This window comes from Onychostruthus taczanowskii, unplaced genomic scaffold (assembly GCF_017590055.1).
Source record: "Onychostruthus taczanowskii isolate IOZ18803 unplaced genomic scaffold, ASM1759005v1 scaffold73, whole genome shotgun sequence".
NCBI lineage: Eukaryota > Metazoa > Chordata > Aves > Passeriformes > Passeridae > Onychostruthus > Onychostruthus taczanowskii.
The window spans coordinates 66,333-137,806 of NW_024505118.1; the positions used below are offsets into that span (position 1 = coordinate 66,333).

The 71,474-nt window shown below is 40.7% G+C and overlaps 2 protein-coding genes across 2 annotated transcripts; both read left to right on the forward strand.

The window, feature by feature from the left end:
* Window positions 1-11,550: 11,550 nt before the first annotated feature.
* SH2D1B (SH2 domain containing 1B) lies at window positions 11,551-20,225 on the forward strand. Its single transcript, XM_041422457.1, has 4 exons — window positions 11,551-11,789; window positions 14,937-15,000; window positions 16,783-16,951; window positions 20,185-20,225. The coding sequence occupies exons 1-4, from the start codon at window positions 11,551-11,553 to the stop codon at window positions 20,223-20,225; spliced, it is 513 nt and encodes a 170-aa protein (XP_041278391.1).
* A 3,146-nt stretch (window positions 20,226-23,371) lies between these two features.
* On the forward strand, window positions 23,372-49,135 carry CIP2A (cellular inhibitor of PP2A). Its single transcript, XM_041422473.1, has 20 exons — window positions 23,372-23,594; window positions 24,577-24,724; window positions 26,375-26,487; window positions 28,405-28,499; window positions 29,129-29,225; window positions 30,175-30,297; window positions 30,449-30,591; window positions 31,289-31,364; window positions 32,440-32,667; window positions 33,146-33,305; window positions 34,165-34,306; window positions 35,102-35,201; window positions 36,081-36,199; window positions 38,726-38,918; window positions 41,144-41,218; window positions 41,342-41,452; window positions 42,182-42,378; window positions 46,217-46,299; window positions 46,809-46,948; window positions 48,018-49,135. The coding sequence occupies exons 1-20, from the start codon at window positions 23,385-23,387 to the stop codon at window positions 48,186-48,188; spliced, it is 2,724 nt and encodes a 907-aa protein (XP_041278407.1). The 5' UTR covers window positions 23,372-23,384; the 3' UTR covers window positions 48,189-49,135.
* Window positions 49,136-71,474: the final 22,339 nt, after the last annotated feature.

Below are 71,474 nucleotides of genomic sequence, written 5' to 3' on the forward strand. Positions count from 1 at the left end.
AATGACAAGAAGCCACTCTGAATTTTCCTGAGACCCGAAGCAGGAATTGCAGTCTGCCCCTGTAAACAGTCCCCTGCATCTGTGTCAGACAATTTGGGATCCAGATGGCCCAAGAGGAAAGAGCCAGTTTTGGGAGTTCATGGTTCATGGCCACAGTTTGTGTAATTCAGTCAGATGTCCAAAATCAGTTGGGTTATGTCTCCTGTCTCTGGAGAGAAGATGCAAACGTTTCATTTAATCCCCACTTATGGGGATTTGGAAACCCAGGGCCCACTGAGACGCTGTAATTTGTGCTTATACTTCATATTTTTGGAATATTCATATTGCTTCATATTTTTGAGGGAGAAGGGAGAGGAAGATTTGGAGGCCTGGAGGCTCTGCAGGTTATTTGGAAAGTCCAGCAATTCCCCAGAACTGGCAATCTCCCATGCCACCCTTCTCAGTGTCTGTAAATCCATTTTAAAGATGGGACAACAGCAACCCACAGCCTTTACACAGGATGTTGTTGCACAACCAAATGGGAACTTTGGGAAAAGTTTATCAGACAGACCCTCTTGCTGAGTCACAAGGTGCAGGATGTGTCATCATGCTTTCTAAACTCCTTCTCAGAGAGGAGCTGAGGTGCAGCTGGATTCAGTCCTGACCCCAGACTTGGTCATTAGTTTATATCCAAGGAATTGTGTAGGTGAAATAGAAACTCTGTCTCAGTTTGTCCTGCAGGATTTAGGATGGCAAACCAGATATTCAATATTAATAAAATGAACGATTTTTAAAAAAATTGTTAATCATTAGGTAAAAAGGTAAAAATTGAAAAAGTGAAAATGGAAAAGAACAAAAGGTCAAAAAGACAAAAGGCTTTAATCAGAATTATTTACTACACAATAAAACTAAAAATATAGTGTACTTCTTATTAAATCAATAATATCAGAGCTAGCTTATCAAATATATATTGATGTTACTCACCCATACCAATGGCCATGAGCAATCACGTTCAGCCAGCCTTGAGGGGTATCCTTGAGGGGCATTGCCATGTAAGAGAAGGATCTTCAGACACCTTAGGGAGGTATGCTAGAAATTCCCCCTGTGAAAAAGTTGGACTTTTTTTATAGCATAAAATGACTGACTGTCAACCATATACAATTATGTGTTGTGCCCGCTGTGGTGGGCTGACTTTCGCTGGGTGCCAGGTCATCCTCCACCACTCCCCTCCCAGCTGGCCAGGGGAGAGAGAATAAGATGAAAAACAACTCACAGATTGAGATAAGGCAGTTTACTAGAGCAAAAGTGAAAGTATGGGAGTGCATAAGCAAAGAGAAAAAAAAAAAGTTTATTGTCTACCTCCCGTCCACAAGAGATGTTCAGCCATTTCCCAGGAACCAGGACTTCAGCAGGTGGAGTGGTTGGTCCAGAAGGCAAACATTGTAAAGAGCACTAGCTGCTCTCCCCGTTCCTCCTCCCTTCCTTAGCTCTTCTATCTGAGCTGACACCATGTGGTGTGGAATATCCCTTTGGAGAATTTGTGTCCCCCCCAGGATCTTGCCCACCCCCAGCCCCTTGCTGGTGTGGAGTTACGTGGAGAGGCAGCGCTGATGCTGTGCCAGCGCTGCTCAGCAGTACCAAAACACTGGTGTGTTATCAACACCTTTCCAGCTACCCATGCAAAGCACAGCACTGTGAGAGCTTCTAAGGGAAAAGGAACTCCAGCTTAGCCAGACCCAATACACCTGCTCAGCAAAATGTGCTTTATTGCTGAAAGAGATATCAGCTCTTGGGTTTCTCCTACTTGACACTTGTGGTCCTCACACTCCTCTCAGGGCCTGCATACTGGTGCCAGCCTCAGAGAGGAAGCATCTGTCTGGCACTTGCTCATGATGGGTTTAAACTGAGATCGTTTGGCAAGCATTCTTCAACATCAAAAACCCTTTTCGCTCAGTCCATCAGTGCCAACTTGTAAATGAGGCAAAGTTTGAGCAGATGTACCCTAGCCCAGAGAGAGTGTCCTGCTACAGATGCTAGAATACATGACTTCTTTACATACCATGCAAATTTTAAATCTTCATTTTTCCCTTTTAAGTAGAGTGAAAATGGTGTTTGGGTAACTGAGTGATAATAATAACACACTGTGTGGGTTAAGGAAAAATCACTGGCAGACCTGTTGGACTCTCATTTCTCCAAAAGTACATCTTGTTGAAGAATTACACTTCTGCTGGCAGAGGGAGAGAGACACTGCTTTTTGTTGCTTCAGGAGAGGGGACATAAGGATGTTTAGCTACCATACCCTCATCTCACTATTTTGTTTTTATCACATGAAAAGGTTTTTTCTCTTTGTGAAATAAAGGTAGAATGGTGCTAGAAGCTTGATGACTATCACAGCCAACCCAGGATTAGCTCCTGCAGGAAGAGCCATTGTGCATATCTGCATCCAGTGGCCATTAGGCAGGGTAAGTCTCAGCCCTCCCTGAGACAGCTGGTGGAGTGACCACGTCGGGGCACCGAGGATGTTAGAGCCAAAGGAAGCCCTGGCACTGCTTTTTGCTCCTGCAGTTGCTGTGTGGCCTGCTCCTCCTGCACCACCACAGCGCTTTCTCCGAAGAAACCAGGGCAGCCCATGGTGAGGTGGGTGTGGAAATCCCTGCCTTGCTCTCTTCTGTACCTATTCTTTAACATATAAGAGCACTTGTTTTTGAAGTGACAAATCTTATACAAGGCTGGAATAGATTAATGAAAACGGGACATACCAAAATTTGAGGCTGGCCTCAGCATCCTGCTATAGCCCTCAATCCAGGGAGAAAAGTCAATGCAAAAGGAATGCAGTGTACTGGGAGTTATCAATCACCACTGGACACAGGGTGACCATGTACCCATCAACCTTATTCTTTCCTGAGATGACAAAATGAACCCTCCTTTTCTTTTCTCTCTCTTAACTCAGCTGTGTGAAATGTAAAAAGGCGGGGAGGGGGGGGGGGTGGGGAAGATGTGTTCCAACCAAAAATATCGATACAAGGGAGCCCCACAAAAGCCTCTTGAGATTGGTCTCAATTATGGGTCCTATCGCTTCACAGAGTTACTCTAAGAATTGTGATAAAAACCCTCTCTGCCTCTCTTTAGATAGATGTAGAGAGATGTGTATTGCCCAAATATAATATGCTAATACAGAGATGAGATCTCTCTGTTGATTTATATCAGTTACCTTGTTGGTTCCGTCTTAGTTTCTATACATAATTTAATTGCAGTTTAAAACAAGTAACTGGACAAATTCTGTAACATAATCCAGAAATCCATTTTCTCACTCACTACGAAAGAAATTTCTCACTTGTTTTGGGGATCTAAAATTTAACAACTGAGTACCTTTCTAAAGCCAAAGTCTATCCCACCTGCTGTTAGCCCAGTATTAGATGTAACTATTGCATATTTGTCTGTAACAAGCTGAGTGAGATGTTATTTCATGAAAGTTGTTAAGGAAACCCACAGAGCAGCTCTCAGTTTGAGAAGACAGTTTAATGGATCATGAAGTGACAAACCAGCATGACAGGCCTTCCATATTTTTCAGCAGTAAAGCTGCTGAAAAAACTCCTCACTAAAACAAAAAGCCCAGCGTGTATTAAAGAGCACAGGCTGCAGAGTGGAAGGGCCTAATAGGGCTCTCAGAGGGTGTGCAAGAAAACAGATGTACTTGATAGTCTGTTGAAAGGTCTGCTGTTAAAAATCACCTTTTAGTATGAGACTAATAATCTCCAATTTTGCAAGGAAACTTGTGGATAAAACCTAGTCTTGCTGTAAATCCAGATGTCCCACTTGCACAGTTTTGCAGACATGTTCAGGGCTTTTTCCATGGGGCTAGGGACAGGCTGGCACTCAGGGCTGGGACCAGGCAGTCATCCCTGAGTTGCCGGTTTCCTGGTGCACCTTGACTGGAAGCAGCTCCTGGGTCAGGTCACTGTCCCTTGGGAACACTCAGGACACCCTGCAGCCATGCCAGTGATCCCTAGGGGCTGCATTCAGGGCCCCTGAAGTTTGTATGTAAAGGGTTTCTGTACTGCAGTTTCTTTCTTTTGGTTCTCATTACAGTTGCAGAACATTTAAATTTTTTAAGTGGTGTCTCATAAGAAGTCTTTTCTTCACAGGTGAGTAATAAGGTCCTTCTAATTCATATCCAAACAGATATATTCTCTAGATCACTGAAGTCAGGTGTTGAGCTGCAAGTAGGACAGACTCAACAAACAGGGCAGCGAGAGCTTACCACACTTACACTGCCAGTGTGTCAGGGTGCAGAGATGAGCTGAACCACAAATGATTGCATAGTAAGGTGTATTTTCCTCCTTTTTAATGGAGCATATCTATACAGATATATTATAGCAGTCTTTATGTAAGCACAAAATCTTACCACTCTCTCCTCTACCAGAATTAAATAAGCTTTGTTGATAAACTCCCAGACTTCCAAAGAAAAATTGAAATGTTCATGCTGTTAATTTTCATTTCTGCTTCCTCCTTTATGATTATTTTAACCAGTGCAATGGAATTATTTCCGGAGGCACCAAGTCAGCCAGAGAATCATTGCACTCAGCTTTCATGCTGTGAGATGGAGCATTTGGATTTGAATATGAATTTGATAGTAGCAACAGTAGCAGTGGGAAGCTTTATCTGTGAAAGGGAGTCAAAATGGAGCAGAACTGAGAACTCCATCAGCAAGAGAGTCTCTTATAGCTGTGCTGCAGTAGTTCAAGTCCTTTCTTTTTCCCCTGTTAATCAAGTGAGAGAAAACGTGTTCCTGCCTGGCTCAGCACTTCTAATCTAGGCATGCTGTAAAAACACAAAAAGACCTTGATAAATGTTGGCCTCTAGTAATTTGTGTCAAAAAGAACAAAGGTTGTCTAACTAGTTTGGGGTTCTACAAGCACTGATTTGGGCTGAAATGCTAAACTATAATCTGATTTCCTAAATTTTCATCTAATTATTTGCAAAATAATGAAATCTAGCAGGAGACCAGCTAAGGGTTAGGGAAGATGTTTCTCAGGGAGAGAGGTAGGTGCCTGCAAAGGCAAATAGTAAGCTGTCAAAGTGAAGCTCTTAGGCTCTGAAATCCATAGAAAATGGAATCCTCACATGGTCTCTACTCAGGTCACTTTTCTAAACTGTCCTTGAAAAAGAGAAAAGTTTATCTGCTCATGTACAACTGTGCTGGAGAAGATCAAAATTAATTTGATCAGAGAAGCTGAAAGCAGTGTGGGAAAACCATCCTGCAGTGCAGTTCATGGGCTATGTTCACATGAAAGTCATGGTACCTGTACTTCATACTGCCCCAATGAATCACTTGTATGATCATTGCTTGCTGATGTGTCTTTAAACAAAAGTAAGTCAAATGGTCTTTAGATATTTTCCCCTTTTTATTATTCTCATCAGCCTTTGATTGTTTTTTAGGAAAATCAGGTTCTGTTTCATTCATTAATCTTTTTTTTTCTTCCTAGTTCCCTTCCTTTCCCTCCTTTGCTGCCTTGCCTCTGCCTTTCCCTTCCCCTGTGGCTGACCTCAGCCACTGACCTGCTGGATGAGTGTTGAGATACCTGCCAATTTTCTCATGGATTTAGTAACCCTCACTTTAAGGACTCCTTACAGGATCTCACTTATGCTTCCTATTGCCTGCTGCTTATTCTGTGCCCCTTTTGTCTGCCTCCCTCCCTTCTATCCTGTGATCTGCTCTGTTGTGATTTTCACTCTCCTTGAGGGATTCCCCTTGCTTGTTTCTTGTTTTCCTTTGAGGAATCACAGAAGATTTTGACTGAGACAGCTGGCTAACAGAACCCTTTAATTTAATTGATGCATTCTCTTGGAATCTACGGCTACCAAGCCAGTTTTTCCTAAAACCATTATTCCATTATGTTTTCTACCACAGGGCACAACTAAAGGGACACAAAGCTGAATGTCACCGTTGCTGGGGCACCTGTAGGTTCCCATATTCAGACTTCACTTGAACTTTGCAGCTTCTGTCCAGCAGGACATGTTTTTTCCTACTGATTTTTATAGATAAGGTTCTTATCCTAGCTGTCCTTTCACAGTATTTATCCTCTTATGTACAAGAACTGTACTCACCTTTGTACAAAAAAAAAAGTGTATTTTACTGTTTCTTTTTCTACATATCCACTAGTGACCATTTTTGGAAGTGGGATATTGGCTTTTGGCTTAAACCAGATAGGCAGCCTAAGTGCTTTCTTTGCTTCTGACATGCTCCATAAATTTGGCATAAGTTAATCAGTTCTCCTGGCCTATTCTTTTGACCCCATTTTTTTATGTCTGTGACTTAAACTCCCATTTGTGTTTTAGACTTTAGCTTTAGAAAGTTGATACTTTCAAGCATAAGCTTCTGTATGGGTATTCATGTCTGCCTTGCCCAAGATATGAATCCAAGCCTTGTGTGAACTTGTCCTGTAAACTCTTGGGAGCTGGAAGCATCATTTGAACTTGCACTGCACATTCTTTGAGAGCCTGGTTCTCTGATCACCTCTCTGTAGTGCTGCCCAGACCATCAGTAAAGGAAGAGGATTATGTGAAGGAAGAGTGGTTTAGAAAATGATGCAAGAGCCCTCTTAAATTTGTATGTTGTCATCCTGCTTTTCTTTACATTATTCAGTGCCTAATTGCTATGGGGGGATAAGTGTTGTTTTCAATATTATGCAAAGATGGCACTGTTCCAATGTGGCAAGCTGCAGTGGTCATGTACACAGCATTCTGACAGGACACTAGAAGTTAGTGACTAGGAAAATATTAGTAATGGTAAAAAGAGCTACTAGTAACAGAAAATTCACAAGTTACAAATGATGACACTATTAATATGACTCTAGATGTGAAGGACAGATAAACACCTTGGACCAAGTCTTGTCAAATATTAAGACAAACCTCCAACTTTATAGTGCAGCTGTATGTGATGGAGTATGTAGCGGAAGTACAGAAATGTGATTAAGTGTAAGTGAGGTTTGTCACTTCCTACAGTTCCATTTGCACATTTCTTAACAGGAAGGCAGTACTTTGGGGGCATTATGACGTGAGCTAGCTTTTTACTGCATTTCATTAATTGTTTTATGTAATATTTGAGACCAATGGATGATGTCTTACAAGCTGAATTTTCAGGATATATTTCTATATTTTTGTAGGAAAGAACTAAAATGGCTACATTCCTTCTTTCTGCTGCAATTCAATTGTTTTTTAAAAAGTATGCCTCATATATAAACTGGACATTCAATATTGTTTCACTCTAATTCTAATTCACTCCAAGGGATCTATTAACAAGAGCCTCAGTTACCCTGCCTCAGAGGCAGATCATAACTTAAATACAAACATTGCAGCTATTATAAGCTCAGGGAGTAATTGAATATGGATCACTCTGAACCCTGACAATGTGGCTGCCAGTGAGAAGCAAATTATTGTTTTATGACTCTATCCTGTAAGTAAACATTTAAGTAAAATTCTAGATAATTTTAAGACGAAAACCCACTACTTACACATATTCATGTGTCTTATAAACCTTTTTTAATTGTTTGGCTCTGTGACTTTTTAACTCAAATTTTAGCACAGACAAGTTTGAACTACCATTCTCAGTTCATTTTGAACTACCACTTTCATTCTGAACTACCATTTTCTCTTTACTTGTATTTTAAAAAACAGGCAGTATGTTAAGAGAGTTATAACACAGGCTTTTTCTCCTAGGTTTATATTTTATTAGAAAGCTAATGGGAAAGCTCTGATGCCTTGGGGCTCCACAGAAAGCTGTAGCAGCAATCTCTAAGTAACAGACACACTAGTTCAATTTTCTTCTTGAATTTACATCATAATGATTTTTCTTTCAGTGTCAAGTAAATCTTGCCATCAACAGATACTACCAAAAAAATCCCTTTGTGTCCAGGCACAGTAAATTGCAAAAGTACAGCCTGGTGTAGATATCATGCTAAAGCTGTAAATTGAAATTAAATGTAATTTTTTGCTGTAACAGTTCTTGCAAAAACATTATTGGTTCCGTTGGTAGAGTGAGCCACAGGACTGGGACTGCCCAGAGACACAACTCAACAAGAACTCATATTTCAGGAGATTTAGCTAGAACTCAACTTACTTTCTGGTTTTTTATGTTGGGGCTGGTTTTTTCTTTCTGGCCAGATAAGAAATGACCTTCAGCTCCTTGCTTTACTCACAACAGTTCAAGTACACTGGTTTTGCTTTTGACCACAGCTTTTATTTAGCCTGGATATCCCACACTGTGCCTGATGATTCACTGAAAGTCTGACCCTGGGCTGTGTTGTCACGCAGCCTAGCTTCTGCCCAGATTTCCTCTTCTTACAGAAGGCACTGTCAAGAGCTTTGCTGTGCTAGAGCTGCAGCCAGGAGACATTGTAGAACCAGAGCTCCAACTGTGCTTGTTAACATGAGGTGTCACTATGAAATAGCCTTGCTAAGTTTTACAATAACAGGCGAAAAAAAAAAGAAAATTAGTCCAGGCAGCCGAATGGCAGAAAGCCAATGAGCTATAACATCAAGGGCTTGGCACTGCTGCCAAAATGTTGCAGGTCGTGTTTCTCTAGCACCTATTTGTGAAGGGAAGAGTGGCTAACTATCCTGCTCTTCTAATCAAAAGACTTGCTTATTTATAGGCATCAAATTTTACAGAAGTAGTAGCCAAAGTGGTGCCAGAGAAAAGTAAAGAAACAATTGCAAGAAAAGGTGGCTTATGGAAAAATACTTCCTTCAGAAGTGATTGCATTAACTTCAGAAAGTGTAAGATTGATTGAAGGATGTGATTGTTTTGACATACAGAAGATTTTTAGGAAGTGAAACTCTGTTTTTTTCCCATGCTATGGTAGAAGCAGGCCAAGAGACAGTCTCTCAGGAAAAAGGACCCTGTTCTATGCCATCTGAAAGGATAGTCACTGCAGAAGGTCTATCCTAGGAACTGTGAAATCTCCTTAAGTGGATGAGGAATAAAAAAGAACCCAATTTTATTTTGGAATGGAGTAAAATGACTTTAAGCACAGATTAACAAGAGCTACTGCTTTGTTTGGTGTAGCTAAGATTCCCAGAGGCTCAGCCTGGTGCAACTGCCTCAACCACCCAAGCCCCACTGCCTTGGGACATCACTGCCATTTCAGCTCCCCAAGTCTCTCATCATACATTTAATCAAACTTAAGATCATCAGGTCATATTTCTTACCACTCTTCAGATTTGGCTGAGGAGGCAGCCTGGGTTTGCAGGTTTGCGTAAGCCAAAAATACTTGCAAGATTTGTTAAGCTGGAAATGTTTATGTTAGGAACTACTTGCTCAGAGTTTTCATTAGGCTACATTAGGCACATGGAATTATATTGTTATGTGACCCCCTACATGCACTGTAAAGATTCAGTGCTGTGGTGTACAAGTTGTGGTGAGGCTCATGGTGCAGCTGTGGTGACTGGCAGGGAAATCCCCCACCTGCCAGTTGTTACACAGCATCCATCAACAGGTATCCCAGGCTAGGATCTGCAAGTCCTGTTGTATATTTGCCAGAAGCTGTGTGGTTTTGCTCTGGATTAGCCCTCAAACACACACTAATACACATACACACACACCCCCCAATATTTTAGTGATATATATTTAGTCACATATATTTATTGACAGACCATACCATATTTACAGCCTCTCTCCTTTCCCCCTAGCAGACCCCTTTCTCTAATATATTTCAATTATTTCTGCTTTTAAATCAAGCATTCTATCCTATTCTCAGGTCCATTTGGATATTACAGACAGATGAGGTGAGGTGAGGTAAAAGGACAATGTTAATTCCTGAATGCTCTCAGGGAGCTGTGGAGACAGCTGAGGAGGAAGGTGATTGGGCCAGTGGGTGGTGACTGCTGCTGGAAGGAGACCCCATCCCCATTTCTCCTCAAGCACTTTCCCCTTCTTAAGATTTTTTAATTTTTTTATACCAGACAAACACTCTGCTAAGCCAACAGCAGGTAGCGCGTGGTTGCTGTTTCACTTTAAGTAAATTCTACATTCAGATCTGCAAGATCTACAGAAACTACTGTCTTATATTTCTGCACCTAGGTAATGAGACCTTCAGAGAAAATTGTGAAGAACATCGATTTCTTACCTTCTTGAAAGGGGAATTTGCAGTTGTTTCCTATCTACCTTCTTTTCACTACAAGCAGAGTTATTTTTTTATATCAGACAAACACTGCTAAGCCAACAGCAGGTAGCGCGTGGTTGCTGTTTCACTTTAAGTAAATTCTACATTCAGATCTGCAAGATCTACAGAAACTACTGTCTTATATTTCTGCACCTAGGTAATGAGACCTTCAGAGAAAATTGTGAAGAACATCGATTTCTTACCTTCTTGAAAGGGGAATTTGCAGTTGTTTCCTATCTACCTTCTTTTCACTACAAGCAGAGAACCTGCCTGAAGCAGGACAGTGCTGAGCAGCTGCTGCTCTTCATTTGCAGAGCTGGGCTTCTGGAAAAACCATTCACCTCACAATACCTCATGGAAAATGTTTATTTATACAATGTGAAGAAAAAAGGCCACAAACAGTTCTAACCTGAGGAAAATACAAGGGCATTTGATAAGAAGGAGAGTCTTTGTCACATAAGGATGTTTGGTCTTAAGGATGCTTACAAGACAGGGATATTTCCCTCCCAATATCACTATCCCCATCCCATTGGAAGATAAAATAAGACTTATTCCAAGTACAGCTGTCTGCAGACAGCTGAAACTGAAGGATCTAACTACATAAACAAGTTCCTGAACTAACTAAGACACCATCTGGAAATGGTCTTAGTGTGATACATGATCAACATGCAGTTAAACACACAAATGTTAATGTAAGATTTTTGTGTGTACAAAGTTGTCAGAGAAAAAACACGAATGTAACAGCTGCATGTAAAACATGGTTGGTTTTGCTTACAGTGTTCTATCAGTATTTACTTTGGTTTTTCCACAATTTTTTTTCTCTGTGATCAAGATGACAGCAGTCCCTGCATCTCACACTGCTCCTCCATTAAACAGCTTGTGTCATTATATAGCTTATTTTTTGTTATTATATAGCTTAACCTCTGCATGAACAGAGAATTGCCATTTTTTTTCTGGCACATCCTGTGGCTTCATGACTGATGCTGATTAAAATATCACAAATATTTATTTTCTCTTCTCAAAATCACCTGAAAAAAGACAAGAGTGCTTTTACATAACTTTTTCCTCCCCTATACAGTCCTGACTTATTCCTGAAGCAAATGACCCTATTTGCTGGGCTTTGAGACACTTTAAACATAAAAGTTAACTTAAAAATGTAACTATAACTCAGTGTCAACTTAGTGATTTCATAGCTTAGAGGTGTGATACATAACCCAAAAGTCTGCTGGTATAATGTGACAAAAGTGTCTTCCTTTTTGATGTGGACTGTGAGCAGTGTAGACCAACCTTTTCCTGCCTCCACGGAGCTCATGAGCTGTCAAGCTGCAGAACTAATCCACCTCACTGGGGGACATTCAGTAAACAACACAGATGAACTCCTGTGTGTCCTTGGCACCTCCAACTTCAGATGTCCACAGGCAGCTGCCTTTGGAACAAGGTTTCTTCTCATGCCAGGCTGCTGACTTGCTCTAGAATTGCTTTGAAAGGCAAGCTACCTTGTTTTCTTTGGCCCATGGAATTCCCATTTTTTCATGGAAAGATAACAAGAAAAACCTGTGAAGAGCTGCTGAGCAAGAAGAAAAAGAATGGCAGCTACTTAATACGGGAGAGTGAGAGTGTGGAAGGAGCCTTGTGTCTCTGTGTTTTGTAAGTACCCTAATACTGATTTTTTACGAGCTTTCAGTTGGATCTAAAGACAACAATCATCTTCTCTAACATTAATAGTTCTTCCCTGATATTAACAGACTCCAAGGGAGCGTGTCTATGTATTCAAGTAGTGCTGGTTGCTTTAAGTGTCCTTTATAGTGACAAGTGAGGGGGTGGCATTTCCAAAAAGCCATTTTATGTAACAGATGATAAATGAACTATCGTCTGGTGATGCTGGCTGCTTTCTCTCTGCAGACAATAAGGGGAGCCCAGAGAAAATACGTCAGCCTGCCAAAGGATGCTAAGATCCTTACTCAAAGTAACTGCCTCTGTAATGATGAGTAAAAAGCATTTTAGTAGTGTTGAGACATGGCGTGTTACAAAACACTTCCTTCTTTGTAGACTTTCTGTCTGATAAAAACTCATCCTTGTGTTTCAAAGGAATTTTACCTGATATATGAACATAGGCTGAGGCTGACATTACAAAGTTCTGTTTGAATTTATATGACAAATCCACAGACAAGATGGGCATAGAAAACTGCTACTTCTAGTCCAAAGCTTTAATTACTACAATTAAAATTTTATTATTTTCTTTTTCTGTAGGGAATAGCAATTTTATTTCCCTTTTTACTCTTTTCATATATAATTGATCTGTTCATAATGCATTCAAAGTTTAAAAACTAGAATCTAGGTCTTTGTTTGAACCTATGAGGTTCTGCACTCTTGTTGCAGATACGTTTGAGTGTGACATGAAAACCTTTTAACACATCTAATTAATGAACAAATATAAGATGTTTTTATCAATCACTAAAAATGAATTTGTTATTAAATAAATCAATGGAGGGGGAGAAAAAGAGAGAGAGAAATGGAATACTACTGGGTTGGCAGGTAGAAGAAAGGAGATTGCAAAATAACAGAACGAGTAGAAGAGAAATAGCAAGTTGGGGACAAACAGAGCCCTCAGCAAGGGAGCTACAGGAACTTGCTTTCAGTATGGTGTGGAATGATACAATGCAGGGGCTGAGGGAAGGGCAGGGAGGTGGGAGGGAAGGCACATGCATACCTTGTCAGAAGGGACAAATGGGGAACATGGCACAGAGGAAGAATGACAGTGTTAGTTGAACCTGGGTTAGGCTCTGTGCCACACCAACACAGCTGCTTTTCCTTTTGTCTTTTTCTTTTTTTAAGAGCAAAGCAGATTTGCCTTGTGATGTCTTGCAGACATACTTTGGCCTGTCACATCATGACTTCCAGTTTGCCTCTGTAGGTTTTAGTGTTAAAAGCTGATAAAAACTGAAGTATTTAGTGGATTTGCCTATAATCCTGACATGAACAAATGCCATAGTTAAACTGCAAGAGTGGCAGCAGTGGTACACAGATGGTGGCTTGCACAGGTCAGAGCAAGGCTTGTGTTCAGACAGCACATGGGATAGTATTAGTGCACTGGCTGAGAATTGCCCCAGAAACGCAGCTGCCTGGCAGTGGTTCACCAGGCAAACTGCCCTGAAACTGTGGGCAACCAACACTGAAACTCTTAGTGATGTTGAAAGGCAGCTTTTGAATTAGCATTTCAACACCTTGTTTAGCACCTAACATGGTTTATGTGCTAACTGATAAACCCTTCTCAAATTAACTGATCTGTGGGCAGAGACACTGATCCACTGGCTACAGCAAACAAACAAACTTTCTTGTCCTTTTCTGCTGGGATATGGGGGGAGTGCATTCCCATGGAGGACCTGGGAGGCAGAATGGTGTGACCAGTTCAAATGCATCTCTCCTCTAATCAGGCAAGGTGCCCTGTCTCATCTAGAATTATCCCAGGTGGCTGACAGCACTTCAGTTCAGACCTACTGGTTTTGCTCCTTACTGTTCAACATGCCATTTTCCCTCTCACCTCGCTTTTCTTCCAGACCAAACATTTGTTTATTTGTACCATTTACTAGCTCTTGGTAAGCATTAGTAGTTAATGAGGAGACAGAAGTTTCCATTTTAATGGTAGTTTCATGTTAATTTAGTAAGAATTACAGTACCTAAATAATATCCAGGCAGAAACGTTTTAATATTTAGTTGATCAGTAAAGAAGAAGTTTCAAAAATTATCAGTTCTTGGTATTTGTTTTTCTCACTTCTCTGTCTCTGTAAGCACTCACATTGGTAAAAGTACTTTTCAGCAAGGAACATGTATATTTCCACAGGTATCTCAAGACGACAAAAACCAAAATATGCATCCCTGTGATACCACTTTTTGAATTAAATTAAACCTGTTATAACTGAAAGCTTTATTCTGATTTTAGTGCATAGTAACTTTTTTGCAGAACAAAGTAGCTTATTTTCAGTAACACTTCACTTCTGTTCAAGTGCCCTCAGCCAGGTTTCTGCCCCAAGATTCTCCTTCTCATGACAGTTCACTTCACATAGCCACAGCTGAAGTCCTCCTGATGAACAGGCACAAGAGTTAAAAAAACTTGTTTTCAAGTGCTGCTCCCCCATCTCCTCAACCTCCTCACTTATTTGTGATGTATATTTTCTTGCAACTCTGCTACCTTTTTTGATCACAGTCACAATCTCTAGTCCACCTCCTGAATTGCTGCTACTGTGGTATCTGATAAAGCTTTTATTTCTGTTGACAAAGTATATCCAAAGACATCAGTAGCCTCAGTGTTCACACACCTGCTTACTATCAAAAATAACAATGACTAAAACCTTGGGAAATGCAAAGGAAGAATATTATTCTCAGAAGTAGGAGCCATAGAGTCATTTTCTGGGTGCTGGTGACTGGAGGCCATTTTCTGCCTACATCTCTCCAAGAATTCAACAACCTTCTTGTGACAGAAATGCAAAATGAAGGTTAGAGCAGTGAGGAAGATAAGAGAGAGATGAGAAGAGGTGATGTCTGTGGAATGAAATTATGCTTGTTAAAGGCCTCTGTTAGGCTTAGTTCATATGTTCTTTGAAACTCCTGGTCAAAGTAATCTTGTATTTCAAGATATTAAACCTTCACTCATGTTGTAATCTCTAGGATCTCTTGTCTTTTGCTTTCCTGTCTCTGCCTCATTCAATTTTACTGCACTTCTCATGTCATTAATACTGTTTGCAGATATATCCACTTTGTTAATGTGATGTGTTATGTATACAATGATTTTCACAGCTTTGAGGACCTTATCTACACTTACCGTATCTTCAGAGAACACCAAGGGTATTTTAGAATACAGGTGAGTAACTCTCATTGCATCTTTAAAGATTGAATTAATGATCATAGATTTTTTAAAAAATCATAAATTAAAATATCTTAGATTCATCTACGATCAATGGTAATTTCAATCTATTATCATTTTAGTCTATGATCATAGATTTTAAAAAATCCATAGGGTTTATACGACAGGGTTGATGGAAGATAACACAAAGAGCAAAAGTGAGGAAACTCCTGGACCGGATAAAATACAGTGTAGTGGGTTAAGAGGTAAAGCAAAGTTGTGCACACAAGCAAAGAAGAAGTTTAGCAACTCTTTCCCATCAGGAGGCAGATATTTAGTGACCTCCTGAAAAGTGAGGCCTCAGCACACACATAACCACAGACGTACCCCCTTTCCCTATGCTTTTATTGCTGAGTACAGTGTCAGATGGGGTAAGATGGGACAGCCAGCATCTTGCACACCCCCAGCCTACTCCCCAGGGGAACCAAGTGCAAGAAAGACATCCTTAGTGCTGCGCTGTGGTCTTTGTGAGGGGTCCCTTGGTGCTGCACTGTGGTCTTTGTGAGGGGTCCCCAGGACGAGGTGAGAGATGAGTGAATCTGACTCCATGGTCTCAGAAGGCTGATTTATTATATTATGATATATATTACATTAAAAGAATACTATACTAAACTATAGAGAAAGGATACAGATAGAAGGCTTAACAAGAATTAATAATAAAAACTCGTGACTGACTCCTCAGAGTCCAACACAGCTGATGGTGATTGGTCATTAAGTTAAAACAATTCACATGGAACCAATCAAACACGCACCTGTTGGTAAACGATCTCCAGACCACATTCCAAAGCAGCAAAACACAGGAGCAGCAATCAGATAATTATTGTTTTCATTCCTCTATGAGGCCTCTCAGCTTTCCAGGAGAAGAAATACTGGCGAAGGGATTTTTCAGAAAATATCATGGTGACACTGCACGAGCACTGTTCAGCAACAGCCAAAATGTGGCTGTGTTAACAGCACTGTTTCAGTCAAATGCAGAGCACAGCACTATGTAGGCTGCTATGAAGGAAGTTAACTCATCCCAGCCAGACCCAGTACACATAGGCATTGGCACCCAGTCCATCCAGGGCTGAATGGAAGATGAAGGATGCAGAAAAACCAAAGAAAATAAATACGTTTCTTTGTTAGTGAAACCAAAGTCCTGTTCTCTTTTAATGACTACTAGTAGGCTGCTCACTGTCTGTCACTGCCCTGAAGTCACAGCACTGCAAAGTCCATGCACAGATCCCTGCAGGGCTGAGCTGCAGGAGCAGTTCAGTCCTGTCATGTGGACCCACACTTGAAGAACAGTTTTTTGCACACGGCCTTTGCTTCCCAATGCTGATATTTCGTAAAAATTTGAGTTCTGTTTGTCACCTAGTTATTTAAAGGCAGCATTTTAAGTGAGAATTAAATATGTTATCCCTAAACTTTTGCTCTCAGACCAGAGTGCAGTGTGTAATGCTGTCACTCGTCAACACTCTGCTGTAGTGGGTTGCTGCAGCACACAACTATACCAATAATTTAACTGATGTTCTTTAAAAAAAAAAAAAAAAAAAGATAGTGAGGGAGGTTACTTTTAATGCCATAACCATGGCTCCAAACAGGTGTCTCTAGTGTTTTAAGGACAGTGCAATATTCTGTCACCAAACCTGTTTACAAAACAGCTCCTTGGTAAATAAGAAGCAACTTATCATCCTTTTCATTTAGGGGACTCGCTGTGAAGGGAACTTGCAAACACATTTTGTTATTCTTTCCTTACAGACTTCTGAAGGTGTTCCAGAGAGGACCTTCAAAACATTAAAGGACTTAATATACGCTTTTGAAAAGCCAAATCAAGGACTGATAATAAACCTCCGCTACCCAGTGAAGAAACCAAAGGCCTTGCAAAGAAGCCAGAGGTTCAAGTCAGGAATGGACAATATTTATGATGGTGAGAAACTTAGCCCTGCCTTTGTGGGTTTTTTAAAGATGACAGCATTGACAAGTTTGTGGTGAATACTTGCTAAACTTTCTTTTGCATGGACAGAAGTTTTACATCCTCCCTTCTCTCTTATGTTCACTGAAATGGTTATTCTTAGCTCACAGGTTACTTACCTTCACCCACTACAAATGAACAAATTAAAATTACTAGAGATACACAATGATGAAAAAAAGCTGCCTCCAGCTCTCTTGTTCATGCATGTTGATGCTTCTAGGCTGGAGAAGACTGAGAACCAGTTTTACCCAATGTGCTTCTGCCAAGGTACCAGGCCCTTGCACTTGGGGGTTGAGGCTGTCCTTTACCTTCATTGTCCAGGTTCTAAGATATTTTTATATCAAAACCTTACTCAGTTAGTTCTAAGATGGGCAGGCAAGCAAGCCAGCTTGTGATTTGTATTCAAACATGACTAAGTGATAAGCGTATAGCCTTGTGCTCAGGGTCCCAGCTTTGGAACCAGAATTCAGCCTCTCATTGCTTTCTGCTAATTTATGCTCATGAGTCCCAGGTGTAGGATGAGGATATGATGCTTCTACCTGACAGAATTATGCAAATGGATACCATAAAGACAGATGTTCTCATAAAGCTTGTGTTGTATAGCCCCATGTCATCCTTACATCCTTGTTTTGAGAAGCATGACTGCAGATACTGTTGATAACTTGCTAGTATCCCTCACACCATTCTTCATGTTCCTTCTGTACAACACTGAGCTGCAGCATCCATCAGGCCATGGGCTGCAAAATAACCCTGAGGCTGTTCCATGACCTCTGGCAGAGTGTGCTGAGAGCTCCAGCCAGGACACACGTGAGTAAGGGAAATCCTTTTGTTAAGTACAGGTATCATAAAGCAAACAGAACTTTGGAGTCTCCACCCTGCCCTGTGATTTGTATCTCATGCCCAACAGCATCTCAGCACGGTGGTGTGGGGCAGCGTTATGATCCAGTTATTAAAGTTATTAGAAATGCCTCTGCCCAAATTAAGGAGCAAATGAGACCACATGCCAGTGACAACAGTATGAATTTTATTTTATAGTAAATATGAGAGGGAGAGTGAGAAAAAGGAGTGTAAAAAGAAGAGAAAGGAGAAAGAGGGTGGGGGGACAGAAGGAGTGACAAAGTATCACCACTCCATGAATCCCTACAATGTTTCTTTGATCCTCTCAGCCGCTCATCTCGGTGGTGAAGGTCTCCCCAGAATGCACAGAATCCAATGGCTTAACATACACTCAGGCTAGGTAGGAAAACCCAGGCACCTCCCGGGGGCAGGGGGGAGTTTGCCATTGTCTCTTACAACAGGCTCTCGGATTTTTGTATCACGTGCTGTCTTGTGATGCAAGGCTTCAGGAACAACTCTGGGGGCACTTCAGGGAGTCTTTGATGGATTCAGGCACTCCCTCAGCAGCCTCTCAGGTGAATGCCCGTGGATGTGGCCTTCCCAAGGTTGCGGGTTCCATAGCCAGGTTGTGAAAGGGAGAATGCGCAGAGGTTACAACATGCCAAAACTTCCTCCCCCCACCTTGGCTGCGGGAGAAATCTGTGCAAACCTCCTCCCAGAAAAGGGGTCTGAGGGCTACGGCCTCCCTCACCTCAAAGTGATGATTCTCAGTACGGCTTCTGCGTTTGGCTCGCACTCTTTTCCTTGTTTACTTGTTTGTTTCAGGTGATTGAAGAATGGGTTTTCCTTTATATAATATCAGTCAAACTACTTTTCAGTCCAAAGTTCCAGTCAGGCAACTTCAGGGAGGCTTCTTTGGTTGTATCTTCTTTATACAGTTTTTGTTACAATGAGCAGAACTTTATGTCAAAGTTTGAGGCATGAACTATTTCAGTCTCTGACAGACAGCCTCTCTGTGCTGCAGTCACTGAGGTTTCACATACAAGAGCTGTGCAACCGCTCTGGCCAAGCTCTCCCAGCTCTGCGTGCACTGCTGCAATTTTGGGGGCTGAGCCCCAGCAACCTTGCTGAGGGAAAGCCACAGAGACACATTTCCCATGTCATCAACTTTACCTTGTCACCTGCATCACACAGTAAATTTGCCACATTTTACTCTAAAACGTTGTTATGGTTTCTTATCATTGCTGTTGCAGGCAGACGGAAAATATTGCAGTAACATGGATATGCTTTTAGGAAGAATCAGATGTCATACTTATTTTAATTTTGGTCCTGCAATAGGAATTTTTCTAGAAGATGAACAGTGTCCTCATCTGGAATCACAGGGAGGAAAACAAGCCCTTTTGTTTCAATGTAAAAATATAGGTAGTCTTCCTACCTATATTTGGAGGCTTTTTAGAAATAATCAAGCTACTTTGGAATTGTTTTTATTACATTTTTATTTAAATTTCACTTATACAGCATTCCAAACTTCCCTCTCAGGCTGCATGCCCATAGCAGGGGCTTATGTAAATGTCATGCTCTCCAAAACACAGGCACTGCCCAAAGTACAGCAGTGCCTGTGTTTTGGCACTTTTTTTTTGCCTAAAGCAAGCACGTCTCTCACATGCTACCAGCAGCTGGCTTTGCTGCACACGTGGGACTGAGCATTCCAGCGCAACCAGTGGAAGACCTCAAGGGACTGAGGTCACAATCCTGGTGGTTGGAGATATTTGAGCTTTGTTTTCCAGCCTAGGAACAGCTTTTCTGAGGGCAGCTGCTTGAACAGCAATAGGTTTCCATAGTGGATCTTTGAGTTACAAGCATTGAATTTCTGCCTTTTCACTGGCTTCTCAAAAACCGTAATAAATCTTACAAAGTGTAAGAGAGAACAGGATTTTTCAGGCTCTCCTCCTTTAGTTGGGATGAGAACTTGTCTCTTGGGTATTTATTTACAGAACAAGGAATGCATTATGAGAGTCACAGGCTCACAGGCATCTCAGCTACTGATTTGACTTACCAAGAATGGATGATTTCTGACATTTGACTGTTCCTCAGGATGGAGGGGGTATCATGTGAATACAACTGTTTACAGCAGTGCTTGCTGGCTCAGAAAAGGCAATGCAGGCTTTGCCTTTTCCTGGAGAATCCAGTCCATAGGAGAGGGGGCCTAAACGTTGGCAATGCAATAGCACACTGAGAAACCAAACTGAGTTACTGATATCTGCCCTGCCACAGGACGTACAGCTTCCCACAGCCTTTCAGAAGAGCGCTTTGCAATGTTATATTTTTTGTTTGTATTGATTACTTCACAGAAGCTGATGACAGCGGCGATTACGTCGATGTTTTACCCTGAAGGATCTGCGCCGATGGATTCAGAAGCTGCCGTTCCAGGATGTGCCCCAGCATTCCAGGGCCTCAGCTGGAGAGAGCTTCCAGCTGGGTGTCCTCTGCTCCAGATCTGGAATTACCTCCTCCTCTTGCAGACTGTCAGAGTAGCTGCATCTTCAACCAGTAGATCCAGTAGAAGCTATTACGCATGTTTGCTCAGCAATAAAAGAAGTACTTTTTGTTACACATCCTTTTTTTAATAGGTTCTCTACATATGGAAATACGCCATTTCATTTTCTACTGCCATTATGTATATGTCTTTTGTTGTTTGTTTTTAATGCAAGAATTTGCTTTTATATTAACCCCAATTTTAAATATTTAATAAATACTTTAGTTCTGAAGGTGGCCTGCAACTAGCAGCCACAGCCAAACCTGGAATGTATGTCCTGAGTCTTCCAGTCACTACTATAGACTTGCTCACCATTTGAGACTGTGAGGAAGACATTTACATTGGTTATATGTTAAAGACCCTTCACAAATTATTTATGTATTTTAATGGGTAATACTAGTTAGATTTTTTTTTCTATTATGTTTCTCTCGCACCATTATTTGTCAAAGGAATTTTAGACCTTCCAGTGCTTTGGACTTCATTATGAATTTAACAGTTCTGCAGAGTTTTTGGCTCCAGGCTCAACTGGAGCATTTGTAGCATGAAAGAGACATATTTGTAGCATGAACGAGAGTAAAAAAAAAAAAAAAAAAAAACAAACTATTAACTAACCCCAGAAATTCCAAGAAATACTAAAATATGTGTTCAAAACTTCATTAATTGAAAAGAAAGTGGTCATCCATGAAAAATGGGACTATGGGACATAAACACCCCAGCCCTTGCTCTGTAGAAGCACATAACTGATGTGTTTCTTCACTTGCAGAATCCAGCAGCCTGTCTGATAGCTGTTTATCACAGGTACCAGACTGAGGAACTGCTGTGCTGAGATACCCCACCTCCAGCAGCACGGTCCTCAACAAAGCACAACACTGTAGGTTTTCTGAAATGACAGTCTCAGCAGTCCCCCAGGTGCTCACTCAGTCACAGTGATGTTCAGCCTTGGGAAAAGGCTGAGTGACAAGGAATCCCAGCCTGTGCCTTATGGTGCCTACTGAGTGACTCTGATGGCTCAGCAGAGGACAAGGGCCCGGCCGTGGTGCCTTTCAGATGGCACTGGACAGCATGTTTTGGAGTCAGACTTACACCACCAGTCGTGGTGGCTGTAGCTCCTGGTGCAGAATCCAGGACTGAGGGTGACTCCAAGCCCACACTCCAATCACTTCCCCAGCATTCCCTTGCAGCAGTCATGTGAAAGAGGGGACACAGGAAGGAACAAGGACTTAAAAGAGGAAAAAGAGACACAATGACATTTACAATACATTCACATTGCTCGCCTGTCCTTCATGGCAATGTTTGTCCTATAAATAGCATAGGAAAATACAGAGGCCGATATAGATGTTCCTACACATATTTGTGTTATATTTGCCCAGTTATCCCATCATAAAAAAAACCAAACAAAATTAAATGTAGCAGCAATTTTAATGAAGTAGCTTAAAAGTATATAAAATTGAATACACTCAAAATATTGACAACATAATTTGGTTATGATAAGGGATAACTTGGTTCTTATGATAGCGCATAAGCAAAAATAACCGCGCGGGGTAGTGTGGGGTACGGAGTGCAGGGCTTGACCCCTGTCCCCTCACGTATGAACTGCCAAGCCCAAAATTTTTTATACTGTACATCATCACCATCTTTTTATACTGTACATCAGTATAAAAATTCCCCTTTTTATACTGTACATCATCACCACCTCCTCCCATTTTCGATTCGTCACACTTGTATTTTCACCCTCAGTATTACCTTTACTATGCATGCTTCACCATTTTTTTAGGTGGTCTCACCATTTTTTGGGGGTTGTTTTTGATAAAGGCCTCTCCTCTTCCTCGATGTCCTTTGATTCACCTTTTGGATTCCACATGTGCACCAAGCTGGTATAATGTAAGCCAAAGCTAATATCATACAAGCCAATATTATGTTCTAGCATCAAAGCAATAAATCTCATACAATTAACATTTTCCTGGATGTCCAACCAAATTCTCCTCTTCTTCCAACTAAATTTAGTAATAGTTATCTCTTTCTTCTTCCTGTTCTGAACATCTGCAGGAAAAAGGGGGGAGCCTCTCCTCGCCCTTTCTTTCTTGGCATTACACCTTTAACTATCTTATTATTTCTAAATATTAATTACTGTATCAATATTGATTACTGTTTCGATTTTATCAGCACGAATCACACCTATTTCTTACATTTAGGCCTAATATGGCAGAAAACAATCTGTGCACAAGCTGAAAAAATACATTCAAAAGCTTCACACAGCAGCATCCACCTGCCGACACCTGAAAGGTGGGTGGGTGAGGGGGTGTTTGTCCATGTCGGGGGGTTGAGCAGTAGGGGCGCGGAATCTCTTGTACCCTCGACCTTCGAGCACACGGTGTAAGGAAAAATATGGTCCAAGAAGGGCACGATCCCGCTGTCCCGCGGCGCTCCAGCTGCAAGGAGTACGAGGGAAGGATTCCTGCTGCAGCGCGGGCAGCGGGAGCGGGCGCTGTGCCCGCAGCGGCCTGCGGGGGTCGCTGTGCGGGGCGGACGAGCGGCCGGGTCTCGGCGCCGCAGCCTGGGTCCGCGCCATCGCCAGGACACTGCTAAAACTTCCCCTCCCGTGACAGAGGCCAGGGAGCCACAGGCGGGAAGGGAGGCTGCCTTGTGGCCGGGATAAAGCCCTCCCGAATAGGAGAGGAAAGGGTAATGGGGACTAGAAAGACAGCAAGAAGGCGAGGCAGGGCTGCGGGCTGCCAGCGACGGCAGCTCCAATCGGAGGCAGCCCTCCAGAGGCTGGGCGGCTGGAAGACTCAGCTCCCTCCGAGGACACAGAGCTCCGCTTAGGAAAAGCATCGCTCTGGGTCGCCCCGCCGGCACGCCAGCCCTAAAGCCGCTGTCACCGACCCAAGCGCCCGCATTCCCCAGATGCCGCGGCTCCTCCTCCGGCTCTCGCCACCTGCCCCAAGCCGTGGTTGCTGCCCGCCCCTGCCTCCCTTAAGCAAGATGGCGGCGGCGGCGGCGTCTCCTCCTCCTCCCATGCTGCCGCGCGGCGGCCGCTCGCGCTCAATGGTCGCTGCGTCACGCTGGCGACGGCGGCGGGAAATGCGAGTGAGGGCCGAGGGCGCGGCTGCGGGGCCGGGCGCCATGGACCCCCCGAGCTGCATGAAGGGCCTGCTCCTCGCAGCCACGGAGTACCGCGCCCACAGGACAGCGCACAACGCCGCGCTCCTGCAGCGCAGCCTGGAGGTCGGAGCGGCGCCCGTGCCGGGGGCGCGGAGGGAGCGGGGCGTGGGAGTGGCTGCGGTGTTTGTTATTATAACGTTTTGTGGTGTGTTTGTGTGTTTACAGAAGTGTGTCTATATGCACCCAGGGCAAGCAGATAGTGTGGGTTACAGGGGACTTAAGTTTTTATTTATCCCCTAAATTCTGGTTCGCATGAATTGTTTCACAGCTTAAAATATAGCGTGTGAGTGACGAAGTAGTTTTGCATCTGGAGTTTTCCAGTTCCGTGCAACACGTATATTTAAACGTGTTTTTACTAAGGAGGTGGACCCGTTCATTTCCCTGATCTTCAGGTACAGCTTTGTGTACAACTTATGTGGTGGCCTTTGAATTAATCTCCAAGTTACTTTTTCAAGTACAGATTTATTTTAATTGCTAGAACGTTTTATGCGAGAGCTAGTATCTCGCTTTGCTTTCTTCCCTATATCCCTTGTAAAGAGATACAGAGGGAATACACAAAACCAACATTATGTGTCTCCCATGTGGAAAATATAAATTGTGTCTACCTGCATGGGTGTAAAGGTATATTATTTTTGGCCTCTTCTTATGTAGGGTTCCCCTAGCTCAGGGCTCCATTTCTTCATCCCAGTCACAGAGTCCTCCCAAAACAGCACTGACTGATCCTCCCCACGGAGTGCCACCTTTGGGTCCCTGTCCAGACCTTTGGAAGGCAGGCTGATTGCGACGTGGTTATTCTTTCAAAATAAACTAGATAAACTTGGTACTTTCCAGGTATAAAGGAATGAAAAACAGGTTTTTTTCCATTTCTGCCTTTTTTTTTTAACCCAGCAGGTGTGAACATAAATGGCCCAGTAGAATGACACTTACATTCTCAGTTTGCCAAGTAGGACAAAATCTATTTCATGCAATTCTGTGCTTCGTGTTTTGTGTCAATTACATTGTTGAAGTTGAGTAAGTAAGGTTGTTTTTCTCCTTTCATCTCCAGGTTATCTCTGGACTGAAGCTTACCTGTTTTTTTGCTTCAAACCAGATTCTACCAAATGAATGTCTCAGTTGCCTTGTAGAGCTCCTGGAGGACACTAATATAAACCCTTCACTGGTCTTGTCTGTGGTTACTTTGCTATCACAGCTAGGTAAGGCTTGCATCTGAACTTTTTATCTTTTGTCTGGGCAAGGGAAGATAAGACAGATGCTGATTCTGTGTTGTGGGTGATTAATGTCTTGGAAGAAGCATGAGGTGTGAAAGATGAAGTATTTTTCATTGTAGTGGAGTGCTTGGCTAAGCTACCTGTTAAGAAGTTTTGCGGTGAGAAGGAGATTTGAAGTCATCCCTGTGAGTGACAATGATCATGCTTGTCAGAATTTATCTACTGAGTAGGGTGAGAAATTATTCTCTTGTCCTTTATTTTTGGAGCTGGAAAAGTGAGAAACCTGGCTAGGACATGCAAGGACAGGGAGAAGTGGTGTCACATCCTCTGTTGTAATAACAATCAGTCGGAACTCGGTTTCCTCATGCAGAAGAAGCCAATTCTTTATTCCCATAGCTATTTTTACACAGTTTTCACAGACCTCGTGTTCAGCTCTGGTTGGCTAGTAGTTTTCTTGCTCCTTAATTTCATTGGTTAGTAAGTGCTTGTGTGTGTTGGTGTTAAGACTCTTTCCATCTACAGGTGTTTACATGTTTCTTTGGTGGATTCTCATGGCACAGATCTATTGTTTATGCAGGTTCCACTTATTTTTCTAAGAATTGGTTGTTATGCAAACAAATTCTCATTCTTAGAATTTCTTCACATGGGAATATGGAAGCTACTGCTAGCTTTAGCTAGAGTAGCAGGGCCTAAACCATATTTTATAAGACCTTTCTTTTATAACACCTTTTAGCTGTCTGCGACAATCCTCAACTGTCATCACCTCAGTTTACCTCTCCCACTGGAGTGTTTACTGGCAGTGTGGGCTCTCCAATAGCCTGACCTACGTACATCAAGTTTCCCAACTGCAAAAGAGGTTCTACTGCCTTTTGCTTGTGTATTGAGATGCCTTTTTTGGGTTTGTTTCCCCCTCTATTTCATGGAAATGGGACTTTGTTGTCCAGAGAGCTCTGTGCTCAGAGCACAACCTACTTATACAGGGAAAAATTATCCCATCACTGCTTAGTTTCTCATCATATATGAGTAGTTATTCAAGATTTGAGTCCTTTATGATGCTCCCTTGTTTATCTTCTCTGATTCATGGAGTATAAGCCTCTCTGAGCTTCCTTTTATGTTTTTGGAACAATTACTGTAAAATTATATTTGTTAGAGGGTTCTGGAAAATTTTAAGAATTAAGTCCTCTTCCATATGATCTACTGCTCTACTTGTTTTGCTACAACTCTTTGAGGATTGCCTAAGCAGAACTGGCCTCTATTTACTTATTTAACTAATGCTAGATAACCCTATCAGGTTATCAGTTTGAGTCTACCTTTCCACCATAGCATGAGGCAAGAAACTGAGCTCATTGAGTTTAAGATCTAAGCCTTGAAGTGCAGGTTTCAAGATGTCAGAACTGACACTTGGTAGGTAGGAGGTAGACTATTCTTTCAGTGTCCAACCTTCTTAAGGAAATGGATTAGTGTTATAATTAACTGTATGTCCAAAAGTGAGGTAGAGAGGCAAGAGTGTAGAGCTGTCATTTTTTTGTAGTTACCTTTAAAACATAGGTGAAGAACTGCTCAGAGATTTTGCTTCTGCTTCAACTGGTAGCTAATACATAATAGTTTCTTTTGCTAATGACTCGTAAATTCCAGCTTCAGACTCAGAGACTAGAGAAGCTCTCCAGGACACCTACAATCTGACTAGTGTGCTGGCAGGAGTGGTTCATCGAAGTTCTACTAATCTGAGTAATCCAGTCTTATTACAGGTAAAGGAACTAATGCTTCATAATGTTTGGCTACTGTTGCATAATGAACATTATGCTGTATGCATACAATAACCCTTCAAAAGCTCTATTGGAAATAATGTGTCAAGGGAAGTTGATCTTAGCTGTGTACTTTATTTGCTGTATGAGGTGGGTATGACAGGAATTTAACAGTTTTATAGAGTTCTTTGTACTCTCTTTAATCATACTGTGCTTCTCACCTGCTCTAACCAAAGAGCCCCTAAAAAATCCCACAAAGCAAAAATAACCAACCAAAAAAAATGCTGCTTAATTTTTTTAAAAAATATTTCAAGAAGCCATTGCTTGAGAGCTCAGAAGACTGATTTCCAGTTGAGGTATTTGGCTGTTTCTCCTGACACAAGCCGTTTCATAACACAAGCCTGGAGATCATTTTGTCTAATCAGTACCTTGACAGGTAGCTGTGAAGGAGTGAAAGGAAAGCCAAGGCTGCCTGTTTTTATGGGAGGTTTGCAGAGCATGTGTGGCCTCCTTTTTTCTGGTCAGTGCTATCTGCCAGTGAATGCCAGGCACTGCACTAATTAAAGCTTACAGTGATTGTCTGACTATCAGTTTGAACTCACCAATTTTAACCTGTCCTTAAAGGTTTCTTTATTTTTTTTCAAATATGCACAGGTTTTGCTCTAAGCTTTCAGCAAGTACTTGCTGGTTGCTTGTTGTCATTTGTCTCTTTCTGAAAAGCAGAAAATTAATTTACCAGTAGTCTTGTGGCTCTTGTGTGGAAAACAAGTCAGGCATCCAGTAATGATCTCTTTTCCTGTGATTTGTGTATTTCTCAAAGCACTAGGAGTACCGCAAGATCTAGGGATCCAAGTGACTTGCCAGTCAGTAGGAGAGATTTTGTAGTCACCAGATTGGATCTGTCTTAAGACCTTGAAGCTCTTAGATATCTAAATGGTGAGGTTTAGTTTTAACTGCTACCCTCTGCTGTGATTGTTGTTATGTTTGAGTGTATTGACTTCAGTTATGTGCTAGCAAAGTGCTGTATGAAGGACTTTGCTACCCTTAGACCTGTTGGCAGTCTTTAGGGCAAACCTGTTTTTCTGTAGGCATCCTTTCTGCATGAACTTGCAAAGTGCTTTTTTTGATTTTGATGAGACTTCTAGACCTTTCAGTGGGACAAAGCCTGTTTATCAGTGACAGAATGGAGAACTTGCTGGTGAGGCAAAGGTGGAGAATTGAATGTGATGCCTTGAGAGGCTGACCTGGAACAGAGACTAGACAGAGCTAAAAAATAAAGAAGGTATTTATTAAAAGGCCTTAAAAGGATACACCTTGGGCAGTACAAGAGCCTGGCCAGGGCTACACCCAAGATGGACCCAAAATGGTCACAAGGTTTCACACTTTTATAAGTTTTGGTCCATTTACATATTGGGGTTAATTGTCCAATTAGAGCTTCAGGTTAATGAAGTCCCATCCTCCACATTTGCTCCCTTCAGTTCACTGTTGTTTGTGCTCTTTGGGCTTGAAGCTGGTAACTAACAGTTGTCCTTGGTTCCCAAGCTGGAAAATAATTGTTTTGTCTATCTATCCTGTGAAGAGAACTTCCTAACACTTAGTATAAAGCTGGGTTACACACCAAGGCAGTACAGAATCTGAAAAATATGAAAGATAAAACTTAAGGCATCAAATGGGCTGAAAAGGTAACTCATCTGTCAAAATAAAATCTTAATAATCTTTTAGGGCTTTTACTAATTTCATCAGTATGTTAGGACATTGCAATGTGCTTGCAGCAGCTTCTGTAACTGCTATGTCAATGTTAGAGTCTGAAAATTAATTCAGTTGTGGTATCTTGATATTTGTCCTTTCAGTTTCATCTTTTGTAACATTCCTCCTGAGATGGTGTAGGACAAGCATGTGAACAGCTTTCTGTTTTCTCAGGGTATTCAGTTGCTGCAGAGGCTAACCTACAACGTTCCCATCTTTTGTGCTGGTGCCAACATCGATGGATTAATTTTGTTTCTAATGCATCATGTGTAAGTGTGTACTCAGTGTCTTTTCGTATGGGAAACGGCAAGCTAAGTTTCTAAACTTTCTGAAGGCCATTAGAGTGCTGTACTAATCTGGTCCCAGAGTGAGCTGTGCTCTGGAGTAAACAGACTTTCCTTTGAAAACCATGTACTTGTTGCAGATCGTCAAATGCAGCGATTATGGGACTTTGAGTGATGGAATTTAATTAGCCTCAGCCCACCTCCACACCTCTGGGAGCAAGGAGTTAACAAAGAGAAAAACCAGGAGGAAATCCATGCTTATCACTAGGAGCAGACCTGTTAGATTAATAAAAATTTGATTCAAGTGCTCTTCTAAGAAGTAAAATGAAACTTATAAGTATATGTAATAGACAACCTCTGATAGCAGTGATCTCTGATAATTTGGGGGTTTTTCAGATGTCCTCAGTTAAAAGCTGCCCACACTGCATGGATTACAGTCTGAATTTTGCTTTGCATGGTGAAATGGTGTCTCATTAAAAAACAAGCTCTTGCCAAGACACAAAACAAAATATAAGTCCCCCAACCACCCAGCTCTCCCAGCCCCAACCCTACAATTTCTTGTAATTAAATTCAGGATGCTTCAATTAAAACATCTTTTGGGCTTTTCTTTTAAGTCAATCCACTGAAGATGAGTTAACAATACCATGTTTAGGGCTCCTGGCAAACCTCTGTCGTCACAACTTGTCTATTCAAAGTCAGATAAAATCTTCGGTAAGTGCTTTGCTTTTGTGTCATGATTCTCCAGCTTAAGGGTAAGAGTTAATTAACTCTACTAGGTGATTACCTTAGTACTTCTTTAACACTTTCAGCAGTGATAAGTCTGACCTGCTTGTTCTGCCGAAGGGCAGTTGTTTCTCCCATGCTGGAGAAAATAACCAGTAGAACAGGAAGTTGGGTATCCTCTTTCCTTTGATTCATTGCTGTGTTATTGCCCTGGCTTGTGTTATGTGTTTGGTTTTTGCAACTGTTCTCTGCAGCTGAAAAGTGAATTTAAAATTGATCATTCTTCCATAGAAAAAACTAAATGTCATTAAAACATAAAGATTATAGGTGGAATTTTGGTAAGCAAAAAGATTTGCCTTTCAAAAGATAAATCAATAAAAGATAACTGATGTTCATGTCAGTCCTTGAACCCTCAAATACATTTACATATCTGAACTGCTTGGTTCCTGTGTCTTCATAAATCAGTGCAAACATTTTATTTTTTTAATTCAGAAAGAGAAATTAATCTACATAAAAGCAAATGTTGTTCTGTTTACCTTGGAAGAGAGGCAGGGGCAAAAACAGGGAAAAACTATTGTGAGATCTGATAATGAATCAGAGAAGGGATAGGAGTCAATTTTCAGTGATCATTTTCTCTTATGGGCTTTAGCAAAATGACTTTCTCATCTTTCTTTAAAATAATGATGGAATTTCTTCCTTGGTTGTTCTCTGTTGTTTTGGGGTGTTTTTTCTCATTTTTCCTTATATAGGTTGAAAAGAGAATATTAACATCAATGCCAGTATTGTGCAGCAGAACAGTGAAATAGCTTTCCTAGAGAGCTGTTACCATACTAAATATTTTTTGTATTATTCATCATTTGTATGGCTTATGTATAAATATGTCAAACCTGTAAATTTGGTGGGTTTGTAATATCTTTGTTTCTCCTTTTTGCTGTAGAATAATGTGAAGAGTTTCTATCGTACCTTAATAAGTTTCTTGGCCCACAGCAGTTTGGCTATGGTTGTGTTTGCACTTTCGGTGTTATCAAGCCTTACCCTAAATGAAGAAGTAGGAGAAAAAGTAAGTGTGTCTTTGAAGTTATTTCTATTCTTAAGTTGTAGATAAAGCCGATTGTCACACTGGCCTAATAAAATCCTAATTCCAGCTGGTTTTAATAAGCAGGACACCCAGCAAAGTATGTGCCTATACATAACTTCCGTCTTCCTTTCAGCTCTTTCACGCTCGAAATATCCATCAGACATTTCAGTTAATATTCAATATTGTTGTAAATGGAGATACTCTGACAAGAAAATATTCTGTTGATTTACTCATGGATCTTATGAAGAACCCCAAAATTGCAGATTATCTTACCAGGTATGGCTCCAATTCCTAAAAGTATTTTTCCTAAGCTCTAGTTCAGTTTCTTTGCTGTATGCTATTTGAATTCTAAACCAAACACTAGGGAAAAAAAATCCCAAGATGCTTTTTGAATGTTGCTAGTTTGCTATATCTGAACCTAAAGGGTTGCTGGGTTACTAGTTTGACACAGAATTGTGACTTAAAGCCTGGTTTTTTCATTGTCACTGAAGGAATATTGAATATCTTGTTTTGTAATGTTTTGTCTGGATAGTGTTGGTAGTCAGACAACAAGATGAGTAGCTATCCTGCCTTTTACAGTGTTATATAATCTTGAAGTGGAATAGTATGGTTGAAGTTGTAAGAATTCATAATTTTATTGGGGGGGTGGTGTTAGAGTGGTTCTGTGGAGAGCTTGACTAGTTCTGCAAATTCCACTACCAGAATTTAGGTGCTGATTTTCAATCTCAATCAAGCAGTAAACATAGCTGAAAAATCATAACTTATTTTAAGGAATTTGCTTTTATTCTTAGTGATAAATAACTTTAAATATTTTCAAGGCTTCTGCTGTTTCAAATAAAAATTAAATTATCAAAACCATCACTGTACTTGAAGTGTTTGGGGGTAAGAAGGAGAATACAGCACTTTCATCGCTTTGTCTAAATGTGCTGAAATTTCAGTTTTATAATTTTTTTCTTCTCTATGCATGCTGTAGATACAAGCACTTCACCTCTTGTCTTGGTCAAGTATTAGATCTTCTTCATGGAAGGGATCCTGATTCATCATCTAAGGTATTTATACTTTTTCAGTTAAAGGCTAAGAGGCTACATTCCTAATCTAATTTATCTTCTGTTATTATAAATAGGTTCCTTGTGTACAAGGGTTGGTCATTAAGTACACTGTCTTCAGGACTCTTAAATGACCTAGAAAATTCAACAAGTTTATATTTTCTAGTTATTCAAAAGGCTGTCAGGTTGAATTTGTAGTGTTGGGGTTTTGCCAGATTGTGTGTCTGCTTTCAGGCAACAGATGTAAAGGCAAAAAGCCAACATAAACACCTTTTGTGCTTTGGCTATTAAGAAATTTTGGCATCTACCAGGAATGCAGTGTATCCCACTTTGCTCTCTAAACCTTGAATTAATACTACTCAGACTTCAGCTGGTGATCAGGGAACTCTGATACTAATCTCAAATGTGTAAGAATAAGTGTTCTTACCTTAGCTGAACAAAGAGATGCCACTTCTGTTTGAGCAGTGAACTGTTACATTCAGCTTTGTATTGCTACCACCTTATGTAAATGAAACATTGGCTATCTATCACTGAAGGCTAAAATATGAAATGTGAAAATGTTGAGGCTAAATATATCTGTGAAACAGATCTGGAGTTTTTTCTATGAATGTGTTACACATCCTAGTTAATAATAGATGCTACTATTTCTGTGTGGTTTTGGTGTTGTTTATGTGGTTTAGAGAGGCATGTTGACATGGAGCTTTCCAGGGTGGTTTTTGTTATGTGCATGCTCAGAGAATGGATGTGCATCCATTCCTGTCTCAGAATGTTTTCTCTTTGACAGCTTTCTTCATGCTAAGTGGATACATGTTTGTACTTTTACTGTATTGCTAGCCAGCAGTCATGTCAGAAGAAAAGAATGCAATACACTGAATACTGTCACAAGCCTTCACCAGTCCAGCGAACTGTTTCTGCTGCTGATTTGGCTTTAAAGAAAGAAAATTATTGCTCAGAAAACATTCAAGTGCTAAAAGGAGTTGCATAGAACTTGCGTATCTCTTTAGACTTGTGTTACGGGAGTTGCAGTTTCTGTGTAAGTTCTTGATTTAAAAGCATTTGAACTCTTCACTTCACACAGATCTTGGAGCTGCTGCTTGCCTTCTGCTCTGTGCTAGAACTGCGTCACACCCTGCGGCAGGCGATACTGGAACCAGCTGGCTTGCCAGTCTCTGCAAACACCAGACTTGTGACTTGCTCTAAGAGTTTTGAACCGTCTGTTGCATTGGTGCACTTGTCAAACCAACCATTGGAAGGCTCTGAAGACTGTTCAGGGATAGCATTGCAACTACTCAAAGAAATTTTTGAGGTAAAAAAAGACTGATAACTGAGTTTAAAGAGCTTCTTAATAGCTCTTATTTTTAAATTATTTTTAATCAACTGTTATAGTTTGACTTGAAAAATAGCACATACAAAATACTTATAATAAAGTTCATTGTAAAACAGTTATGTTGGAATAAACATACTTTATGAAACAACCATTCTTTTAAAGACATGCAGTATTTTAGAAATTTGTTGTAAGTGGAAGACAAGGCAGTTTTTGAAGTCATGAGGTAGGTAGAACACTATCAGAGTTCCTTTCTGGGACTTAAAGAAATGAGGAAGTTCCTGCTGTTTCTGTTCCCTGTAAACTTCCTCCTCCAGTATAATACTGGTCAGCCATCTTTAACCTGAAATAGCAAGAGGCTGGGAAAGCAGGAACACAGACTGGTGCAGGAAGGGGTGTAGTAAGCTTGACTTCCTTGTGCTGTACTTTTCAATATTGACATAAAATGTCTTTACTACAGGATGTTATTAACAACAAGAATGGTAAATCAGCTGAACACTTTATGGATCTTTTGCTGCCTGTTCTTCTTGATCATCTTCAGATGCCAGAACAGATTGTGGATGAGCTATTAGTGAAGAAAAAGTGTGAAAGAATGGTCAAGGCTATTAATGTCCTCACAAATATCCTTTTTATGTGCTTCTTGGCAACTGATTTATTATTCCTCCACCATGATCTGCTCTAAGATATTAAAGGCATGTTCACCTTGGGTCTCTTTAATAGCTTCTAATGACAATAACTGCCCTAATTTTATTTAGGAGTGTCATCTTTGCAAGATCTAAAGTAGTTTTCTAATTGCTGTGAAATTATTTTGTAATACAGTGGTGCAGGATAAAATGTTGTGGCTATTCAAAAGAAGAGAAGCACTTTACAGATCAAAACCAAAGATGAGTGTTTTCTGTTGAAACTGTGGGGGGAATTTGGGTAGCCATCTTCTTGATCCATGTAGTATTGTTGCCTAGCTAAGACAAATGCAGCTCCCAGCCAAATATGATACAAATTTAGATAAGAGAAACAAGGAAAAATAACATGGAATGACACAGTTTTATACTCCTCATTGAGTCCTTAGTGCCCACAGTAAGTTTAGTAAGGGGGACATGACTGCAGGATGTAATCCTGCATTTAAGCTGAGTTCTGTGGAGAAGTCTCTGCTGGCTCACTTCCAGGTAACTGGGTCTTGTATTAGGGACTGCCTGGTCCCTGCCTTTTGTTGACTATGCTTCTTTATGCCACCCATTTTATTAAGGTTTTCCTTCACTGTCTGTTTCCAGTAAGTGTATGTATTAACTGAAAAGTGAAGCTTATTTGATTTGTTAGGCATGATTTAAGTGCTTTGTGTTGTTGGGTATTACACGCATTTTTAGAGGCTCTTGTGCTTGTATGCTGCAGCTTTTGTGCCCTAGCCTTATTATTATAAAGTGTTGCCTTTTGATGCCAATACCTAGACATAGGTATATTGAATTTATTCTTAACTCTGCCTACTGCTCTGCAGAGATGACACACTGAAAATGCATGTCTCGAAGGTGCTGACTGCCAGCCAATGCACGTGTCTGATAGAACACCAGTTTCCTCATTGTGGGATTGATGCTGGCTTTGGGACAAAATTGGTGGACTCTCAAATGTGGTGAGTACACATATTTATCTAAAGTCTAATTAGGCATGACTGGTGTGAGAGTTATGATATTGTTGCAATGGAAAGAATATGGTAGTTAAAAGTACCATTTAAATCAATATTGGTATTAAATTAAACTTTGTATTTTGTGGAATACAAAGCAGTCTTGCTGGTCAGTTTATTCAGATAATGTTTTTGGCATAAGCTGGAGATCCACTTATGTGGAATAATGATCTTAAATCTCATGCAGTAGTTCAGACTGATCCAAGTTAAAGCTTACTAGAACTACTCATGGCATGTGATTTCTCATTTTGATTTTATGCAATCAGGGTTCCAAAATATCACACATCACTATGGGGGCGGTTGTTGCACTGAAAATTAAATGCACGTTTCTTCCAGTGCATTGTCATTATAGCTAAAAGCTAGCTGTAGCTAAAATATAGCTATAAGTTAGCTATAGCTTACAGTTTAGCTATAGCTATAACTTATAGCCACTTTCACTGGCCAAAACCCAGTGAAATATAATTGAACCTATTATTAAACGCTCCTCACTTTCAACTGCAATTGGTGGTTTTGATCTTCATTGTTTCCATCCTTGGCAACAATGTTGGAGAAGCTCAGGCACACATTCAGGCAACTCACTATGATCTCTTTGGTTCTAGCATCATTGCCTTGCTAGATATATTTATTTTCTTTGGGAAGGTATTTATTAGGCTTTTTTTAATTGACTGGATTTGTCAGTGCTGATTTGACATCTCACCTTTTTTCTTTTCACTCAATTTGCTTTTCTACTTGGATGTTTAAAAGCAAACTTGCTACTGATATTATTTTGAAAACACTTGATCTTATGAGCAGATTGCAGCAGGATGTACCTGGTATGAAGGTCAGCTTCTACAAAATGTTACAGGTATGATTTTAAAATGTTTTATGAAATGTATCTGTGAAATAAAGTGTCACTGCACTACAGTAGTTTTAGTTATAAATGTTTTGCATGGTTATCTCTGAAGTGGTAAAGCTTCTAGGAAAGTGCAGTCCCTTATGCACAATTCCTAAAGGTTGTTTCACTATTCTTCTAAAATAACAATAGTTTGCTTTTACTTGAGACATTGCTTTGGTAATGCATATGAAATCATGTTTTAGCTGCCTGGTAAGAATGATCCTTTTAAGACTGCATTATGACGGCAGTTTAAAGGTAGCAAACTAGAAAACAATTATCACAACAATACAATAATTTTTGGGGTTGGTTACTATTAAATATGTACATCTAATTTGGAACTTTGCATGGCCAAAACAGTTTCTGGTCAGATGATGCCTTAATAAATTACTTTATAGATGGAAAAGCAGTCCAGAGAGTCAAACGCTTCTTGCTGGTTTGGAGATTTTTCATTCTAGAATGGGAATTGTGTCATTTAATGGGTAACAATGAGTTTTACAGTCCACAATTAATCTTTATAACTTCTGCTAGTGACCTTTTATGTTGAGTATCATGAAGCATTTGAAAACTTACAGGAATTAACTAGCCTCTTTACCTCTTGGGTTGCATTTAATGTAAAATGCATTTAATTCAAATACTCAGAAGTATAGACTACTTTTTAAATTGCATGTCTTCTGTGGACTTCAGGCTCAGAAACTTAGAAGGGCAAACTCTTAAGAAGGTAACTTAAGTTTTGAATAAAGCATTTCTGTGCTCATGGGCCTTGTGATGTTTTGGTAGTTTGTGTTTTGTGGGGCTTTTTGTTGTTGTTGTCTGCTGTGTCTTGTTTTGACCAAACTAATTTATTTTTAGGATCAGCGCTTGATTACACCTTTGACATTTGCTTTAACATCAGACCATGGAGAGCGGGTCCAAGTGGGCCTTAAAATATTGTTTGAGGTTGCACCCTTACCAGATTTTCCTGTTGTAGTGTAAGTATTTTTGTGATATTCTGGTTAGATTTGATATTTTTATGGGTTTAGTGATATTCATGTTTTTTGGATTACTATTTTCAGCTCATCAGACACAGAAACTTTAGAAAAATTATCTTGTTTCTGCTTTATGTGCACTTACGAGACCGCAGTGATCCTGGAGGCCAGAGGAAGTCATCGCAATGCTGATAGTGTTCATTTTATGTCAGATCCTAGAGAACAGAGGAGCAATTGACTTCTGTCCCCGTGCTCATTTGTCTGAAATCTGTGCTTGGAACTTTGGGTGCATCTGACTGTCAGATTTCTCTCTAATGAAATTTGTCAGATGTGTCATTCTTGAGTTCCTAAAGCTTTGCTCACCCTTTTGCAGTATCTTCCAAGAAAGATTAGGGTAAGACACAGGCAGATGGCAGTTCAGATAGTATTTAAGGTGATTTAAACAATGGAAAAAGTATTGAGAAACTCTGATGGAGTCCTTATTTCTGTAGATCTAATAAAATACAAAAAAAAATTAAATTTTTTAATATAAATATAAAAAATATAAAATTTTAAATTCTATCACAACCTGGAGTTGAACCTTAGAGATATCAAGGCAGCAAGAAAGACCATTACATCAGCAGCAAAAGCCAGACATGAAAATGTATGCCTTTCTGCTGAGTGGAGCAGGAGACCTGTTGCCAAAGGACAAGGAAAAAGCTGACATACTGAATACCTTGTTTGGTCTTCCCTGATAAGGATTCCCAAAGGCAGAGTGATGTCCCTGAGAGCAATGTGAAAGCCTAGAGTAGGCAATATGTAGTCTGGGTGGCACAGGGTCAGGTTATTGAACATCTAAACTAACTGGGTGTACAGAAGACCTGACAGGATGTGCCCTTGAGCGCTTAGGGAATTGCCTGTTGTCATTCCAAGGCCGCTCCAGAATGCCTTGGAAAATTAGTGGTTATTGGGACAGGTTCCTGACTAGAAGACTAGAAGAAAACAAATGTAACTTCTGTCTTCAAGAATGGCAAAGGTGATCGGTAGCACCCTGAACTGCACTTGGAAAAGTCCTGATGGCAGGACAAAGGAGGTGGTCACTCCCCTCTGCTCAGCTGTGGTGAGACCACACCTGTAGTGTTGTGTCCGGGCCTGGGCTCTCCAGTGCAAGAGAGATATGGACATCCTAGAGTGAGTCTAGTGAAAAGTTTGAGGGATGAACATGTATTACACAAGGTAAGACTGCAAGAGCTGAGCTTGCTTACGTTTGGGAAGACTTGCAGTGTTCTTATCAGTATGTTGAAATGTCTAAAAGACAGGAACAAAAGAGACAGAGCCAGGCTTCTCTGTGGTATCCACTGGCAGAATAGATGTAGGCACAAACTGAAATATAAGAAAAAAACTTAGATTTCTTTAAATATCAGAAAAGAAACCCATTTACTGTAAGATGAGGTCAAACTGGAAAATGTTGCCCAAAGAAGTTGTGGAGTCTTCATGCTTTGAGAGAGTCAAAATTACAAGGCATAGTCCTGGGCAACCTGCTAAGAGCAGGAGAGTTGAACTAACTAGGTGGTGTGTAGATGGGTCCAGTTCAATCTTAATTATTCCATAATTTTATGGGTTTGTGGATATAAGAAATATTTTTATAGTAGCCAGTAATGAATAGTCTGGCTGAAAGAATGAAGGATCTATGAAATCAAATATGTCTGGAATTGTACAATGGAGCAGCCAAATAACATGTCTGTAAATGCAAGTGAAAAATAAGCTATGCTCGCTTAGGAAGCAATTGAGACAGCACTTCAGTGAAGTGGTTGGGATAGCTTAGTAATTAAGGAATTTATCAAGAGCAAAAAATTTATAACTGGTGCCTCTAAAATTGGCTCTTGATTTATCATTCTTGTTTGAAACATGTTATTGGTACCTGCCTTGAAAATACTAGCCACAAATTACCTACAGACACTTGAATATAGGTGCTGAAATTACTTTTTTTCTAAGCTTTTGAGTTCTCTTCCCTATACAAATGTAAACAGATTGCATTTTTATTTGCATACTTAAATTTTGGTTAAAACTTATAAAATCAAATGTGTTGTACACAATACAGTATTGTAAAATAGAACTGCAGACAAGGAAAAACTGAGGTTTATTGATTGCACTCTTCCTTTTCTTGATTCAACCTCATCTTTATGGCCAGTAAAAATTCTTACTAATGCTTTCTCCATCTTCTTTGATACAGTGGCCTAGTTAATTTGAATAATAACAGGTGAAATAACCTGTTTCTCAGGTTCATAAGAGATATGATCTGTTGCCCAAAAAGAGCTGAGCACTATTTCCTTTCTGAGAAGATTCTGTATTTGTCTCTAAAGGTTAGCCATGGTACATTTTTCCCCCTTTTTCTGTATGTCTGGGCAGTTGGAGCACATGCCCAACACACATCTTCGTAAGGTGTTATAATGCAAATGTGACTGTACATTTTGTTATCAAATCTCATCTTCAATCCTTGCAATGCTATTTGTAGCAGGTTGTGTCATTAATAGCCTCATGTTTATACAGGCTGGGTGAAAGCATTGTAGCAAATAATGCCTACAGACAACAAGAAGTGCAGCACAGAGCAAAGAGAATCCAAATGCAGGCACCTGTGACCAGCACTACTTCGGTGAGGTGTTCTTCATCCTATCCTTCAAATAATGACTCCAAAGATTCAAATATTGAGGAATTAATACAAAAACTTCATTCTGGACTAGAGGTTAGTAGAATTGATACACCCTTGTGAAACATTTGACGCTTTTTTTACTGGGAGGGATAGAAATTAAAATCCAAGTGTCAGACTACCATGTGTGGAACAGTTAAGTTTGGTTTAGATTCTTGTCTGTTTGGAATGTGCTCTTTTTAGTGAGCTCCTGAGCAGAATTCAGAGATGCTATGTTGAGCTACACCTGAAGGTAGGGCTCCTTACTGAGGGCCCTCTCCAGTGGGTTTGCTCACAGTCATCTTAGCTGTCAGATGCAGAGGCAGGAGCCACGTACAGTCCAACTGCTTAGACTTGCAGGGACACATACAAGGAACCTCCTCCCTCTGCTTCCTAAGAAATAGCCTGTAATAGAGTAAAGACACTGTGCTACTTTAGAAGCACAGTGCATCTCTTGTGTGCCTAAACATGCATACTGACATTCTCCTTTTGTTGGCCGTAGCTGACTCTAGCATTTGCAGTTCAGCTTTTGTGACCTTCTTGGAAAGGTGCTGTTATTATTTCAGAAGACAGTTTTTACTTCCCTCTGCAGTGACTTGCATTGTGAATGAAACACCCAACCAGGAACCACATACCATGTGCTGCTTTGTGGGCCATCCTGGCAGATACTGAATATATCTCCTCTTTCTCTTTTCTGTTCAAAGCAAGTTAGCTGCTTTGTAGCTGCTTTAGACTGAGAGATGGATTGTTGTTTCTATTTTCTTTTGGCTTAAAAGAACAGTATGCAAACTGGGAAAAGGAATAGAAAGTGTCTTGGTAACAGCTTGATATCTGTATGAGTGGTATTGCCTCCAGCCTTAGCTTTGCAACTCGTATCTCTTTGTTGTAACTGATAAAAGTGAAACTCAGAGAGATACCAGTTAGCTAGCAGAGAGCTACTATCTCAGAGAGATGCCAGAATAACAGTGAAAATGGTCAAGTGAGTCTTCCTTGCCTTATTTTTACTCTGCCACTGGATGCTCCCATTGATCCCATTCTTTTCAGGACTGCATGACAGTCTGTGGGTGCATTGCTGTGTTTGTATTAATGTAAATCAAAGCAAGCACAGGTGCCTACACAGCACTAATGCAGCAGCTTCACAGTAATGTGACAGATTGAAAATGTTTTCTTCTTTAGGAGAGAAAGTTGTTGATGAATTGTTGAGTGATTCTTTTCTTAGACCTTCTAATTAGTAATTCAAAAACAATATACACATTCACCTAAAATATCCAGTATTTGAGCTCTGTCTGTGTACTCTGTGAAGCTCAAATGCTTGTAAAAACATAATTGAGAAATCACTTTTCATAGTATCACTGTTCAGAGAGAATGAAGGGAATTTCATTCTTAGAGCTGTTCTTGGAGTAATTTCTATGTCTTTTAGATATTTTAAGTTTGCAAGTAGGAAAATAAACTACTTGTTTCATACTTTAGGGACAGAAGAATGAGCTGAGAACTGGAGCTACACGGGGTCTCCTGTTAATTTGCAAAAAAACATTCTTACGTATTGGTTCAGGATGGTGCAGACTTTTCTGTAGATGTTCAATTTATGAACAGCTGGCATAGTTTGCAGTTGGTTGTGCATCAACATCTGTGAACAGCTGCTCAGAACTGGTATCGTAGCAGCACTGCCTAAGAGAAAATACCCTGAAATCACTAAGAAGCATTTTCATTTGACTCCGGCACACACTTTAATAAACACTTAGGTTTTGTTGTGCCATACATGGTGCATTTCCTCTAGTAAGTCACTGGGTTAACACAGTAGGTTCTGTAGGTCCTCAATAGTATCCTTTCCAGTATTTTAGAAAAACTTTCCTGAGCCTCTTCTCCTAATATGTATGTTGAGAAAGCAACAGAGTATGAACAAGGAGTTTTAAACATATGCATTTTATGCTATTAATCTTAGGGCAGATTATTTTAGATGTCCTATGAGCGGCCTGCTAATTCTCCAGCAAAGATTGGACCAAAGGGAATAATTTTAGAATGGTGATTTTACCTTTTTATAGTGCTGGACTGATAGTCTTCTGCAGATGAATCCTATTAAGTCTAACCAGTTCAATTGCTCACAAACTTTTCTCAAGGGTGAGGTGGATATCTTTGAGTAGATAGCCTCAGATACAAAAATGAGAATTCAAAAAGTCTAGTGGCAGGGGGAGTTCACAAAACTACTGAGCTCTTTAGTGACACGTTACCTGTGTAAGTAAATTGAAATTTCCAGTATCGGTGATTGGAAAACGTTTCCACAGATGAAGGAGCCCTTGGCGGATGTGAGGATATCTGATGTAATGGATGTCTACGAGCAGAAGCTGTTAGCCTTAGCGGTGAGTACAGCCTCGTGCGCATGCGACGCTGCAGTTGGTACTTTCAGAAAATGTTAATGAGAAATGTTTCCCTATTTGGTACTTTCAGAAAATGTTAATGAGAAATGTTCTCCCTATATGCAGTCTAAAGAAACAAGGCTGCAGGATCTACTGGAAGTAAAGGAAGTAGCTCTGGCTCAGGCTGAGAGGCTGATGGCTCAGTACCGGTGTCAGAGAGCCCAGGCTGAGTCTGAGGTAAGTAGAGGAGCTTCAAGGTGGAGCTGAGTAATGATAATCTGGGTGGCTTTAACTGTGATCACGTGTGAAAACTAAACTGCTTATCTGTAGGCTGTGCTTGCATGTTAGGGCAGTCCTAATTTTCACCATGAACATCCTGTTTTCCTCTAGACTCTTCTTTGGCACAGCTTTCTTTAATGCCCTTTACCCTACAGGAAGGCAACAAAACCAACCTACTCTGCTCATTATAATTTGTTAAGCATTAGTGATAATTCAGCAATATTAAAAAGTAATAACCCCACTTACTAGAGTTCTCTATCAAATTTGCTGGTAGATAAAGGACTGTTTCCTGTTTGTGCCTTTTGATTCACTGATCAAACTTTCAAATAAAGCTTGCTTTTGTGGGGTCTGTATTTGGGCTGCACATTGAAAGGTGAGAATAATTTCTATTCTTTAAAGGTTATATTAAAGATTGTGCTACTGGTTACTAAATCCACAGCTAAAATGTATCATCTTCTACTTTGTTCTTCCCTCTTCCCTCACATTGTCGATAAATGGAGCTAAAGGACTTTAGTGAACCAGTTAATTTGTAGTTAATATTAGGTGAGAGAATGTAGATAGTGACATTTTGGTGTCATTATTAGATCTATGGCCTCAAACATGCCTAATACAACTTGAGAAACAGAATTCCCTTTAACGTACGTGGCTTTTTTTTCTTTTTATTTGGGGGTGTCTTTCCACTCAAAGGCAAGAACTCTTGCTGCAATGCTGAAGGATGCAGAACGAAAAAATGAAGAGCTTAACGATTTGCTGAAGGCTCAAAAGGTAGAATCTGAAAGAGCACAGACTGATATTGAACAGCTCTTTCAGCACAACAGGAAATTGCAGGCAGTTGCTGAAGAACATGAAATACTAAAAAAATCCACTCTTGATCTCCTTCAGAGGTAAGACATGTAGGATCTCTAAACAAGTATTTCATATGAAAAGAGTTCTGATGTCCTTTACTGTGCTAGGCACGTTAGAAGAGCAACATTACATGCTGTGTCATGTTTTTAAGTGAAAAGTTCGTTTTTTTTCTTCTGTATGCTTGTCAATAAGGTCTTTCAGGAGCTCAAATTTATGTTGCATTTAACATACTTAAATTTATTATTGTATTAACATTCAGCTTTCAGTGGAATGAGAACTGAATTGTAGGTGCTGAAGGTCCAGTTCATGAAATAGCACAAGCTTTGTATAAAAAGAGAGCATTGTTCTCTAAGACACAGAACTATCAATGCTTAGTTTCTGTTAGCATTATACCATGCTCTCAGTGTCTCTCTTTGATCTTACACGCTGTCTTGATGACATGCTTGCAAGAGCTCTGGAGAAACAGCCAATATCAGTGTGTTTGCATACTGTAGGACTTGGCTTTGTTGGTCAGGTCTCTACCAAATTTGACTAAAATTAGGTAAAAGTGAGGTATGGAGGAAGGGGACACATTGTGTGTCCTGAATTATTTATAACCATTTTTTCATTGGGATCTTAAGCTAAAAAGAGTATATGAGACACACAAAGTACATAAAGATAGAAAATATTTGAAATTAGAATGTGCTTTGGAAGAATAAAGGCTTAAGAGGGCTTTGACTTCTCAGCTCACGAGCTGACACTAGGTGTCAGCAAGGCAAAGAAACTGATAACATTGAGATCAAGTTTCTTGCTTAATAACGGGAGCAAGCATTATTAGACAATTTTGAAAGCATGTTGCTGCCAATAAAGGAGTCATTGAGGGAGGAAAATGTATAAAACTTTTTTCCATTACTAGATTTCTTGAATAAGTGTCTAGTACGGTCACTGTGGAAGTGCCTCCATTTTTGCTTGAATTGTAGGCAGTCATACACTTTGTGAGCATGTATTGTCTAATTCACGGGAAATAAATCAGCCTCTGTCTAGTATCTAACAGTTTTAAATTCTCCAAGCTAGGAACAAAAGTTTCTAATCCTTACAATGTGTTTCTAAAGCAAAAACTTACTTTTTAAAACAGCCTTCATACTTCAAATATGCTGTTTCTTGAAAACAATCAATTAACTGACACCAGGGGATAGAATTTGCCTTTTGGTAGGAAGGTAGGATAATGTTTGCTTAGAGCATGAAATCTGCCTCATAAGCCTGTATTAATTACACACTGCATTGTCTTCAGTATATTCAGTTTCTAGTATCACAAGACAAGATCACAGACTAACTTAAAAGGTCCCTTAAAAGATGGCTGACATACACAAACTGTTATAGATTAGCTCTTGCAAATTTCTAAAGGTATTTGTAGTTTTGTGAATTCCTAAAAGTTTTCTGCTGGAAGGAAGTTGCTTCCTGATCATTAATACTTCAGGATATGTAAGGGATCCTCTGAAGCTTGGCTGGTTTGTTTGTTTGTCTGTTTTTTTCTTCTAAGTCAAGCATTGGAACAGGCTGCCCAAGGTTAGTGGCAGAGTCTCCATCCCTGGGGTATCTAAGAGATGTGTAGATGGGGCATTTAGGGACATAGTTTAGTGGTGGACTTGGCAGTGCTGGATTAATGGTTTGACTCAACAATCTAAAGGGTCTTTTCCAAACTAAATGATTGTATGATTCTAAGTATGTTGATTTAAAAAGAACGAACCCAAAACATCTAACACACTAGCAGCCAGCTGTCACCGAAAAGCACTCAGCTGAACACCCCCCCTTCCAAAAAACACCTTGCTTGTCACTTGAGTGGGATGATTGCACAGATCATATCAAATATTTTTATTTGGCAAAGTGTTAAAGTAAAAGCTCTCTTCAAAAGCAACATTTCATACCTACATTTCATTTGTAGGTATGAAGCAACTGAAAGACAATATAAAGATCTACAGATTACATATAATTCACTAAATAAACAAGTGGAAGCAATGATGAAACTAAATAAATCACTCAAGCAGCAGAATGACAGATCAGTCTTTTTAAAGCAAGTGAAACAGTAAAACTTAATAGCACTAGAATCTCAGTTTTTCAACTATGATTTAACTAATATCTGAGAAGTGACGTTAGCCAAAAATGCTTCAGGGTTGGTTTATATATTTATTTTTTTATGAGAATCTGTACTACTGACTTTCGTTTAGTTTATTTCCTCCTTAATTGGTTGGAGCAATTGGTGAGGGACTATCAACAGACTTCAGCAATAGTAGGAAGAGAAAGATGATGACCCAATTCTTAGGTGCACTTGGGAGAGTGTGGAGGTGTCATTTTGGTTGTCATTGAATTCTTAAATGCTTTTGTCATGCAAAAATTTCCTTGTATTTTCTTTTAGCCTGCATGTTTTCTCTTAGTGTTGTCAAGTTGGAAAAAAAAAACAAACCATAACAACCAACCCTACTAAATGAACACATTTGAAAGTTATATTAGAAGTCATGATGAGTAGTATTCTGCCTGTGGTATAAAAACATCTTTTTCAACTATAAAGCTAGCATTACCTATATCTTCTTCAAGAGTAATTGTAATTTTTCGTTTTTGATGGCTTAAAATAGAGGTCTGGTGTACCTTTCACCAATGTAACTAAGGGAATATAGGCTCTTCTGTGACAGATTTTATTCAATACATAATTTTCAGAAGATGTCTTTAAAATATGTTCATAGGCAGGGATTGTATTCAATTGAGAAATAAAATGGTGTTCTTGGTTTTACTTGGAAAGTTCACTTCACCCTTCCAGGCTCTTGCCTTGTCAGTAATCAGAGCAGTCCAAATCACTGCCTTGAGTTCTGATTCAGATGGAAAATTTTCATTATATATTTCAATATTGGTACTGATACATTAGTTTGCTACTGAACAAATTTGGCTATTTACATAGAATGGTGCAATATGCAGCTCAGGGTAATTGGGGAGATATTCTGATGAAAGCTGACCCTTGTTAATGCCAGTCTGGAGGAGCAGTTTATTATATAGATATTCTTGAACTGCTACAGAAATGGAGACACTGGAAATATACATCCCTCCTTCTTGCTAGAGGCTGCAGCTTAGAAACTGGGTAGATAGGAAATGGATAAACAAGTAAACAAAAGTGACAGCAGATGCCATCTAGGCAAGGCAAGTGGCAAGTAGAATATGCCTTAGAAATTAGTCTGGCTGGTAATGGAAAAAGTAGATTAGCTTCAAAGAGTGTCAAGTGCTCATGTTAGAGCTGTACTGCTGGTAGATGCCAGTGCCTCTGTATTAAATGAGTGTGGAAACTGGGGATTACCCAAACTAGTGAGGACTGAAGCAGGCCTGTACAAATGCTTTGTCACTGTCTTATGGTATGGTCACTTTTGAGTGTTGTGTGACAATCCAGGAGATGTTCAGAATGGTATTTTTTGTGTATAGATACAGGGGTAATACCTGAAACAGGTTTTACCAATTGCATTGTCTCTTCAGGAGCACAGTCAGAGCTAAAACCCCAGCATCCTTAATCACTAATGGCAGGGAATTTTTGCTTGCATTGAATGCCAATTTAGTTCTGCCACAGTATTTTGAATTATTTGTGGCTGTGGTCAAAGGCACCAGTTTCTGGCCTTTGTACTCCAGGTATCAGCCTTTTCAGTAGTTCCTACCATGATCAGAGAAGGGCAGTGATTGGGTCATGTGGCAGGAAGGAAATAAGATCTATTTCTACTCACACCATGCACATTCATAAGTTTGATGATTTGAAGCTCTTGACAGCAATAGGAAATAATAAAAAATTCATTTTAGTTTCTTAGGACAGGGAAGTGGTAGCATATCTCATTTTAATAATTAAAATTTATTTCTCTGCACTTTTAGGAATGCTGCACAGTTAGTAGAAAGTGAACATCACAGAAATGAATTACAGCAACAGCTGCAGGAGAGAGATGGCACAATAGCAAGTAAGTCACCTACCTAAAGATCACTGAAGCTAGAGAACTAACTGTACTAACTAGATGTTGTTATTATAGGCTCTAGATAAGCTGCTATATCTTAATAAGCTTTTAAACTTGTAAACCTTAAAAGTTGGGCAGAGATATATAATTTAGTAGTTGAATGAAACAAATACACATTTTAATATTTTAGAAAGGATGCATGAAGTTGATTTCCCAGACTTGACTGAATCTCTGCATATTGTGTCCCTTTGGGATCTTCTTGCAACATGTCCATTTGAACTATTTTCTGTATGAAATGCAAATTAGAAGAGCTTAATTTAACTCTCTGCAAATGACTGAAAGCAACCACTAAAATTTAGCAGTAGGTGGCACTACTCAGTAATTCAATTAGCAGCCATGTTGAGTCTTAAAAAAAAAAAAAAAAAGAAAAAAAAAAGCCCCTTGTCTCCCAGGCCAATGCAGTATCTGTTTTCTAAGTTTAGTATCTGATCTTATAATGTGTTCATTTTCTTAAGCCTTGCAACAGAATATAAATGTTCTGGAAGAAAAAATAAAAACTCAACAGAAAGAAAAAACAGATATGGAACAAACTATCGATATTCTTAGAAAGGAATTAAGTGAAACACAACAAGCAAGAGAAGAACTGAGTATCAAGGTAAGGAATTACTTGTGCCAGCATTTCTGAGATTGGAGTTTTAGGTATCTGTTTAATTGATAGAGTTGGTATATCAGTACTTTAGTGGTTAAGTACCTAAAGACCAAGTAGCTGATGTAGTAGTGGACGAGAACAAATTGTCTCAACTTTAATTGTGTACCTCTTGAGTTTTAAGTTAGGATCAAGTTCTAATGAGACTCTGTGTGGCATGGTGTGTGAGTACATAATGTTGGGATGGGAAAAAACTCGCCAAACCAGTGGCATAATGTTAAATAACAAAATGTAACAAATTCCTCTCCAGTAGTTTTGACTTCTTAAAATGTTAGTCAGCTTGTTTTCCCTGCCTTTCTCACATTGAATTAAGGTACATATGTATGCATCAAAATGCACCTGGGGTCCTTTTTATCATTGAAATTCTAACCAAAAAAAATTTTATCTCCAAGAAAAGGTGTCCTTTTTCAAAAGAGAGATCACTTTGGCTGTACCAAGTCAACAGGATAAAGTTAACAGAAAAAAAAAAAAAAAAAAAAAAAAAAAACCAAAAAAAACCCACAAAAATAATCCCCCAAGCTTCAGTGCAGCCTACATGTCCTTGACTGCATGTAAGACTCCCTCTAAAATCACAAAGCAGAGATTCATTTTAGATGCAAACTGATCAGCAAATGCAAAGTATGTAATCTGACACCAACATTTACTGTATTTCCATTTCCTGGAAGCAAAAGCTTAATCTCTTCAGGCAATGTTATCCAGTATATAGCAAATACTTCTTTTGCTCTCAGTAAATATTTACTGTTGTGGTGCTTGAAATGAAATGTAGATGGTAGCACAATGATAACAAAGGGGCTGGTGCTTTCCCGTGGTATCCAGCATTTTGCAGTGTGGCAGTAGCTGTAATCACTCATGTGCACCAACTGTACAGCTGAGGGAGATTTCTGAAACAAGCTTGTCATTTTAAAACTGCTTTTTAAATGCTTGCTCAAGTTCACCACCAGGCCACTCAGCTTTCACTGTATTATGTGTTTTCCAGTTGGTAATAGAGGAAACTATAGCATTTTGTTTGTATCTGCAGGCATCTTCTCTGGAAGTTCAAAAATCCCAGTTAGAAGGGTGCTTGGCAGAAAAAGAAGCACTCATAAATCTGCAGAAGGAAAAACTGGACATACACGCCAGCGTGATTGCAGCAATTCACAAACTAAGTGATGGCAAGCAAAGTGCAGAAATAGTGAACCTCAGTCTGTAGGGCTCTCTTTCCTGTGCCTTATGTGTTCTGTTAAGTGAGCTAAATGATAGGGCTGTCTGCCAGCTTTGTACACAGTACATGCAGTTTGGTTGCCTTTTTGCATAATGCAGTTATTGCTTAGAAAGGTCAGCAACAAAACAAAATGTTATCAGAGATGATGAATTAAGGGGTTTTGTTGGAGTTTTGCAAACTCAGTTGGGAAAGAAACTGTCAGTGTAATGGGTTAAAAACTTTTAGTGTCAAAAGTAAATTTGCAGACATGGGTGCTTTCTCTTTAAATGTCTTGATCATGGGGAAGGGGTAAATAAATGTTGGGAGGGGTTTTGTTGTTTGGGTTTTTTTCCTCCTTTTCTACCAGAAAGTGCTCAAGTAAACAAACTCTAGCAGGAAATGCCAAGCATGTTAATAACTAAATTGATAAATGCCAGTTTGACTTTTTCAAATGGTGGAATGGGAGGGAGAAGACATCAAACTGCTCACCAGAGTAAGGTGGCAATAAGGTACATGTCTGCAGAAAATGGTAAATTTAGCATTTATGTGACAGAATCCAGAGTATATAAATATTGATTTTATTTTTCCCCACCAGAAAAATGTACTGTTTCAATATGCTCATCTAAACCAAGTGTAGCTGAACTCTGGGTTGCATAGAAAATAAATGCATGAATACATCAAGATAGTTTGACAGCATTTCTGTGTTCTTTTGTGGCAGTGTTTTTCCAAATGGTAATGAATAGTGGCTAATGGAACTACCAAATAAATTGATGTCTGTTTAAAATTTTATTTTAAAAGAAATGTTACTCTTTACAGTAAAAAAAACCTGGAGATTTTTGTACTTATTTCATGCAAAGAAATACCTGTGTAAGGGGTTTTGCTTTCAGGCACTGTGATATTACCAGTTGTTCTGTAATCAAAATAGTTCTGTAATAAAGTTCCCAGTGCTGTTTTCATATTCATGTTATGTGTGTTATCCACTGTGCTATTGGACTTTTTTTCCCTTTCCCCACAGGCTCTCTCATTTAGTGCAGGGAGTAGCTGGCACCAGCACAAAAAATAGCTCTGCAGTAGTCGATTTTTAATTATCTGAGTCGTGTCAGGTTGTCAATTGCATTCTGCAAAAGCAGAGACTTTTGTGCTGTCTTAGTTCCGAGTACCCTCACATCTCAATGTAGGGGACTCCAGTACTCCTTATCTGAAAGTAGCTGCCTTTTATTCTGCATAATCTGGAGAAAGTTTTCCATTTAACATGTGGTTCTATATGGCTTTGTATGTTATTTCATTCATGCCTAAAAATACCCTTAAACATGTATTTATTTTTCAGTACTATGTGTTTTCTGTGCTGTCTATTTCACTTTTGGTGTACTTACTGGGAATAATGACACAATAAAGGTTTTGGAGGTGATGCTCTTCAATTCATCGCCTGTTGTGTGTTGTCTTCATTTTGGCACTCCTCTTTAGTCTAGGCTCTGCATCCTTTCATCTTTTTCTATTTCACTTCTAGTGGCTTATTTTAGGCTTTCATTTTCCCTTTATTCTCCATCTCTTCACCTCTCTTTCACGACTGATTCCAACTGACAGTGCCTACCATTTGCTTTTCCCTGGTGAAATCTGTTTTACTGGAATGAGGAAGTTTTCCTTGTGTGCTGTTTGGATCTATTAGTAGAGTCTTTTCCACCCCGGGATAAAACAGTCTGTGGAATGGTACTCTTACTTTTGAATTAAGTCAAATTGATCATCCTCACCCTACATGGAAGATGGAATGGGAAGCTTTACCTGAACCAATTTCCAGTTTTCATTGTCCCCCTCACCCCATACTTATCTCTGTTATAAACAAGGGAGAGCTTTTTATTAGTAGTGGTAGTAGTGTGGCCAAAATATCTGTGCTGGGGTATTGTGCTGGCACATGCAACTTCATGTAGACAAAAAACCTTTTCCTCCCAACCTTGTGAAACTTCAGCTGGAATTTCCTTAACTTAGTTAGTATCCTGCACAAACAGTAGGAATTCGGAGCTTTACAAAAGGAAAGCATGATCTTGCTCTAGGAAGTAGAAAGTGATCCTAAATGTAAGGGCTGCTAAGAAGGCGTGTTTAAAACAGTCTAATGAACAGCTGTTGGGATCTTGGGCAGGTTTTTCAGGAAGTACTTAGTGCTAATGGTGACCAGTAGGATTTATTTAGTGATGGTGTAAACAAAACATAAAGTTCTGAATAGAGAAATCTAGAAATCACTTATGCTACACTACAGATTCAGCAGTGCTGAAAGTGATAGCTGCTGCTCAGGATTTATGCCAGCTCTCTTTTATGTTTACAGTTTTCCTGATTCAAACATGTCCTGACGTGTCTAGAATTATCTAGCAGTGCACTTCTTTGGAATAAGTGGAGGCCAAAAGTGGGACAGACTCCACTGAAATTATGACACCCAGCTTTATAGGTTTGGTTCAACGTTCTTGTGAAGATGTAAGAAGAGGTTCTCTGCTCCTTTTTCTTAGAGTTTATTGTTAGCAGCCAAAGATAAGGTATTTTTAGGCCAGTACTTATTTCTCCAAAAATACTTTCAACCTTGCAAAGTTGGTTTATATATAAATGAACTCCTCCATGCATTCCCATCTGGTAACTTTTGAAATCTTCAGATTTGTTCACTGAAGCATGCTTCCTTTCCATTTCCCTCACCAATTTCCCTGCTGCAGAGCGCTGAAATGGGGAACAGTCTGCTAGCTTTATGTCCCCAGTGACACATCCTTTTTTCTCTACCCCAGTCCAATCTCAATTGGATCCTCTCCTGGGAGTACAGAGAAATGAGGGGTAAATAGGCTGAGTGATACCACACTGTATAGCTGTATAGCTATTGATGTAAATATCCTGGGAGTCCCAGACCATGCCTGACAACAAGGGCCCGGTGCTTCCCCACCTCCTAAATGGCAGTCTGGGTTCTGCTCAACTGTATCCAAGAGGGCATCCACGTCTGAGCAGATGTAATAAGGTAATGTGAGTCTCATTTTTATGTCCAGCCTCTCTTTGAATCTGCTGTGTCTGAGGTTCTCATGGTTGCAATACATTAAACCTTTCCTAAGGAGCAGCCTCGTGTCCCTTCTGACATGTTGCCCTTTGACCTGAGATTGCATGATGCTCTTGGCTGCAGAGCTGCTGGTTAGCTGGAAGATTTTGTCTTGTGAATGATTCCTGTACAGGGCAGCGACTAAGAGCCAGCTGGGTCCATGTATGTGTTTCATGCTCAGCATTACAGCCAAGCCTCTCTGTGTTTCCTCTTATGCCTGCATGACTTTGACCATATGACTTTTTAATTGAGCTTTCAGTTCAAGTGCAGAAGGTGGAGTTTGGTTTGGGCTGGGATTTTTTGATGGCCATTAGTTTTTTGTCTAAAAATGGGAAGTAAGTTATGGGATCTCTTATGTGATAGTCAATCTTCCTGACCATTATTTTTGGGCTATGTTGGGTGTCGAACAAACATTGCAGCCACTTTGCACTTTGCCAACAATAGATTTGGCTTGGTTACAGAGGATGTCTTTGGAAATGGAAATATGCAAACTCTTGGTGCTTAACTATTAAAACTTTTGTGGTGTTTGCCCCACTGTCCCAGGAGAAATGTGTAAGGGCATCATTGCATGCTGCATTCCCCTAGCAGTATCTTCCCTTCTGAGCAGAAGGTTTGTGGTGAAATCCCTAAAAGGGAAAGGAATATAACAAAACTATTGGTGTACAGCTTTCTCATTTAAGTAGCCTTATGTATTTTCCATACATAAGAGACAAACAAAAAAGGTGTTGAGGGTAAGGCACCTGGCTGTGAGCAAGGGTCTGTGGGTTCACCTCCCACAGAACTGAAGTGTGGTAGTGCAGGCTCTGACCTAGCGTGGAAAATGGACTGCAGAGACAAAAGGGACCGCAGGCCAGACAAGAAGTCTTAATGGCAATAGGAAGTATTCAACCTCTTTGTATCAACTGAGCATCATTGTAAAACTGAATCCAAAGCTGCTGGGACAATGGCTGAGCCTTTGCATGACCTTGAGGAAAGCAGGTAGTGAAACACTTTATTTGGTGTATGGAGGCAGGAAGGAAGAAGGTCCAGACGCTCTTGAAGTATATTTGGATGTGATCTGAAGTGTCTTTTCAGCCAGTACCCAATCTCAGTCCTGAACACAGCATACTGTACATGTGTGATACAAAGCTCCAGGCTTTCTCCTTAAATAAAGAAGTGACAAGCCAAGGACAGCATGTTACCTGGGAGCAGGCATTGTACTCTTGTTGCTTAGATGGACTTTGAAAGCACTGGTTGCTTGCAGGGCATTAAAACATCATTTCCTTCTCAAGCTCTGAGTCAGAAATGATCAGTGTTTGAGAAATGTGATGGAAGTGGCTTGCACATTCCTCCTTGCAACATGGCAAAGCTAGGGAGACAGCACAGTTTTGTTTGTTTTTCTGAGACATTTCCAGCATTGCTTGTACTCTGGGATAAAGAAAGTAGTGAGTACACAGAAAGGGGAGATTGTGTCACCAGATCCTAAGACAAGAGTGAAAAAACTCCCAGATGTCTTTGTCTGTATCATAGTTGACTGCAGTTTTCTTTGAAAGTGGTTGGCTCATGTTACAGAGACTCTAGTCCAGGCTGTGAGTTTTCACCGAATAGGCACCGATTAAATTCCAAAGGATCTTGTAGATGTTTGAAAAGGTTATCTCTGCATGCAGAACAAACACCTCATACTGCCCTCATAGCAGGGATGGCCAGCCCTTGATTTACCAATATGTAGATAAGCCTTTACATGAGAGTACTGGTTAAATGTTTCTTTACAGTAACTGAGCTAACAATCTGGCTTAGGTTTTTTACCATGTATTAAGTTATTAAAAACTAGTTTTGTAAGCAAACAGCTCTTGTTTTGACTCAGTTTTACTTCAGAATAATCTATCTGGGTGTATTCTTTACTTATATTGATACTCAAATATTGAATTTCACCTATGTTTTACAGTTTAGCCAGGATGTCTTATAAGGAAATATAAGGCTATTGTAATTTAAAAAGCCAGATGCTACTGATAAGCCTGATATTAAAAGGAGAAAAAATCCAGTGGTGATCAGTTGCAATATATTTTGTTTAATCTTGATTGGAGTGTGGGAACCATCTCTGCTTGCTTATGTGTCATGGTGAGTACCTTAATTGTTCCTCTTTTTATCCTTTGATGCTAAAGCTGAGGAAAATATATTTGGTGTATTTTTGTCATGTATCTAGTAATTGGAAGTGAATCTACTTTTGAAAAGCATTTAATTTTCTTGCGTATATTCACAATGAGGTAAAACGATGTGAGTTTTGTTGTGGCTTTCTAAGGCAGTGGGAAATCACAGAGTTGTGTTCATTTCAGTATCAGTTGAATGTTTTGCTTCAACACCAAAAAACTCAGAATATGCTTTGAGGCACTGTGGTATTGCTTTAGTTATGTTCTGCAAAGACCAAGCACATGCCCTCATGGCTTTCACTGTCCAAGGCAGAAGTTGTTTTTGGGGGAGGAGTGTGTATTCTGGGAAACAGCATCCTTTCTGGTTAGTGTCTGGCCAAAGTGCTCTGTATTCTTAGGCAAGGTGTGCTGAGGTTGCAGTCTCTGGGCTGGCTGATGCATGTCACCCTCCCAGATGTTCTCTGTTCTGCACCCTCCCACCCTCTCTGTTCTCCCCCAGAGAGGTTAACAGGCTGCTCTGCTCTGGAGTGCTGTGACAGAGGCTGCTCCTGCCTCTCCCTGCGTCAGCAGAACAGGGCTGCAGCATGGAGCTCAAAGGCTAATGCTGCTTAGACAGTGCTCAAACACTCCCACAGGAATGGCATGAGAGTGTCAGGAGAGGTTTAGGTTGGATATTGGAAAAAGGGTCTTCCCCAGAGCGTGGCTGAGCACTTGGACAGGCTCCCCAGGGCAGTGGTTGCAGCACCAGCCTGACAGAGCTCAAGAAGTTTTTGGACAATGCTGTCAGGCACATGATGTGACTCCTGGGATGTCCTGTGCAGGGCCAGGAGTTGGACTCGGTGATCCTTGAGGGTCCCTTCCAGCTGAGCATATTCTGTGGTTATGTATCTGCAAAGATATGCCTGCCTGCAGCTACAAAACCCCAAGACAGAATTTGTAATGTGCAGCCTTTCTCAGCCACTCATTTCTGTGAGGTACTGACTGTTACAGTGTCCACATACAATTGCCTTTATGGTACCAAGATGAATTGGGGTAAACTGCTGTTTTGGGGCTCCTTATGTGAAAAGCTGAAAACCTCCATTTGTTACTCCATAGCACTTCACACCTGCATGCACAAGTGTGCTTTCCATCGCTCCAGAGGCTGGTCCTGGTGCCTTTGACTGCAGCCCTGACATGCTGTTACTTTTATGTGTTTCCTCTCAGCATTTCCGTGCAAATTAGGGGTTTCAACCTCTAGCCACATAGGAAATACAACCAGTTACGGTAGCTGTCTGTCTGAAAGTTGGCGTAAATGGCTTGCTTGCCATGACACAGGTACTTTGTAGTGAAGCCTCCTGGCATACTAATGCAGCAAGCAATTACTTGAATCTTAAAAATCATCTTTCTTTTCCCACTTCTGACTCATACAGAAGGCAGCTTCTGCAACAGAGTGGAAAGGGACGAGCAGACAGCAGAGTCTCCTTCACCACCTGACTCTGCCTTCCTCCCCACGAAGACCTATCTCATATGCAGAATGAGACAGAGCCCCCAGGGGAAAACCAGCATCTAATCACAGCACTGGAAGCAGAGTGCTTATGCACACAGGTGCTGGTGCGAGGTCACACAGCCTCCAATTTGCGTTCTATTTCTGAAGCCTGGAGTACTCAAGTGACATTTTTCCTTCCCCCTTTCCCTCCTGCTCCCAAACCTTGTTTATTATACATCTAACTACTCAAGGCCTGATGATTCTGTCATCTTTATTCATAAGTTGGTGAGAAGGAAAGACAGAAGGTAGGCCTAAGCTGCAGTCAGGATTTTATTAGCTTACCAACTCTGCTTACAAGGGAAGATTGCGAGTGACCATTGCTAGAGGGTGAAAAGTCTTTTGGCCAAGCCCAAGCAAATGCAAGTCCAGAGCTGCAGCTCTGTGATGACTTTGCTGTTTGTTGGAAACTAATACTTGTTAAGACCCTTCTATCTTTCCTTACTATCCTGTTGAGATAAAGCTGAGGTTTTATGTAAATAAGTCTAAGAGGGAAAGGGTTTAAAAGTAAAGTCTTAGTGTTTAAATCTGTAAGAATTTTACCACTGTGTGTGATGCATGTAATTTAAAAAACTATTACACTACAGCCATGGATAGATGGATGTAAGAGTGGGCGTTGCCCTACAACCTAAGAAACATGGGGCTTGTCTTACACAAGCTAGAGTATCCCCTACACCATTACCTCCCCAGAGTTCTTCCATTTCTCAGAACTTAAGGTTGAAAGTAAATAGAGGAGAGATAGAAGGAATGGTTCTAATCTTTGGGAACTATTTTCCATTCACTGAAGTGTGATAACAATTTTGGGTCGGGTAGCTGAAGTCTGGCATTAGTCTCTGTCTGTTTTCTGTGATAATACTTTCCTGGGTTTCTCCCAATGTCATTAAACATCATCAATCCCAGGAAAGTCTAACAAGGACAGTGCTTGGATGAGAACTCTGCTAGACTGAAATATTAAATGATGACCATTCATAGCACTGGTAGAAACTGGCAATTTTTTGTTGGATAGTTACACTCATGCTTCAGAGCTCAGGGATTCCATGGGCTACTGATGCCACCTGGGCTTTGGCAAGTTCTGGGCTCGGGAATTTAGGTCAAACCTGTTTTACTGCTGTCTAAAATAGTTGCTTTCCACAGTTCATGCATATGGGCAGCTTCCCTTTCATTCAGGAAAGTACTGTGGAGCAATTAAAAATATCACAATAGCTTTAGGCTTTTTCTTGGTCTCTGCATATTATTCGTCTATGTGAAGGTCTCTGTAACCTCTTTAGGGCTTTCTGGGGAAGGAGGTGAGGTTTTTTTTACAGGTCTGTATCTAAACTGCCATATGAATCTTTTAGTTTCTATATGAACACCACTATTTACCATAAAGAGCTCAACAACTAAAGTAATACTTGCTGCATGCCCTTTTGAGGTAATCTTTGCTGCTTGGCTCAGTTCTTTAGAGTACAAGTGTTCTTCCTTCTTTGGAATGTTTTTGTGTCCATAAAGGGCCAGAAAGGATGTGTTTATTTTTACCCATTTAGAAAGGGATAAAGCTTAGATCAGATCTGGGACTTGAGTTCAGCACTTGAGTAGCAGCACTTGCAAAGGCTGATCGAGACAAGTGAAATTGGATTTTGTTATCTTGTGTTAAATGCTCTGGCATGCTCATATCTTTAAAGCATTAAAAGCTAAATGTCCTCAGATTCAATGTCCTTTGGGCAGGAGAAATGCTAATGTGAATGTTAGCTACAAGCCTATTTTGCTATGAAACTCCATGAACTCATTGAAAATGTTTTCCCAACATCTTAAAACTATTAATACCTTGACTAAGAAATTTGTTTGGGGATATTACTGCACACTGATGATGCATTTTTAATAACCCTGCCTAGGAAAGAGAATATTGGCTGGTTTATACAGACTCAAGTGGGTTGATAAGTGCGTAACAGATGCGTGTGACATGTTGGAAAACTACTTACAGAACAATAGCCAAGGTCACTCCTTGTCATGCCTGCAGTGTGTGGCAGAACTGCAGAGCCAGAACTCCTTCTCCTGCTCTTCCAGACAGGAGAAATGTGAACTCCTCTTCACAGAGCCATGCATAAATTGATTGCCTTCAGAAGAGGAAGACTCGGTGGCAGGAGCTGGTTACTATGGCTATATGCCTTGCTCACTCTAAATGAAGGAATCAAGCCAACAATCACTGTATACATTAGCTATATTTGTATATGAAGGAAGCTCATAGCCAGCAGCTGTGTGAAGGTGTTGTGATGAAAATCCAACTTGGCTCATGCCAGTCAAGGACTCGGTGACTTTCATGCCTTTAAAGCAGCACAGACTGAAAGCAGCAAAATCTATGCACCATGGAATCAGGTCCTTTGTCCTCCTTAAGCCTTTGTTTTGTTCTACAGAAAAGTTTCTTCTTTTCTGTGCCCCTAGTGATCATAGCACAGCCCTGGTAGGAAGGGACCTGGGAAGATCCTCTGGTCCACCCTTTCATGGGAAAGGGAGCCCAGGTGGGATTGTACAGGACCTGGTCCAATCACATCCTACAACTTTCCAGCAATGGGGTTTCTCCTCTGTTCCTGGGTCAGAAATGGCAAGTCATGATTCTGGTTGGGAAATTATGGAGGTGCTAGCAAGCCTGGGCTCTGGGATACAGAATATGACAAAAACAACTCCTAACTGTGTTGGCTTCATAGTCCATCCTGCAGCCAGCTACTGATTTGTTGGGCTGTCATCGGAGCCACTTCCCCTTTGTCAAATGACATTAGAAATCACCAGAGAAGACAAAAGTAGTTGTGATTGGTGAGACATCTGTAGCACAACCACAGCCTTATTTTTGTGGCTTACAAATTTAAAGTCCTTTGTCTTTCCTTTTTGAAACTACCCACTGAAGCTAGAGTTTCTGGGGGGTACCTAGCAAATTTTGTTGCAGGGTGGATGTCAGAGGCGGCCATTGGTTTTTCCCTTTACCCAGTGCTACACAAAGAGGAATTTGATACGTGAGGGGTTAAGCCAAGGCTGTTACCACCAAAAGCTTGCTGAAACTCTTGTTCCTGTCTCCAGTGCCCAGATTTTCATGCACGTGGGAGCAGTGAACTTGGGAACGCTCAGGAGGTGATTTGTAGCACACAGCCCAAGCGATGGAGCACTTCTATTGCCTGCTGTCACTTGTAATTCCACTGTTAAGGCTGAAGAGGGTTTTGCACTTCAAACAGGGGCAGGATCTTTAATCCCAATGGAAAATAGTGCATATTCGCTGCAGATGTAAAAGCTTGCCTTTTAAAAATGAATTAGGTTGTTGCAATCTACAAATATTTTAATTAGCCTGAGTTCAAATTAATTAAAAACTGTCATTTAAAGAATTAAGCGCTTGCAGATTTTACAGAGCTTTGAACGATCTTAATGGAATAAAAAAGACACTTGGAACTTTCCATATAATTAAAAATAATTGAAATCTTCTGCCTGCATGTAGATTAGTAAATCAGCTAATAATTAAGCTAAGTTATTAGCAGTGGCTGTATTTAATGTTACATCTAGAGTACAGCCTAAAAAATTTTAACTAGTTCCACCATGAAACTGGAAATAATGCGATTTACCACCATTCTTCTGCAGTGGCTGGGATGTCACTCTTATGGCAGAGACAGAGAACACACAGACATTCACTGGGGGATTAGCTGTGTCACTTAGCTTTAGTCTTGAAAGGTTAAATGGCTTAATGGTTGAATGGCTTGCATGTTTCTGCTTGAAATGTCCCCCATGCCACTGAGACCTTGCCTGCTGCTGGGAATGAGGGAGGACCCCAGAGAACATTTGGTGCTGGTAGGATCCCTCCAGAATTTCTTTGTATATGTTCTCCCTTTAGTGAAAAAAAATGCCCTAACCCATATTAAAAGCCAAATCTGTGTGGAATGGGCTGCTTTGTGCAAGGCTTCAGTCAGGCAAACCTGGTGCCAGCCTCTTTAGAGTTTGGTGGCTGCTGGCTGTCTTATGCTTCTCCAGCGGCTCTGCTCTTAAAATATCACTCTGCTCCTCCAGAAGGACAGAAATCTTGTACAGGAACCCCAGCTGGTGCCTCTTGTTCAGTCTCCACACAGACATTTTTAAATAGGAACTTCCTGAAGGGGAGGGGAAAAAAGCCAGATAAAATGAACGAATGCTAGTGATTACTCATTCAATAAATCCAGAAAGGTGGAATCAGCTCTAAAAAGGCTCGTAGGAATACAAACAGATCCCTTAGTCACAATCTGTCCTCACTGTGCCACAACACGAAGACTTTTTGAAGACTGTAGCTGCATATTTCTTATTTCAATTCAGTTAATCATCTCTTAATTTCCTGTATTAGTGATGCTTGGTTGGAGGCCATTGGAGGCAACATCTTTGTCATATTCCTAACTGTTATTCTGTCCTTAACATTTTACTTCAAGCTGAGAACATAAATGCTGGGCTGGATTTACTTAGACTGGCTGATCAGAAATACCATTGGTGTGGGAGGATGGTATATATCCTCTCTGTATTTGCATTTTTAATATTAATGATCTGTTCTTATCATCAGTTCACACAGATTTTTCAGCTTTTCTTTTATTTAGGGACTCCAATCTTTATGGCTGGGAAGATATTCTCTTATCAAGTACTGAATTCCTTTTTTTTGATATTTGAGATCTCCAAATAAACTGATAAACATGGCAAGTGCTGAATCTTGTCAATTATGTCAGTGCTTAATATCTTTTGTCAGGTTGTAGTAGCAACCAAGGTGAAGTGTCTACACTTGTTTCATTGAGGGGTTTTTTGCGGGAGGAAGGGGATATCTTTGAAGACATTAATGAATAAAGGAGGAATAAGATTGAAACAAATCTCTGCTAGCTATTCTTTTTTGCCCATATCTGGTTGTCTTGATTTGTAAAGGTGGAGCCACAAGCAATGAGGTCTGTTGGTGTTCTTCTGCCGTGTGCCTTTCTCCAAACCCAAGAAGAGAAAGGTGTGAAGGGAGATCACACGTCACGTCCTAGACCATCTTGTCCTTAGGTGAGGGCAGGGAGGGAAAGGAGGTGACACTAAGGGAAACAAATGCTCTGAATTTGCTCAGGTATGGCTGAATGACTGGTTTGGATTTCCTTGGAATGCCTCCGCTCCAAGCAGCCATGGTGGCTGGCCCCCCGTGCCCCCACACACACGTACTCCCTGTGCTCAGCTCCTTGCTGCTGGACTGGACAGTGGGACACAGACAGGAACCCCATCCAGTGAGGGAGCACAGGCCCAAAATACCTTTCTGTTGCTAATACCTCTGCACTTCTGGCTCTGATAACATTGGTAGGAGACACTTACAGGAGATAACAGGATTATGGCAGGCGTTGCTGAATCCCAGAGCTTGGCTGTTGTGAAGGCACTCAAGCCACCCTTTTTTCCATGTCATGACTTTATCAGTGATTCAGAGTCAGGGCTGTGGAGTTCATCTCAGCAGAGCCCCATGTGACATGCCACACATTGTTACTGCTAACAAACAGGCTGTGGTATCGGGAATAGGGACGGTGTGGACGGTGTGTTTCATTTGTCATTTTGGACCTCCTCCCATAAGCCTCATACGTTTTTTTAGACTGTCATTAAAACACATCTTGAGTCTGTAGTCTGAAAGACTGTGTCCTTTCTGGTTAGGAAAATATTTGGGTTTGAACTTCGAACTTCATGCATATGCTATGAAAAAATCAGTAAAACCTGTCTGCATTGCATGAGTATGGGACAGAATGGTGCCTACTACTTAAATGTCATTTGGTTTATTATTTCTGGGGAATGGATCTATACATCTGCTTTCTGATTAGCTACCTTGTTGAAATAAATTCAGCTCATTGGTGTCATACTTTAATGGGCATGCTTTTTACCTGACAAGGTACAGACATCCTGTGTGGCACTAGAAAACTGTAAGCAGTTCAGGTGTATTCAGGATAGTTTTCCACTTGTTGCAAATAGCTGAAAACCAAGTCTGTGTGTCCAGTGAAGAGTGAGCCAAATCTTCCTTCAGTGGAACAGCAAGTATAAAGGGCATTGCTATTGCCTTTGGATGTATCGACCTATTCTGTTGTGAACAACATTGCCAATTAGTGCATTGCTCCTTACATGTGCAGAACCTAAAATCTGCTCCTCTCATTCTTCATTCAGAAGAATCCTTCTGAATTCATAAACTGCTTGGGTGAGAAACAGCTTGCCATTCATTTTTGCACAGGTGAAATCCCTGCTTTTAAAACCAAGTGTACAAGGATGACCCATGTGCTGAGAAGCCTGTCTGCCCACGGAGAAGGGTGGGACTTGCTCTGAGGGCACTGTCAAATTCTTACAGCCCTTTTGCCTGGACTCTTCTCCTGGTCCAACAGCATGACCATGAACACACAAAGAAGCCTAGTCCTTCTTGGTAGGTAATCTGCTTGTAGCTCCACACAGAGAAAGCAGTGGGAATTGAATACTTCATTATTTATATGGATGTAGCCCCTACCTTTGCCTCAGTTTCCCTTTCCTAGAAAGGTGACAGTAATTTCGGCATCACACCATTTATTTAATCTGATTTTCCTTCTGATCATGATGTCTTGCATATCTTGAAGCATGAAGGTGTGTCAGTAATGGATAAAGGTAGGCCTCCAGGCCATGCTGGCAATCCAATGGAAATCACCTGGACTTTAGATCTGCAGTTCCTTCTCTGAGGTTCTGGTGCACATTTGAGTGATGACAACAGGGGAGATGTTTCCGCTTTGGAAAATCCCTGTCCATCAACTGCAGTACAAGAAGAACTAGAGTCTACCAGGACTGTATTGCTTAACAGGCAAGAGGCAGAATGATCCAACTCAAAAAACACAGCTTCCTTTTATCTTTTTTTTTTCTCTCTTTTTTTGTTAATATTGCACATTTTCACACCCAAAAATAGCCTATATTTTTCTCAAAGTTCTGTGTTAAATTTTTTAGTTAGTCTCCTGCTGTGAGTTTGGATCCTCAGAAAAACATCAGGTTGATTTTTAAAACATGATATACATTTTTCTATAGCTATATAAACCAAAATGTTATTTTGTTGCCCTTGCTGCAGGAGTTATTGTTAGGATCTCACCCTCTTCTCTAGCAGAAGGAAGGCACAGCCACCAGACCTGCAGAAGGGCATCTGGAAAGGTGAGATGAATAACAGTGTACACCCACAGAGTGGTAAGCAGATTTTCAACCAAGATTGTTCCCAAATGCTCTGTTGGGGAAGAGATTTGAATAGATGAACCTGCTGGTGAGAAGTTGCTGTGGGACATGCTGCGTAGGTCCAAATCCAAGGTTTTCTGCTGAGTGAGTTTTGATGAAAATGAGTCACTCAGCTGGGCTGGTGGTCTTGTCAAATGAGTTCTTTAGTGTTTTCATGCTGCTGAGCTACTGGTATTTAAAGTGAAGCTTCAAAGGGGCCCAGTGAGGCAGGGCATGTGTTCCATTCCTGTTCAGCATTTTTATAGCAATCTAGCTTTTCATCATCATACTGGATATGTTAATATTTTCTTTCCCTTTTCTTTTCTAGACCATTGGGTGAGACTGAAATGCATATACCTACAAACATAGCAGATACTTTGGCTTTGTGCAAGAAGACTCAAGTATATGATCTGATATTTTTTTTGTTCCATCTCCTTCATTATTTTTTCCTGTAAAGATAAAGTGCATATTTCAGTTACAAAAGAAAAAAACTATAAAGAAAAATATATTTAAAATCAACTCGAGTCAACTCTGTTACAACAGAATTGGCTGCTGCTGGGGATCCAGTGTGACTCTGAAGAGAGTTGTGCCTGTAGCCTCACTGGAGATCTCAGCTGCTGTTGTGCTTTTTATCACTATTGTGATAAAATTGGTTGTTCTCTTCAAAGGCAATGCCTGGCTGGTCTCAGTGATGGTGTCTCCATGCATTTTGGTCTGGCTAGGTAGTGCAACCTTTCTCCAGTGCACCCATAGGTTCCTCTGGGTGGTCCAGCACAGCCTTTTCTCACCATCCCTCTCTCCTGTAACTCCTGTCATCTCATCACTCTTGGCTCTGCCCTCCCCAAACAACTCCCCCCTTTCCCATCTCGCCCCGCTGTGCCTCTCCAGAAATTACCCCAGGGTTAGACACGATGTGCCTGTCACACAGAATGGGAGCAGAAGAGAGGCTGAGCCCAACACGCTTCGGGGGGGTTTGCTGGGGGCAGGATTTCAGCTCCAGCATCGTGGGAGCACAGCAGGCAGAGTCTGCCAGGCTCGGCTGTGGTACAGCAGCATTGGCAAGGTCAAGTGTCCAAGAAAAAGGCTGTTTTGTCTGGTACTGAGACCTAAGTGTGGAACATCACAGCTGGGAGGGGAGAGGTTTAGAAAATAAACTTGTTTTCACATTTATAAGTATATATATACATATATATTTATGTATAGATACGTCCAGACATACACACAAGATGTGTAAATATATATGTGTGTCTCTCCTATATATACACTTACATGCACACACTAGCCAGTCACTCCAGAATACTCCTGTTGGAGAGAAGGATGTCATGTCCATTTTTGGAGGTGTTTAAATTCAACTGACAAAAAGTGTCAAATCATTAGGCCATGTGAGAAGAACAGATTTGTGCTTTTTCAGGCAGAAGGTAATACTCCTGGAAATAGATTTTCTTTAAAAACTGGCCTTAATATTTCAAGAAGCTTTGCTGACTGAATTTTCAGCAGAGGTGACCAGCCCAGTGTATCTGTATTTGGAAAGAAGTAATGTTTTGTTGTTGCTTACAGAATGTAAATGCTGAAAAACTCACACAGTCTCCTTCCTGCAGTGTTTTCCTGCTAAATTAGCATCATGCCAATCACATTGGGTTTATTCCGTCAGCACTTGCAAAGTTAATAAAGTATCCCCATGACAATTGCTTCACCATTAAACTGTCTCTGTGTGTTTTAGTGTAGCTTGCAGTTGGCATAGGTAAACAAAAGATAGCACAAACAATCCTTGACTGAGAGTCGAGTTATGACTCATAGAGTTACAGCAGCGAAAAATTGAAAAATCACAAAACCTCCTGTGCATGAATATTTTACTTCTTTCACCCTCAGCTCCTCTGAAAAATAAGCTTCTACAGCAGCAAAACCAGGCAATCAGCAAGGACCGTACCCACCCCTACCCACACCTGAAGCCCAGGCTCTTGGAGGGGAGGAATCCTTGGAGCTGAAATATAAAAAAGGCAAGTTGTCTTGCAGGAGTTTGGCACCAGGAGCTAGAATATGTTGTGTCTGAAGACCTAGGAGTATTTTAGGACAGCGCTGCCTATTGAAATGGAAATGTGGTTTTCAGGCTGCTTGAGCAGACAGAGTGCATCACAGTCAGAGGCTGAAGTAGGCTAATGAAGTACCATGTCTTTGAAGTCCGATTGAGCAATACAAACCCCAGAGAGACGCTTAGATTCCTTTTTTGCCTTGCATTGATCAAGACTAAAATACTTCTGCTATTAGCTTCAGAAAGGTTTAATGGAATTGGTGGTGGGACTACGGTAATTCCAATGACGTGCTATGCAAACAAATGCTTCGTTAATGAATACTCAAAAGATTAACCTGAATTGCCTACATGCTTTTAACCCCCTGCCTTCCCCCGGTGGTTATGGATAATGCAGAGTAGTTTAAGGTGAGGTGGGGGAGGGAAACCCAAAACTCGCTAATGGCAATTAGGCTATGTGATAACTGGGAAAAAGAGCCACTGCAATTCTCAAAACACACCATTAATCTCTGACCTGATGAGCAGGGTGAGATGGGCAGGCAAGATCACTGGAGACGGAAAACTTCCAACAGAGGGCATTGGTAGAGTGGGGGATGTGGTCAAATTTGGAGAAAGAAGAGTGACGAGGCACATGACAAAAGCCTTCTTTCCCTCCCCCGGTACATCTCCAGAGCCGAAGAACTGAGACCATTTATGAGGCTCCCTTTTCTTATTATTATTTTTCTTACGGCTGTAAATCAGTCTGAGATTGATTTATCAGCGCTGTTAATCTGCTCTCAAAAGGCTGTCAGTCTCACTCCCAGAAGCCAAGCTCTCCCATTAAAAACCTGACCTATTTAAACGTTCTTAAGATACCGTAATGATTGAATGTCAGCAGGGGAGAGGCAGCAGTGACAGCCCGGCAATGTGTGCTGTCCCGGGCCGGAGCGGGAGGGGAGCGTGCCGCTGCAGCCCGGAGCGCCGCGCTTGGCATGGGATGAGAGGCTGAGGGACGGGCGCTGCCAAACTGGGAAGATCGGCTACGCTCTTGTGGTTTAGAGGGTTAATGCTCTGAAGTCCCTGCTGACCCCGTGCTGCTCAAAACAGGAAGAGGTGTCAGGGGTTTACATGTTGATAGCAATAGATCACGCATCACAGTGGCTTAAAAGCCACTTAAAACATTTTTGGTGGCTTAGGAATTATTTCACCAGGCATATTTATTTGTATGAAAGCAGATGCTTTCCATAGAGAGATTTAAATTTCTGTTCTACTGTCACACCACACAGTAGCTGTCAGCAAAGAATTAGTTGAGGGAAAATATTTAAAATTATGATGCTGAAAGGAAGGTGAAGAGATGTTCCTGATACCTCTTCAGGCTGCAGGTACATGTGTCCATGGCCAAGCACAGGCACTGCAGCAGGTGGAGCACAAAGGCTGGCAGAGACCTGAAAATCTCCAGTCTAATAATGGGAATCTAGCTGTCATAAATATACTTTCAATGTACTGTTCAGTGCCAATTTTCTCATCCTTAAGAGATGCAGCAGAGTGCAACTGTTTTTAAATCTAAATTTCTCTCCCCCTCCAATTTCGCTTTGGGCCATCAATGGCTTAAGGAATTAAAACATAATTCTTCACAAGACAAAATAAATCACTTGTTCAGAGTGGGCCTGGCTTTGCTCTGGGATAAGATGTTAACATCTTTCTTCTCTTGAAACTATTCCCAGATGGATGAACTTTATCATCCAACTAAGTCATTTTGGTTCTTTCCCATTTGTTTCTTAAATAGAGGCTGCAACAGCAGCAGGGACCAGTGACCAAAAAAAGCCCCTGAGGTAAACAATAGATTTTCATTCTTTTTAGATGCACCTTGTAGAGTGATGATCTTTCTGCTTTTTTTTTATAGAGCAACCCAGGGGATCCTGACTGCAAAGATGTTTTCTCCAAGCATCTGTCTCTTAAACTGGTGTCCTTCTCTCTCACTGATCTTGCTTTTCATGAGTGCCAGGTTATTACAGTAAACATTTTATTAAGAGTAGTCTAACGGCCAGCTTTTGTCAAAACCCAGCTGGCTGGTTGATCTTTTTGTCTAAGAAAATAGAGAGGGTTCATAACTGAGCTTTTTACGGATCCAATATGTCAACTTCTGTATATTAGACCAGAAGATAGTGTCAATATCTTCTGTCTAGAGCTGATAAATGTTATTGCATTCCTTTCCAATATGTAATGTTATTAAAAATAGTTTAGTCACAAGAGCTCCTTATCAAGACCCTTGTTTCCCTAGAAACAGTGACCAGCATTAACCTTTCTAAAAGTAGCCCCTGCAAAAGACAAATGTATTTGGTTGTCCCTGTTACAAATTTAATCTAGGGAAAATGTGCTGCAATTTCTGTTTCATATTAAGAGGAAGCAAAAAAACTCCACAAAGGCAGGATTAATGTGCAGCATCCATTCATATCAGGCTAGCAAAGAAAATAAATTGATTATGCTTGAACCAGTTATCCGTGTCCCTTTCTAAGTGACAAAAGCATTGAAATTGCTTTAGAATTAGCTATGGAAACAGTTGTTTGCAACCCCAAAAAAGAAAAGGGAGGCGTGGGAGCAAGATTGTAGTGTTCATGCAGGACTGATGAAAGCTGACTATTTGAAGAACCGAAAAGATGTAAGTGATAACAGTGTATTTGTAAGAAGATGGCTTCTTCTAAGCAATGTAGGTGGTAAATGAGAATATTGTGTTTAGAAGTAAAGCTCCTGGCTACGTGAGAGAGGAGCAAGAGGGAGAGAGTATCAGCATTTTGTATCCTCATGGCTTGAAATAATCATTTTCTCAGTCTTCTCAGCAGATTAACAATGTCCATAAAGCTTTGATGCGATTTACCTTGTTTCCAGTTATGTGATCAGGAGCATCTGCTTGAGTTTACACAACTACTCTCTGTTCACCTCAGCAGCCAAAATCACCACCTCTCTATTCTTTTTTGACAGATATAAAGCAAAAAGAGGGTGATTTAGATCCAACACTGACACACATCTGTGCTGCAGGACACCAAACACCTCTAAGGCAGCAGGCTAGGCAGCAACTCTGGTGTGAGTGTGACAGCCAGTCAAACTCTAGAACATGACACAAGCTGCTTGTGTTCAGCTGGAGTGCAGGTTCCTTTCACAGATGAATACAGACCAGGATGGAAAGCTTCATCCCTAGCTCTTATCCCTGCCTCTGCTCCCTAGCAGAGCACTCTTTTCTCCAGTCTGTCTGGAGGTGAGCATGTCTCTAGCACAGCAGTAGTGATTCTCTGTCTCTGGGTTGCATTCCCCAAATGCTAAAAATACCAAGTTACCAAAGTGCTCAAATCCTCAAGCTGCCACTCAGTCTCCTGTCTCTGAGCCTATCACTTCCAGAAATTCCTGTTTCTTACAAACCAACTTTGTCTGTACAACCTGTCCCTGTCCAGTCATCAGCATAACAGCTTTAAAAATAGCAGACTCACTATGCAGACATTTTCCTTCTTGACGGGTCACAAACCAAGTCACTTGTTCCTGTGTGTATCTAGGAATTTAATGAAGCTGTGGATAAGCTCCCTCCTTGCTTCCTTGGAACTGAATTTTGCAGAGCACAAATATATTGTCTTCCCTTGTGGCCAACAAGCATTATCCACAGTATTTATTTTCCTATCTGCTTTTATATTCAGCTTATGCTAGAACAAAAGGAAACCTATATATCCATCTACCTATGCTGGTAAAAGCAAATCAGTCTAGCAGTGTCAGTTGTTTTGTTATTTATGGGTTGCAATGAAATGAGATCTGAGTTACTCATGGTGCTTTTTTCACAGGAAAAATGAGTTTACAATAAAAAGGCCAGACATTGCCTAAATTGGGACTCATAAATTAGTTTCCTGGAGCAAAGGGCTCACTAAAATTGATGCATACCTTGTTCTTTATCTGTGATTCACTTTCCAGGCAGAATCAATACATTCTTAGATTTCTTCCCTGTCTTGCCTTGTTCATAAACTGGGGAACACCTGTGCATTCCAAACCTGAGCCTATAGTCTTGCCTTTAAAACTCCTGGAGCTCAAAAAGGGGTTTTAAAGCCCTTGGCTGGGATGTGAGAACTCACTTCCTAGCCTCGCTGTTTGAACGGAATTTGTAACCAAATTTCCTTAATAATCACTTATTCCTGGTGCAGAAAGCTTTGATTTTTATATTCCAGAGGAGTCATGTCTGAATAGTCTTAACACACACACACACACACACACACACACAACCCCCCACAAGCCCATGGTAATGAAGTTCTGAAGCACTTGGAAAAGCAATACTTGCCCTAGTGAAAACACAGAAGCAGGAAAGGCTTCTTCCATGAAGTCATGGAGCAAGAATGAAAGTGTGGTGAGGGGTGGCCAGGACTGAGAGTGCCATTCCCCACTGACATTCCTGCCCCCCTTCGTCAGGGCACAACCACATGTGTCCCCTCCCTGGGCATTGTCTCCTCAGCTGGGATCCAGTGGACAAATATAGGCATGGGGGAAAACTGCTGATGCCTTTAAACAGTTATCAGCAGTGACCTTGAGATAGGGGCATATAAAGCCTGGACCAGGTAGAACAGTGACACTTTCTGTGTGCTCTCCAGGGTGAGTACCAACCTCTCTCACTTTTAAGTGTGGGTGCTGTGCTCTAACACTGTACCATGGGTTTGATACGATTAAGGTTTTTATGTGGCTTAAAGTTTTAGCAGTAGTATCAGTAAATATCTAGACTGTGATAGTCACTGTAGGATGCTGCTTGAATGGTAGAATAGCAAATACGTGTTTCTTCTCTAACATCAGTGCATTCATTTAACCAGCTGGAATAACCACTTAAGGAAGTGTCAGGTCCCCTGTAATTATGCATCTGAGTGAAATGATTAGCCAGTGCCTGCAAGTCATCTTTTTGCCTTCTCTATCATCTGCGAGAGATGATGGTTTATTTGCAATTTGCAATTTTAAGCAGCTTGTTGGTCCAAGGCATTCTTTAATCCAGCCTGAGTTACAACCCTTGGAGCATGACTGGGCTTCCTTTCCAGGCTATTGCATTATCCCTGCCTGCCTTGAGTGCTACAGTCATTTTCAACAGCCCCAGTAAAGACAGCCCTTTTTACCAATCCTGGAGGCACCATCAAATTGTTGGTCCTGGACATGCCACTTCAGTTTATGCAACAGTATAGCCTTTCCACAGGGAGCAGGCATTTTCAAGGATCTCCCACAGCTGATATACAGGCTACAACAGGTTGAGAGGGAAGACCTTTAACTTTAGCACTGTCTTTCCCGACTATTCTGCATTTTAAAAATAATCTTGCATCCATAACAAAACAAAAATTTCCCCTTCTTGTATCTGCTGATGAATTTGGCTCACTGAGTTCTCTGCACCCCAAGGTGTGCATGGCCTGAGCTCCAGCCTCTGCCATAGCTCCAAACACCCAGGCTGCTGAAAGAAAAGGATTCTCTCCCAGCTGCCAGAACGCTGCTTTACACCATAACATACTCGCTGCAGTGGTCCACCATGGACATGAGGGGGGAAAAAGGAAGAGATAAAGAGGTGATAGCTGAGGAACTGTCCCTAGGAGGCCTGCAAATGGAGCCAGGTTGCACAAAAGTGATTCAGAGCACTTTAATGTATTCTAGGACTTGTGGGAACCTGCCTTGGGTCCTAGAGATTAACACTGGAGGGGCCCCTCTGGCATTTGCACATTTAATGTGAAATTACACTTATGTGCTCTAATGCTGTTCTGTTTAAATGTCTGAACTGATGTGATTTCATTGCTCCACTAGAGATGAGACACACACAGAGAGAGAGAGAGAGGCTCTGCCATTGAGTAGTGTTTCCAGCTGGGAATTTTAGCCAGTTCAGAGGACATTAAAATAATTGGCGATACTTGTGCTTATGTATGTGCTTAATCTTTAAAAAGATTAAGGTTTAAAAAATTACTTTAAAAATCTAGAAAAAAATAAGGCTAGTTCTGAGAAAGAGAATTTTTGCTCTACAGCAACAAGACAGAAGGTATCAAGCTTTTACTGCAGCAGCGGGAGAGGGCTGGATGTAACGCTTTGGCAACTCTGCTGTCTTAGGGCTTTATGTTCCCTAGGAGGAACATGTTGAAAAAAAAGCTGCCTTGATTGACGAGAAGTTTTTATCTCTACCAGGATTTTGTTAGAAATAAATTGAATAAAATTTTGAAAGACTACAGTGTCTGCCTTGGTAGAGGTCTTGAAAATTTATCCAGCCGGCCTGGACATTGTGCATTAAATAAAAAGGGAAGAGATTAACCTGAGGGCCACTTATGCAGCTTTAAAAAGTAGTCAAATGGTGTCCTGACTCAAAAAAAACCTCCAAACAAACAAAAAAACCCCCTAAAATTCTAAAGTTGTGTGTGTACACCTTGTAGCAGTGGAACTTATTTTAGACAAGGGCTGAGAAACATGCTGAGTAGTTTATACGTGTTTAAGTATTTATGTCTATGTCTGTAAAAAAATCCCAAAAATAAACACCCCCTCCCCCATCATATCTGTTTGATGATTTTAGAGAGTACAAAACAAATTAATTACTTGGATGTACAAACACAGCAAAGTTGTCTCACTGAGACCCATGTCCCCTGCCCTCTCTTTCACAAAAAAAGACTCCTAAACACTGTGCCCTTGTCATTTGGGAAAACGAGTGTGGGTATTAAGCTGGACTGATAAAGCAATCTGAAAACATATGAAGCCCTTGCACCAATTCTGCAGATACACTTGCCCTCAGCCATGCCCTGCTGCAGGGGGATCCCAGCCTGGTGAATTCAGAGGGAGCAGCACCAGCACAGGGCCTCCCAGAGCCGCGTTAGTCCTGTTTTTATTGGCGTGCTAATTCCTGAATCGGAGAAGTGCAGAGAGCCGAGCTGTTTCCAGCTCCTGTGCTGACTTTCTGCAGTGAGAGTGAGGGCATACATCCCTGCAGCTCTGCAGCAGTGAAGTCTTGCTCCTTGTTTCCCAGAAAAGCCCGGCCTGAGATGGTGCTTTAATCGGCCGAGTGGCACAGCCCCAGGGAGACCTGCGGGAGGGCATAGCTTTGCTCCAGGCGATTTTGAAAGGGGCCAGAAGAGGCCACTGCTAAGTGATTTTCAAAATCACAGCTTCAAGTGGTCCCTCCTGCTCTTAAGCACCATATGTGCCACAAAAAAGAGACAAAATCTTCCTGTGGAGATAACTGTGAGCAGTGTTGAGCTTTAGAACCCTTCAAGACCTGTCCGACTTTTAATAAACTGAGGCAAGGAAGGGTTTAACTAAAAGTTCAGTCTAGTCCCAAATCTGTGTTAGGCATTTGTGTTTAACATCAATCATCCCTTTGATCAGCCACCTGCCATGTTATGCTGAGCTTTTCATATTGCCTGACATT

Bases quoted from the DNA above. Each gene is read 5' to 3' on its own strand.
- SH2D1B (XM_041422457.1), top strand. From the start codon at position 11,551: ATGTCCACAGGCAGCTGCCTTTGGAACAAGGTTTCTTCTCATGCCAGG. The intron at 11,790-14,936 runs GTAAGTACCCTA...TGATTTTCACAG, and splicing joins GCCTTGTGTCTCTGTGTTTT to CTTTGAGGACCTTATCTACA. The intron at 15,001-16,782 runs GTGAGTAACTCT...CTTTCCTTACAG, and splicing joins AAGGGTATTTTAGAATACAG to ACTTCTGAAGGTGTTCCAGA.
- CIP2A (XM_041422473.1), top strand. From the start codon at position 23,385: ATGCTGCCGCGCGGCGGCCGCTCGCGCTCAATGGTCGCTGCGTCACGC. The intron at 23,595-24,576 runs GTCGGAGCGGCG...TTTCATCTCCAG, and splicing joins TCCTGCAGCGCAGCCTGGAG to GTTATCTCTGGACTGAAGCT. The intron at 35,202-36,080 runs GTATGATTTTAA...ATTTATTTTTAG, and splicing joins GCTTCTACAAAATGTTACAG to GATCAGCGCTTGATTACACC.